Source organism: Lagopus leucura, unplaced genomic scaffold, assembly GCF_019238085.1.
Source record: "Lagopus leucura isolate 7727_CA_CO unplaced genomic scaffold, USGS_WTPT01 Super-Scaffold_100008, whole genome shotgun sequence".
NCBI lineage: Eukaryota > Metazoa > Chordata > Aves > Galliformes > Phasianidae > Lagopus > Lagopus leucura.
The window spans coordinates 27,136,785-27,208,873 of record NW_024962265.1 but is presented as its reverse complement, the minus strand read 5'-3'; the positions used below and the strand labels follow the sequence as shown (position 1 = coordinate 27,208,873).

Below are 72,089 nucleotides of genomic sequence, written 5' to 3'. Positions count from 1 at the left end.
TTTTTGCTTTGACAGACTAAGGAATGATATCCCTAACTTAATACCATGAAGCTGAAAAAAAAAAAAAAAAACCAAAAAAAAAAACCACATGCCTTAACTTCACTGAATAAGAAGTTACTTGCTCAATACTTGTACCTTATCTGACCTATATGCATGCAACTAAAGAATTCAATGATCTTGTATTTGGGAGAAATCAAAAATCACTGGAGAAAATACACTGTAATATTAGGAATTGCTCTGAAATATCACAATCTTTATGAGAACAGTCTTCCAATATATTATTTCTTGTAGTATTTAATTTACTAGCTTAATTATTTGCCAGTCCATACTGGCAAACTACTTCACAGTTACAAGCTTCATTCATTAAAACAGTAACCTGATATTTTGTTTTAGTAAACAAGCAATCATAGCTCCATTCTATTAACTGCTTTTTGCAAGTAGTTCAAGAGACCTATTTGCTTTTGTTTTATCTCCTCTCACTCAGCTATTTTCCAAACCATCTTCAGGTTTCAGGACTTTCTTATCCTTGTCTCCTTCATTCTAGTTCATGTCTTTTTGTTAGCAGTCAAGCTGGGAAGTTGCATAGCAGTTTTTAATTTGACACTTCCCCATCTAAAATAATAATAGGGCAGGTGTTATTTACTTCAGCTTACCATATGAAACTGTTTTTCACAGCAACAGCTAATATTGTTTGTGTCTGTTTCAAACCAAGGGGGAAAAGAAACAAATCCTTTACTCCTAGGACAGTCTCTCAACTTCACAGAAGAGAAAAGAAACAAATGTAAGCATCTATATTATGTATTAAACTACCAATCTACTAATACTAATGTTTGGATTAATCCTGGCAACCATTTCCAGCTATAGATCATGTTCTCAGCAATAGTGTTCCTGTCATTGTATTTAAGCAGCAGAATTCAGCCCTTGTGAAGCTGAAGTCTCGTAACTTCAACAGTGCATTGAAAAGCCAAGTGCAAAAGTAGACCAATTATTCAGAGCAACTTGGGTTTACTTTTGGATGCTGCTCAGCTTCTAGTTGGAAAAAAAAAAAAAGCAGCTAGGACACATTAGCCAACTGAGCTATGAAGATGCAAATCTTAATAAATCATGAATTCCAGTGATACTCTTGAGTATTTGATGCTGCCAATTCTGCCAGGGCATCTTCCTTAATGCTATGAAAAACCAACTTCCATATTTCAATGCCAAATGGAGGAGAAGATTGTGAAGTAATACATAGTACATAAGATCTTAAAACTAACTGGGAGAAAAATTCATCCAGTTAAAGTTTTGAGAATGATATCTGTAAACAGCCATAGAAATAGCTTCTCCAGAAATCCTGCTGTTAAGAGAAATGTGCCTGCTGGAAGCAACAGCAGGGAAATTAGAAATCTAGGGCAGCGTTTAAGATTATCTTGACAATGCTTCACTCCCAAAACAAGCAGAATCAAGACCTCAGAGAACAAGGAAAACTCTTAAGATTTGCTTCTAAAGAATAATAAATCCTGTGAGTTTGAAACCACAGGATAAAGAATATTGTTGCTTTTCTTAATAAAGCAGCTTAGAAGAAAATAATTCCAAGAAAGGTGACCATCACTGTAACTTGAAAAGGCGCAAGACACAGTAACGGCAAACACACAACATGCTTTAATCAGGATCCTGCATTTGTAGCAGGAAAGCTACTTAAAATGACTGAACATCACCTTTCTTTACAAACTACAGTTCAAAACTCCTGAAAAAGGTTACTTAGGCCTATAATGTTAAATATTTTCCATATTATATTTTCTAAGAAGCAAAATTACATGTTCTAAAGGACCTAAGCGTAACTAATAACAAAAAGCAGTAGAAGACCATGCAGATGTTGGGAGATCTTTGCAATAACAGAAGACAGAATTAAATTAATCTTTAACTGCAAGAGAAAAACTATTGAGAAAGGGGTATACTTGTCATTTTCAAATGATGATGGACATGAAAATGCACTTTAATTAAAGTTATTGGGTTCAGTGATATAATGAACTGTTTTTCTGGCTTCCTTTGTACGAATGCACAACCACAGACCAGTTATAAGCAGATATATTTACTTTCATCTTATACTAACAAAACATAATAGCATTTATATAATACTTCAGACATTCTATGCATTTACACTTTGTTATTCATTCACTTTCTATTTCCTTGTATTTTCACAGGCATAGACAACCTCCTTCCTAAGGATTTATTTTGTGCTCCATAAACAATATGCCCGCCCTCTGCTGGTCACCTTCACTGTTTCCCAGATATTTTTTTTTTCTCCAAGTTACAAATGCATTTTATAGAATTGCCACATGTTAGCTTCCAGCCACCTTGAGCTTCTTGCTGGATGTTTAAAAGAGGATGAGCACATCAAGGTTTCGGATTTACACTGCTACCGAAATTTCTATGATGCACCTTTGCATATCTATCATGCAAGATCAATGCAAACAAAAATATTCAATTAGCAAGGATAATCCATTGTCTTTTACTCAGTTATTAACGCTGCTTTTCTAACAGATATGTTATTTCACATAACAGAGGGACAGTCATTCAAATTCCTTATTTCCATGGTATTATACAACCAGGAAGAATCTACAGAAAATTGTTTTCCCATCTCTAAACATTCATCTTCAGAGAAACAGTAGGTGGTGATCCCTCTCCTTCATTATCTGATGTTTTTAAAGGCATTAGATATGCCAAAAGCCACACAATCTTCAAAATGATTCAAAACACATTTGGCATGAGAACACAAACCACTGAAATTAGTTTTGTTTATTGTATTAAGCATGTAACCAAAACCTACAGAGAGAACAGAGAAAAGCATGTCAAACAAAGTACAACCAGTTTTGATAAGAAGAGAGAGTTCTTTCACAAACACACAAGGACACCCCTGTAGCATTACTTGGACTGGGTCATCATGAGCAGTAACTGTCCTCATCAACCCCTACAAACATAAACACCTATGCTCAGGCAAGAGTAACATGGCATTTGCATTAGAAAGAGTTCAGATAACCATGAATTACGTGTGACAGCCCCAACCAAGGACATATCCTTCCCTTCCACCTTCATTGCAGGTATTCCTTGTCTTTTGGAGTCTCTGAACTTTAGCATAGACCAATCACAAATACTGTGGTCAATAGAAGTTGGAATCTTTTCATCAGATGGACAACTCCATATCCAGTCCAACTTGTCAGGTGACAAGGCCCTGCTCATCACGACTTACACACAGGACCACTGCAATGCTAGAATGATTCCCACTGCACCTTAGAGAAAGCCACAGATCACTCAGAACATGACAACCACAAGACCGTGTGGCACATTATGGTACAGACTCTGGCATTACAGTTTCCTGCTCTGGATTTTCATTTTGTTCAAAAATGAATTCACAACCTGTCACTCTAAAGTAATGGAGGATACAGCTAATTACACAGGAGCCATTGAATTGTTGGCAAATTAAAAAGGTTCACAGTCCATAGCAAACAGAGCTCTTCAGAACAGCTGGACCCAGAACACAAAGCTTACTGCTCCAAGACACAAGGATAACAATAGGCCTCTATTTCTATTATTTTCTCTCCCTTGTTGTAAACTCACTCAAGTCCCATACAATTTGAAAGAAATGAATGGAAAAGGAATGCAGCTCCCTTTTCTGAGCTTCAGTAAAAACTATATATATATATCTACAGTCATAATAAATTAAAAAACAGTAAAATAGCTAGCACAGCCTATTACCATCTCATCTCACCCTAGCAAGAATCAGATTTTGATAGTATGTAACAATGACAACAAAGTTACCAATTCACTAAGGAAGAAGAGAAAATACCTTCAGTTTTCAAGAGAGAAGCAAGAACTCAATAGGCTGAAGCTTCCTGTTGTATTTAGTTTGTCTACAGACTCCTGTATTATTCCATAAGTGGAGTGGGCTGAGGGCAGGAACTTACAGTCTCCAGCTTATCCAAAGCAGCAGTAACCTACTCCCTAGACCTCGTTATCCCACCCAAAGAATAGCAATGACATGTTTGCCTTGCTCCTATTTCACAGAGATCAGAACGAGGAAGGCATCCATACCTCCTGTATTTTGATTAGCCTAGAGATGTGAACAGCAGCAGGATAGGGAACTCCACTTTTTAGTCCTACTAGACACAATCTCTCAGAGCAGGGAAGAGGACTGCCTACCCTACCACCAAGGGTAACAGGTAGTGTGTGAGACTACTGGTAAAATGAAACTGAATCATCTGGCATTTTAAAATACTCTTGAAAATCCCTTTTAATAAGTGTACAAGTTGCATGTATGTTCCCTTACTATTCTACTGTTGCCTTTCATCTAAGTCTTCCAGTGATATTTTTTCCCCAACTCCCTCCTTCCTACCACTTTTTTTTTTTTCCTAATGAAAAACTCTGTAACATTTTTTCTTCATCCTTTTACTCAAATAGTTGTCCTCCTTGTGGATTTTGTTCCTAATTCATCACCTCAGTCAGCTTCTCTGTTAACATTTCATCCATTTCTACTACTTCACCTACGCTGCAGGACAACTTTCAGCTGGAAGGCTTCCCTTGACCAATACCTATGCACATGCAGTTAAATCCATGCCATTCTTCTCCAGCTGCAGAAGCACTCTGTAACCCCACTTCCTGCACAACAGCTGTTTTTTTTTTGCACTAGTTGACCATACACAATGCCTACATACACATATACAGACCTCCACAGGTTGTGACACTGAAAAGGCAACTCCTTCACATAAGCTCTCAGAGTCAAGTTGGACAAATGCAACATTGAACACAGATACAAGGAACTTGAAAGTGAAAGTTATAGTTCAGAAAGACACACACACACAAATATCCTTATTAATGAATAAACACTGTCAGACCCACATTTCAGTAATAGTCTGTAAAGGGACGTGGTATGTTAACGCTTTGGACTGACCAGGGGAGCCTATTAAGCAGCCAAAGACAGATTCAAAATTTCCTGGTTATGCAAGGTAACTTTTGTTTTCCTCAAACAAGATGTTAAACAGTAAGAATTACACACTTCAAACCAGAGGAAATTAAAAGGTCACGTACACCTAATAGTGCAGACCAAGTATGAGAACACCTGCATTCCCACTAGACCTCATCCAAATTCAGCAGCCTTACACAAGGATTTACAGACACCACATCAGTGCTGATTTTGTCCGCTCTAATTGACCATCTAGACAGCTAGATCCTTTCTAATGTGTCTGTTTTTTAAAGTTATCACGTCCTTATAAATTGAACTGGCCTTTTTTTCCTCCCTTGGCTATTTTTGTGCATCTGAGATGCTCTGCATGAAATGCTGCTTTTTCTATAAAGTTTGGTGGCTTAAAGTAGAATGGGGGTACTGTGAGCTCTTACAGAAACATTTTATAATTCAAGCTGATATGCTTCCATACTAAAAAGTTAACAAGGGGAAAGCTGTAATCACATTATGAATCGAGCCATTTCAAAACCAAAACAGTGTAGGAAAACAGCGCATTCACAAAGTGAATAGTAAGATACATTTATCCTGATTCATACAGCAAAACAAAACAAAACTGAAAGCCTCTTATAACAGTTAATAGAAGATCCAGATGAACGTTTCTGTACTTATTCAACACTTAGGAGAAGGGAGAAGCTACAGAGCAATCCAGAGAGGTATTTGCAATGCAATTAGGCTAGACAAGCAAGCCTGAATGTGTGCCAGCTGCAGGGGCTTGCCCTTAACTCGCACAATCAAGTGTCTAGTGTTGCACACTGTCTAGCATCACTATCTCTGGTATTAATCGTCTCATCAGATATGTACTTGTTTACTGAGCGTCTTAATCAGGGCCCGAGCGCACATCTAGCTGCACCTTGCACAGTCAATACAACAGTCCATCACCAGCTGTCAGTTACAGCTCCCACAGATAGAAAGACTCCAACTCAAACAAGCGCGTTCAGCTCTCAAACTAAGCTATCGTTCACATTTCAATATGAGACTTGAATTCCTTTTCAGTGTTCTTCAACTCTGACCCAGCTCTACCCCCTTCTTCACTGAAAAGGGCAAAGACAACAGCCCAGCAAGTGGGACAGGCAAAACAGACCTCCTTTGTTCACTTTTTCCCTTCCAGTTTTCTATGGAGGTAAATAACTGAAAGCCCAGCCAGCCCTCAGTAGCTCGGAAGAAAGCAATGCAGGCAGCTTGCAACTATATTTTTCTGCCATACAAGCAATAGGGCAAAACTCAACGCAAATCAGGCAAATCATGCTACCCTTATTATTAACAATTAACTCTTTCCAAATTTCTTTAATATAAAAAAAAAGCAAACCCAAACAATACAATATTCATAAACCCATTAAATTACAGTACCTTTAATACTAAAGCAAATAGGCAATAAACATACTCACTAATTTAAAATGCAGCAAATTATCACTGCAGAGAAAGTATAACAGAATTTTTTGAATACTATCAGCCCACTCAGGAGGGCAAAATCAGATTCACTGCATATTGCCCAGCAGACAGCCTCCCACGTTATTCCCTCGGCTTACATTACTGGCATGTACTGTCTCTGTACAGCTTCCCATTTTACAAACTCTTCATACACAATGACAAATTTAAACTGCACTACTTGGTTTTCACTGGATGTTTGTTGCACACTTCAGATATATTGGAAGGTAAATAATTACAGCCCAAGGTGATTTGGGATAACCAAATAAAACAAAAGAGAACAGCAGCTCCACAGCTGCAAACAGCAGATTTGAGTTTCAGGCTGACTGAGCCATCTGAGCTCTACCAACAAATCCCCAGTCCTTAATACACACAGTACATTTTATATCCAGCACTACAGAGATGCACTTCACCATAGCAAGAACAGGGAGACTTGCATTACCTTTTCCTGGCTCAAAATCGGAATCCTCAAACCAATAAGGACTGTCAGTTAGAGAGATGCCTCATTAACTCCAGGAAAATGCAATTCGGTTATTAACGCTTCTGCCATTGCCCTTCTGGGTGCCAGAGAGAAAGACCAAAGCACACGGAGCTATCAGGAGATATGAGTAAGTACCACTGGATCTGTTACCTCTTTTCATGCCTGACAATAAAGATCATTTTAGGAAGTCGGATTGCCGCTCTAAAATCATTTTTTGCAAACCAGCTCTGCAGTGAATGTGATAAACATTACCCTTTCTGCGAGAAGATTAGGAACGATAACTGAAGATAAGATTCTGGTGATCTCCCTCACCTTAAGCATGATCACTTTTGAATATTTTTACTGTAACCAGTGAGACTAATTACAGAACAAAGTACTAATGCGAGGATGATTAATTGTGGCTTTACTCTGAGTTATGAAGAGGGCTTTAGCCTCATCATTAGCACCAGCTGGTACACACAGCCACATCATCTGATGCTGACACACAGCTGTACAGCTTTCCTTTAGCTAAATCTCCTTTTCACAATCCAGAATACAAATTCATTCAACGGATCCTGGGTTCTCTCACCACTAAGCCATTTCCTGTTCGGGTTTGCTTGGTTTGCTTTTAAATTCAGTATTCTCAAAACACGCTTCGCTAACCGTATTGATACAGTTTCAACAACTGTTTTTAAACACCCAAGAGAATATCAATTCTAAATTCAAATAAATAATTTCCACAGACTTTGGTTCTTTAGCAACTCTGATCTCTTGCTTTGCAGTTCATATTCTAAAGTAAAGACAGACATCAACTAAAGAAACCTACCGTAAACTGTAGGGAACCTGCTTTAGTAAGGGGTTGGACTAGATATTCTCCAGAGGTCCCTTCCAAACCCTATGATTCTGTGAAACGCATGAAGCGCACGCACACACAAATTATCAGATTAGGCAAAAATCAGAGTGTCAGCTTTCTGACTTGTGCGTGCTTTGAGGTAGTATGTCACACTATGGTCTCTCTGACAGCTGATACTGTTTGCCAAAAAAACCACCTGCAGATGCATCTCTTGGCACCTACGCCACTTTCCAACTCAACATGAAGTCCAGATGCCTTCTGGTGTTGCACACTGACCTACTGCACACACAGTCCCATACAATTACGACCCATAAGCGACCACAGTGATCATGCCAAATAATGGAAGTAGCTGAAACAATTAATATTGCACCTGTTAGATTCAGTGAAGTTCTTTTCAGTTTCATCCGCCTTTTCTAAGCATACAACAGCACAGGAACAGAAAGCCAGACAGTTGGCTTCTAGGCTCAACAGAAGGGTGGTTTAAAGAAAGAATGAAGAAGAGGATATTTACAAACAGAAGGACCACAGTCTGCAGATCTCACCACAGAGCAACACATCCCATTCTCCATTATTTTATCTCCTCACTCAGCCAGCTAAGGAACAACACTGCTCTCACACTGCATTTGTTGGTGTGGAACAGCCCTACTGACTGGGCTGGAATACCGCGAGCTTCAATATTTAAACAGCTCGCCCTCATTAATCAGATAGCGCCTAAACCCAGGCTCCCGAGACGGAACGTAAACGCATTTCAGACTTCAGAACTAACAGCACCGTGCTGGAAAGTTGAGCAGAACGCTCACTTAATGATGACTTTATAACCGGGGAGCAGGTGCACTGCTGCTCACGCTCCCGTTGCCATTTTCTATGCCACCAGACGCCAGGACAACGCGCACCCCAACCCCCCTCGGGCTCCCTTCACCCCTTACCCCGCCAGCAGCAGCGGGAGGCGGCACGGAGAGCCGTGCGGGGGCGGTTCCTGCCGGGAGCGCAGCAGGGCTCACCTGGGGCTGCCGCCGGCGGAGCAGCGCGGCGACCGCTGCCGGCACTTCAGCACAGACAGCTCCCGGCCGCCGCCGAGCGCGAAATGGCGACCTCCGGGCACCGGGCGGGGGCCGCGCAGGGTGGAATCACCGCCACGAGCCGAGCCGGGCCGCTCTGCAGCCGCGCAGCCGGGCCCGCCGCGCCCCTCCTCGCCGGCAGCGGCCACCTACGGCGCCCGCCTCCCGCACCTGCGGCCCGAGCTGCCGCCGCCTCCCCACCAGGTGCTTCGAGCCGGGCACCTGCCGCCGGACTCGGCTCCGCGCCCGGCGCAGGGCGCAGCTCCTACTTAGCAACCCGCCGTCGGGGCCGGGTGAAGGGGACGGCCCGGTACTCACGGGAAACTGCGGCCCCTCTGCCACAGAGACAGTCGATGGAGACCCGCGGCCGCGCGCCTCCTACTGCCGCACGCCCAGCAGCCCGGCGAGAAGAGCGGCGGCGGGCGCGCTCCCGCGCCTATTACCTCCCCGCCGCCCCCGCCCCGCCGTACCGGGGCGCGCGCTCCCGCGGGGGGCGGGGAAGGAGCGCGCCTGCGCTAGCGCGCGCGGCGAACGAAAAAGAGAGTGGGGTCGGCGCTGCGTCCGCCGCGCGGGTCCGTCGCACCTGAGGCGGAGGGGCGGCGGCCTCCATCTTGGGCAGCGCCCCTCTCCCTTTAGTACTGGGGAGAGCGGCTCGTGAAACCGGCCTGGCTGCGGGCCATCGGGAGGATCCCCGGAGCGGACCGTAGCGGTCTCCCTGGGTGTCTGCCCGTCCCCCCGTCCTCGTCTGGGTGGGGAACCCGGACCGCCGCGGGGCAATCCTCCCTCCCCCCCCACCCACACCGTGCGGGCCCGGGCGATGCCGTCGTTTTAAATAGAGGCATTATTTTAGCCCGGCAGTGCCCCTCTAAATAGAAGGTCTCAGCAAGTTCCCAAACGGGAGACAAGGGTATTATTTTACGCTCCAGAATAGTCCCATTGAGCTCGGCAGCGCTGCTCCCATGCGTGCAGTTAAACACGGGTGTTTGCAGGACTTCAGCCAGGAACTCCGGCCACCCCGGGTACGACAGTACAGTAACGAGGCTGGCAGTGCGAGGACGGAGGCCCGGATAGGCGCTGTCGCACGGACAGGGCCGCGGCACGACCGCGTCCGAGCAGCGCTGAGCTCCCAGCGCGCGGATTCGGGATGCCGGGCGCTGAGGGAGCGGCTGTGAGTCAGAGCCGCTGGAGGAAAGTCTCAGCTGAGTGCTATTTCATAAGAAAAGACCGCTAAGACCATCTGGTCCAACCCACCACCGTGCCCACTAACCCTGTCCCTCAGTGTCTCCACGTTTTGTGAATGCTTTCAGGGACGGTGATTCCACCACCTCCTTTGCAGCTTGTTCCCCATATTCCAGCTTGTTCTGGTTCCTATTTCACACAGCCTGCTCTGTTGAAGGCACATCTCAGTCAAGGCGTGCTCGCAGTGCACACCTGCACTTCCCTTTCACAATCCTGCAGCTCATTTAATAGCAGACAGAAAGAGTTACAATATCGTTTTGAGAATCCTGTAGGCTGCGCTCAGTATTGCTCAAAATTAATCCAAGACTGTGTTTAACACATGATAAACATGATTATCTGCCACTGCTGAGTGTGCTACCAGCCATTTTAGGAGCACCCTTTTGTGGTCTGCCAGGTGGACACTTTCATAGTGGTTAACTCTTTGTTATGTGCTTCGGGAAACGGCTCTCAAGGTGAACTCCGTGGTGATAACTTACTTAACAGTGCAAAACACAATGCCCAAGGTAAACAAAAAGCTCTCATTCCGTATCTCTGCAGAGAACCAATTATGACGCTGTCAAGTTAAATCTGAACAGCTGACCTATTGAAAAACAGCACTCCGGATGAATAGCAGATGCTATAAATGATATAGCACATGCATAAAAATATCCAAGGGATAAATAATAAGTCAGACACTACTGCTTCAGACTGGAGATATTCAGGCTCCTATCAATCTGATGCCAGAGTATTAATGTTTGAGAGCTGAATATGTAAAGAAGATTAGAAGGATGTGAAGAAAATCCTTTTTATAGAGTGAGGGAAGTAAGTGCTTGAATTTTCTCTGTAGCCTTGTATGTTCTTTATCTTCATTTGTTTGTATTTATTCTTAGCATAGAATTCCCTTTACCAATTTATTTAATGTAGAAACACTATGGCTAAGTAGAAATCATTCAGTGTGTAAACAGAGTGCCTGAAATGTTAGGATATTGGCTAATATGCTCCCAAGAAGCTGTTTCATAGGGAGAATATGTATCCAGTTCTGGCTTCAAGAAAACGTGGGCATAAAATGCTGAGAGAAGCATGATTTCTCAGCTGTCTTTTTGCATCCTTGCCAAATTTCTGGAGAACATGGTGAGCCAAAGCTTCAGGAGGTGGACTGAGGAACTTAGCACACTTCAAGGAGAAAGACTTGAAAGTGTTTTATTTGGTTTATTTTAAAGTGTACAAATGGAGATCTGGTTTGTATTTGGATAGTATGATGAATTTTGTAAAAGACAAATCAGTTGGGCTATGGCAAACCCCCTGGTGTGTGTTAGACTGCAGAAACCAAATAAAGAATTTTCAAACATTGCATGAAGGGTGTAACAGACAGTTCTACCTTGATGTATGATTAAGCTGAAATGTTGCAATTGCTATGGTTACGTGATACCCCGTAGAATTGAAATTCCATTTTTTATTATTACCAAGATAAACAAATGCATACATTCAACAGCATAAAGCATAACTTTCCAAATGGTGGCATATATATATGTATCATTATTATTATTTAATATTATATTAAAAAACAAATTTGTATTTATGCAGCAGATAGCAGAGCTAGGAGCTACTCCTGCTGGTGATGGCATCTACTGCTGTGGAACAGGGCCATCATCAGTGGCAGTTAGGATGGTGGCATCAAGCAAAAATAAATAGATGGGTTTGTTGGCAGAAGCATGTGAGCAGAAGTTGTGTGACTGAAGGTTCATTACCTTTTAGAGTAATTCACTGCTGCCTTGCATCATCTCTGGAATCATAATTCCATAATTCTTTTTAGCATTTCTCCTCACTTTGCCTGCTGCAGTTAGATCCATGAATGGGCGTTTCCAGAATAAGTATTTTAGTATTCATGAAGCATTAACAGCAACCTTTATTCATTTACTTTTCTATCACCAACTTCCGTATTTGAAAAGATCTGTTGAGTATTTAATAGTCTTTGTTTAGGGAAGCAATGATCACGTGCCAGTTAATAATGATACAGCCAGTTAATGGATACACAAAATTGATACATGTGGTCACAGTATTGTGAAACAGGAAAAGCTATCAAAAACTTGTCTGTGATAGCTGTCAGTAATTATCTGGGCATTTGCATACTGTTTTCAGGAAGAATTTACCCACAAAACATTCAGAAGTTTGATAAAGTAAAAGATACTCACTTTAGCTGAAAAGGAATTATTTAGTATTTTGTTCTTAGACCAGTACTTTTTTAGGGACACGGAAAGACATCTTGGTTTGTTCATCTAACCTAACTTTAGACGTCTACTATGTCAACGTCTGCATCTGAGCTAGTCACTCTCACCAGAGCATAAAGGGAACCAGAAATAGACACTTCTAGCATATGATTCATCTAACCTATTTTAGATGTCTACATTAGGATGAGCTGAGTTGCATCCTAGAAATGCCTGTTTCTCTCCATTGACTGTAACAGGACCAGCAGGTGTCTCGCTCAGCTGCAAATGTCTGTATTTTAATAGTCTACATTTACTTAGCTGAATATCACTTGTGATTTTTATGTGAGTTATGCCACTGTTTCACTTGGTCTGAGGTTTTACGGTGGTGAGTGGAGTACAGTGTAGCACAAAGTGAGAAATTCCTGAATCAATATAGTAAAATCAGTACAAGTTAAGCTAATCTTACTTGGTAGATTGTGAGGCCTTCCCAATCATAAACTAAACATCTTTTGAAATTAATTTATCTACTGGTATGTCAGATCTTCTTGTACTGTAATGGTAAAGTAAATACACTAACTGCTGGACAAATACTTTACTTTTTTGATGCTAGTATTTCTTTATTATAGTAGCATAACATGTAAGTATTTCTAAGCAGAAAAGAGAACAATGTCAGTATCAAAAGCTTCAGTGATAATGTCTAATATTAAAAGTTGCACTGCTTGGTATACAGTAACAAAAACAAAATGGGAAGTTTAAGTTAGATATTAGGAGGAATTTTTTCACACAAAAGGTGGTGATGCACTGGGACAGGTTGCCCGAGGAGGTTGTAGATGCCCCATCCCTGGAGGCATTCAAGGCCAGGCTGGATGTGGCTCTGGGCAGCCTGGTCTGGTGGTTGGCGACCTGCACATAGCAGGGGGGTTGAAACTAGATGATCTTTAAGGTGACTATGACTCTATGATTCTATAAAAATTGGCCTTCACAGGATTTGTTTCAATATAAAATATGCTGAGAACTAGGCCAGCAAGAGAATCATACAGAAATATTGTCAAGAACAGAAAAATTATGCTCAGTTTTAGGCCTCAGAACTATTTTCTCACAAGACAATTCATGACTAAGCATTGTACATGTTGTACTGCCATCACAGGGCTGAAACTTCCTTCAGGACTTAGACGGTTGGATGCAAGGAGTGGGTCCTGATTTTCAAGGAGTAGATGGAGAGAATGAGCTACAAGTGCTATCACCTGCCCTGTCTTCCTTTGACTTGGTCCAGAGAATGTAAAGGAATGAAGTAGAGTGAATCTTAATGAATTCTAATCTCTCAGGGCAGAAACCTTAGTACAGCATCTAGGAGAATCTGAGCATGAGATGGTTTTAATCCACTCTACTAATGCTCTTCCACCTTGTACAGACTAGTTAAATACTGAGAGAAAGTATAAAGTATCTCACAAAAACACGTAGAAACTCTGTAATTAAGGTATTTGCCTATTTATGAAGAAATAGGTTTTAACCCCACACCTACACCAGATACTTCACTTTTATCCTTTCGTCTTTCTTTTTTTTTTTTTTTTCTTCTCCAATTGAAGTGATATTTGGATCCTTTCTGTCCAGCAGCTTGACAATTTGACTAATGATCAGAGCATTCTCTGAAAGTGAAATGCCTTTGGAAGGAGAGATGACAGCAGTCTTTTAATTTGGAATACTTGTTTTTGTAGCAGCTAGATAGCAAAGGCTGAAAAAGGAGTTAAAAATATTTCTCAAACACTCTGGACAATGGTGATTACAGGAATATGTTGGTTTTGTGTGCTCTAAAAATGCTTTAGAGAGCAATTTTGAGAGGTAAAAGGGGGAGATGAACTTTTTAAACACACAAAGATGCCAAAGTATACAGAGGACAGTACTTTTGGCCATTCTCAGAAGGTGATCTCAAGGGTCGTGAAAGACCTTTGTAACTTTTCAGGAACTTGAGAGAGAAGGGATTATATGAAATAAATATTTAATGTGATCTGTAGCATACTATGGAAACTACAGTCATTTTTGACAGCTGTATTCAACATGATGAAATGACTCAAGCTGATGGAAATTGGATATTGATTTCACCAGGATCCATGTTTTATCTGGTATATAAACAAAGGAAGGAAGCCCTTCGCACAACAGATTAAACTTTCTGCAGATACCAAACTTGATTTGCTTGATTAGTATTCTTATTTTTCCATTTGAAAGGATTGGCTGAGTCTGTTAAAAGTCTCTTACAAGCCTAATTCATTGTTCACAATTCTTGAAACACTGCTTCTGCAAAGATCAAAAGTCTGCAGACACCAGGCATCTTATTCCAAGGGACTTCTGAAGTGCTGAATGCTAAGTAGGACCGTGTTGAAAGTCAGGAGCTTAAGGTTAAACCCAACTTTATGATTTAATCTGCCCCATCCTTTTTGCTAAATGTCTGACAAGTTAAGGGAGACTTCCACTATAAAAATGACCTAATGTGGGAGCTATTGGGAATAGGTGAACGGTTGGACTGGATGATCTCTTAGGTCTTTTCCAACCTTGGTGATTCTATGATTCTATGACCTAGGAATCATTCCAAGATTCTGAAAAATGGCAAATAACTACTATTGTTATTATTGCTCTAATTCAATTCCAATCCACCAAATGTTCATGCATTTTACTGACATATGTATAATGTGAAAAAAACCTTAGTGATAGACACACGCGCACACACGCACACACACACGTATTCAAGCCTTTTCAGATGACAGTGAAAAAGAGTAAAGTTGGTGAAAGAGTAAGGTCTGCTCCCTTTCCCAACATGTGAATATGAGTTTTGATCACATGTAGGCTTGGAATGAGTGATTGAAAAGAAAAAGATGTAGAGTTTGGTGAAAAATTACATCAGTTAAGTCTTTTTGAAGTTATCCTTTAGTCTTGAACTAGAAAAAAAGCCCACATGGCTTTTCTAGTCTGCTTGCTTAAGATACACTTTGTTCTCTAAGTCTTTTGGATCTTCTGAGGATGAGATTGCTTTTAAATTGCAAACACATCATTGCCCTAAAGGGTTGGATTCCTTAGAGCTTTTAAAGTGAGAAAATATCTGGATAAATTAGCTGGCTATACTAAACTCCCAGAGGAGAGACACCAGTGATTTGCTGTTCATGGTCCTTATAGCTTTCTGAAAACAGATGCCAGTATTGTTTCTAATAACCAAACATATTCGTAAGATTCTGTTGTATCTCTTGGTCATCACATCAGGAGAACTGCATTTTGAGAGGTCCAGAAAACTATGATTACTTTGTGTAATTTTTCTCACTTTGTATTTGTGTTTGTTAGTCCAAAATGCAAAAGAAAAAAAAAAATCTGACCCTGAAAATGTCAGGCAAAGCACCTAGGATAGGAAGAAAAGCAACAGCGCATCACCTCAGTACTATATAGGCTATAACTGTCAGCTTTAACTGGGAATAAAGTTAGTTAATAGTTCAAAGGCTTTGTCATAGTCCTCCCAGCACCAAATAGTGCTTGTAAGATGCAGTGATCACTGGAATCATGAGCTCCTTGGAGAGCATAGAGTCATAGAATCACAGAATGGCCTGGGTTGAAAACGGACCATAACAATCATCCAGATAAACTGATTTCTTGGAATGTTTTAGTGCAGATTTCTTGTATGGACCTCTGGGTGTGTGTTGGGAATTTAGAAGAGTTCAAGGAATCTATCTCAGACAAATAAAATACTTCAAAGTACTCAGAAAGAAACATACTCAAAATATTTAACATGGAACACAAGAAATGAATTAAAAACAATGCAATCAAACATCACAAGAGATATCACATGACACATTTAAGGAAGGAAAATGTTTTCAAAATGAAATGCTAAGATGTTCAGAATGCCCACAGTTGTCGTTGTGTTGGAAGTGACTCTACCCATGCTTTAGAGATTAAACCAATGTTCAGCAAGGTTGCAAAGTCCTGCTGTATGTGCAGGTGGGAACATCAGCAAAAGTAGGTACCTTTCTTTCATCCTCTTCTGCTTCTTCTCCCCTAACCCCCTGCCTTTCGCAGCATAGCCATTGAGCTTCATCATTTTCCACTCTTCCAGGAAAAGCGTGTTGTTTTCCTTCCGCAAACTGAAGGACTGTGACACAATTTATGAGAAGAATACTGGAAATGTCTTCTCTGTCTCACCCTTTGTTTATACTTTACTAGAAGAGCTAATGTCATATACAGCAATTATTGTTTAGTTCGGGTATCTCCCAGCTGTGTGATGCATCTCACTACAATAAATGAAAAAATTTAGTTAGTGACAAATGATTGCTCGTGTTCATGCCTTCCTCACACTGGAAATAAGTCCTCTTCCAATGTGTGTTCCTAAAGTTGTCAGTCTTTCAATCCTGAACTACCCACTCCTTCCTAATTTTAAAGGGCAGTCGTTCACCTCCTGCTGGCTGTGATGCCGACTGCTCACAGAGTCCATTGCGTTCAGTACAGGAGTTCCCATGAATACTTTGAAAACATTCCAAACGTATTAGTATAGTTACCAGCTAAATGTTCTTAAATCAGGTGGTTGAAGTGACAGAGCACAAACTGTGCAATATTTGTTTTATTAGCAGTTTTCTTGTTTTACACCAACTCTCTAATATCAACTGGATTTTTCACTCCCTTAATAATAAAGGTATAGTGGAAGCAAGCCTGAAAAAGTAAAGAATGCACTTTTGTTGCTCGTTGGTGCTGTAAACCCCACCTGCTAACAAGTGATATAGTGCAGGCTTTCACCTGTCTGGCAGAAGGCAGAACTGGAGGCCAGGTGGGTCAGCCAGCTTTAGGACAGGCAAAGGAAATGTCTGGATCCACAGGACTGACTCCTTGACTTCTTAATCAAATGTAGTGCCAAAAATGGAGCCAGAAGAATGACTGTACTCATCATATGAAACTTTAGCTGTATGGAGTGCATACTATTTTTTTCCTGTGCGTGTGCACACACCAGTTCACTCTTTCCACTGCAGTGGATGAAAGAAACAGATTTGAGTTTCCTCACTTGCTTAGATATGTTAAGTAACTATTTTCTCTAGCACTTCAAAAATAATTTCCATACCTGATATACAAATATCTGCAATCAGTACACAAGTTGTGGTTCACTATTTCAGTGTATGCTTTCAAGGCAAATACATTCTTCTGCCATCTCGAATTCTCTCAAAAAAATTACTATCTATATTACATGTGACATTAAACTTTATGGGTTTTTTTCCTACTTTTCCCTTATTTTCTAAAGTTCAATCCAATCCAAACCCAAAACCAATCCCTTGGCACTATCTACAATCTTCTCTTGTGTTAGCAATGTAATGGTGATTTTCTCACTTCTCCTGTCATCTGTTGTTCTGAGAAACATCTGAGCTCAGCTCAAAGCTTGAGCAATGCTGTAACACTGACATTTTTGAGCAGGAGAGACGAGGCTAATGCTTTTTGTTTTTGTTGTTGCTGTAACCTTTTTATCATGTTTCGTTCTATGGCACAAAGTCAAGAAGTAACACAAAGAGAGCTATCTTAGGAAAGTATGCTTTTGTCCAGAAAGCAGTGGAGAAATAGATGAGCACAAAGACTGTTCTATAAGCCATTTAACTATTGTCTATAACAGCAACATTAGCCACGTGGTCATTAATGAAAGTACTTTAAAATACACAGCACTGGATGTACAGGGGAATCAGAGGTTCAAACCAGATATAGAGCCCTGCAGGACAAAGGTTAAAAAAAAAATCAGAATTCTTCAGAATGAGAACAATGACACAGAAAGAAAAAAAAGAAAGATATTTTCTGGGAAAGCAAAGTGGAAGATCTGGAGGCAGTACCCATTGGAACTTGTACAGAAATGCTATTCTGCGTTATGCCCCTTGGGAATTAACCTACACCTCGAATCACGACAACTGCTCTAGACTTTCGACAAGGCAAGATGACTTTTCTGAGCAATTCTGTGAGATCCTAGACATCTTCAGAGCACAGGAACAGATGTGAGAGCGCACAGCTGAGTGCTTGCCACCATCTACCACAACATCATGTTTCAGTAATGGTAGAGACATATGCATGGAGATTAGATGCCCAGCTCTGACATGCATACCTGAATAAAAACCCAAAGATGTCGGATACTCACAGGGGACCTGTGATCTGATTTTGTGACCTTCACAGTGTGTGACTGCAGACAAAGGGATAACACTGAGGCATGGGCTGGACTGGTATTTAATTCAAGCCAGATGAAGGCTGCAGTGCTCTATCTCTACAAAGCTACATGAGCATATCTGCGTCAGATTAAAAAAAACCAGTGTTCAGTTATTTTGTAATCTGATGTTAACTGTTCTGGAGATAAGATTTATGATCTGCAATGCTTGTTCCTACAAATACAGTCTGACAGGGTGACTTACCTTCTGAAGAAAGTCTTTATTCTTGTTTCTTTTTGGGTGACTGGGAAGCGAATCTGTCCAGGAACTGTCATGATAAAGGAAGTATATCTAAGCTGTTCTTTTTTTTTCAGAAAGCTTTAAGAGCACCTAATTAGAAGTTCTGTTTGTTGTTGTATGTGGGCTCTGGGTCTGCTCTGCAGTTTCAGATTCCTTCACTGCCAAGAGAAGCAGAAATCATCTTCCCTTAGCATACCCCTGGCAGCACCCATAAGGAGCCATGCATATATCTAAAGAATGCTTGAGGGTTCTGGACAGTGACCCTGCTGATGTTCTGGGACTATTTTCCTCACGGCACAAGACTTTTATGCTCCCATTTTGGGACCAGTTTGGGACTACTTATGTTTTTCCATTTCTGTGAGGAGAGTGCTCTCTCGTGCACAAGTTGACTATGACTGGAATAACAGCCCACCTATCCCCATGTCATCCTGTGATGACAACAGTAAGTCATATAAGGGACTTGTAGGTTTAGCAGAGCAGCACCCATCCTTCTTTTTTTGTTTGCTCAGGAAACAGTCTCCATAGTACATGTGAAAACCTGCTTTAACATCCCTCAGCCCAACACTGAATCCAGCTTGGGAGCTTTCTTGCGTTGCTGTAGAGCATACTTCTCCAGAGGAGAGGGTTGGCATGGGAGTCTTCTGCTCTTCTTCTGCCCATCAGATGAATAGCTCTATGCATCAGTTGGCTATTTGATGCCAGAGGTGAGTGTTCGTCAGGAGGGTTCCTGGTAGAATAAGGTTACCAGAACAAGGTATGGGCAGTCAGCTGGAGGTTTATTTGTTCTGGAGTCTCGGCACCTCTGAAGTGTTTTTGCAATGGAGAACTCACCATGAGGATGTTCTGCAGAGATGGTCAGTACTTCCAGTCTTTCCCATTGCCTTTAGTGTTTGGCAGTCTAAGCTCCATTGGAAATCAGACATTTCGAAGTATTTTGTGAACCTGAGAAAGTGTCCTTTCTGGTACTTGTAGTGACTTTTAGCTGACTGCAGGTTATTGTGACCATGGGTTATTTTGACTATGGGGTATTGTTTTCTGAGGCGTGGATACACAAGCTGCTTCTTTCTAAGTAGCTATTGTGAGTGAGGAAAACAGAGGCATTGTGTCCTGGATTGTAATGATCTCTGTCTTCTTCCTCATTATCTCCAGGAGGAAAGAGAGGCATCTTTTTCTGTACAGCTTCCTTTTTGAAAGCACGGACTACTAATATGAAGTACACTGTAACGTGAAGGAAGAGAGTGGCTGCTGACTAACTGAGTGCTGCCTGAGTACGGAGTGACTGCATGAAGCAGTGTTGCTTTCTGGGTCAACAAGTCACACCAGTTGCTGACAAAAGACAGTAGCAGCCCTTGATTTTAATCCAGCATGCTGGGTATATATGGCTCTGGAAACTATTCTGTATTTTAATAACATTTGTTTGAAGTTGAATTATGATGAGGCTGCCGTATAGGTTTGAAAAGAGCTGACATTTACCTGAGAGGCTGCAGCAAGCTGAGTACTGCATAATAGATGAGAAAAATCTTTCCTTTCCTTAGACAGTTTGAAGCATGCAGGCTATACATAAAGTGCACGGGAACAGCATCACACTGGAAATATTTCATCTTGCTTTTTTTCTTTATCTAACACACATGTATACATATGTGTTTGTGTGTGCTTATAGATGAGCCCACACAATAGACAGCTGCTCAGAGCATGTTTTTCCTGCTAATCTCATCTAAGCTTTCCTTGCTGATCTGTAGCCCTTCCCAAGGATTTGTGACATATCTAGTGCAAATTCATGAAAACCCAGTCTTAAAAAGTGTTATTTATTGTCTTTCTCACTGTATTTGTAAGCAGATCTTTTCAAAGCTTTGTTCACATTGTTTGGTGAGGGCTTTAATATACAGTAAGAAATGAAGCAGCTACACAGTCCTCAAGCTTTGAGGTTATGGCATGTATATATCTTCACAAACTTTGCAAAGCAATCCTTTAAGGTCAGGTTTAGTTGTACCCATTTTTTCATCCTGTGACTCTACACTTAAGCAGCACATGATATATTTGCTTTTCCTTGTAGGAAGACAGCAGTACTCCATACCTGGCTTTTCAGCTCTCTATGCTTCTGATTTTTTCCCTCTGCAATACCTGTCCTCTTGTTCTGTTATTAAGAGCATTCCTTGACTGCCTGGCTACCAGCTTGGAAATGCATTCAGGTGAGATTATGTACAGAAGGATAGGATGGGTTTCTAATTTCTACAGAGCAGACAGTGGGGAAGCAAGGAGCAATAGCAGTTTTTCTGAGATTATGACTGAGAGTGGACACTGGTCAAGTTTTTAAGAAAGTTCTTGCTATCAACATTTTAGGCACTCTGTCGTGGACGACAGGTTGGCCATGAGCCAGCAGTGTGCCCTTGTGGCCAAGAGGGCCAATGGTATCCTGGGATGCATTAAAAAGAGCGTGGCCAGCAGGTCGAAGGAGGTGATCCTCCCCCTCTACTCTGCCCTGGTAAGACCTCATCTGGAGTACTGCGTCCAGTTCTGGGCTCCCCAGTACAAAAAAGACAGGGATCTCTTGGAAAGAGTCCAGCGGAGGGCCACAAAGATGGTGAAGGGCCTGGAGCATCTCTCCTATGAGGAAAGGCTGAGTGAACTGGGTCTGTTCAGCCTTGAGAAAAGAAGACAGAGGAGACCTGATCCAGGTCTATAAATATCTAAGGTGTGGGGGGCAGAATGGTGAGGCCGGACTGTTTTCAGTGGTGAGTGGAGACAGGACAAGGGGAAACGGCAGGAAACAGCAGCATAGGAAGTTCTGCACAAACATGCACAAGAACTTCTTTACAGTGAGGTGACGGAGCACTGGAACAGGCTGCCCAGGGAGGTGGTGGAGTCTCCTTCTCTGGAGATGTTCAAGACCTGCCTGGATGCCTACCTGTGCGACCTGCTGTAGGGAACCTGCTTTGGCAGGGGGGTTGGACTCGATGATCTCTGGAGGTCCCTTCCAACCCCTACGATTCTGTGATTCTGTGAAAACACGTTTCCTGACAATACTTACTGCAGCTGATGTCTCAGTCAATAATGAAATAATAGTGTGAGCACAATAAAGTTGTTCCTTTTTCAGCGTACAAAACCAGGAAAGCTTTTCATTGTTAAAATCATGAGTTTCTTGAGCTCTGGCATTGCATTTTAATGATCTCAGTAATATGTTCCATTTGTCTGTGTGCCCATGAAGATACTGTATTACAACCTCTTCCTGAAAAGTAAAAAAATTGGAGCACTGGCATGTATTTTTTATGTTACTATGCAGTGAGATAGCCATATGTGACAGTCTTACAAGAAAGCAATAAATTAAATGAAATCATAAATAAAAAGCAAAGTTGCATTGCTACTAAAGATTAAACATGCATTTCCAGTACTGGATTGTTTCAGTACTTACTTCGTTTTTATACTGTTGTGCTGAAAATCACTAATGATATCTCATATACGATGCCTGCAAACTTTATTAAATAACATTATAGAACTGTCTTCAAAAAAACCAGGCAAGGGGGCATACAGAAATTGAACAGTACCAGGAGAAATCCAGCTGCAGGCATGGTAATGAGGAGGCTGAGCCATGAACAAGGGCAGCAATGGGACATACCACAAGGATGTGACCACTGGTGGGGATGGGGTGAGGTCCTGCTCACCCTGCTTCTGCAGCACTTGAGGAGGAGGGTCTTGGCATGCTACTTTTCCTTTGTATATGGATGGCAAGCTGGAAATGAGTCAGCAGTGTGCCCTCAAAGCCAACCACATCCTGGGCCACATCGAAAGAAGCGTGGCCAGCAGGGCAAGGGATGTGATTCTGCCCCTCTGCTCAGTGCTGGTGGGGCCTCACCTGGAGTACTGTGTCCAGATGTGGAGTTCTCAGTACAGAAAAGACAGGGACTTGTTGGAGCACATCCAGACAAGGGCCACAAAATGATCCAAGGGATGGAACACCTCTGCTAAGAGTACAGCCTGAGAGAGCTGGGGATGTTCAGCCTGGAGAAGTAAAGACTGAGAGGTGATCTGATAGCGGCCTTTCAATGTCTGAAGTACAGAAACAAGAAGAAAGGGGACAGGTTCTTTGGAAGGGTCTGTAGAGAGGATATTTAGTTTGGATATAAGGAAAAAATGTTTTACAGTGAGGGCGGTTAGGCACTGGAACAGGTTGCCCAGAGATGCGGTCGATGTCCCGTCCCTGGAGACTTCCAAGGCAAGGCTGGATCAGGCCCTGCGCAGCCTGATCTGGCTGTAGTATCCCTGTTCATCGCAGAGTAGTCAGACTAGATGGCCTTCAGAGGTCCCTTGCAACTCTAAGGATTCTATGGTTGTAGTGCAGAACAACTGCTGGAAGGCACTAAAGGAAGTGTTGATGTCTCCCATCATCTTTGTTGCCACCATCTTTTAAGTGTAGCTATAGGATCCAGAAGATGGGTGCTCAATGGAGCCAAAGGAAGGTGATTCCTTCTTTTTCTTCTGAAGATTGCAGAATAGCTGTACATAATACATTTCCCTCTCACGTATGTGTTCATAAACCTGTTGCATATAAGGGGCTAATGAGTGATTAATAAGGGGTCCATGTGCCTGCTGCATATAAGGGCTTAATGAGCTCTTTCTTACTGCACAGGTTAAGGATTCTGCTGGCCTTGAAACCTGCAGCCTTGTAATATTGCACTATAGAACCCTATTCAGGAATTATTTAAAAACTTACAGCAAGAGAGTTTCTTTCTCCCCATTAGTTCTCTGCGTAGCTCTGCTATATTCTGTAACGTCACTGCTTTGGGGATTGGAACCTTCTCGTTTTCTGCCTCAGTTTGATAGTGGTCAGTTTAATTGCCCTTGATTTTATGGAAGTGTTGTCCCTTATCTTATTACGTTTTCCTTCTTGAAGGAACAACAGCATACACCTTCCTTCCAGCCCTTGTTTTCTAAGCTAGAATGTGAAACAAAGCATGCTCTCTTAACATTCCCCTTGGCAGCCTTTCTTTGCATCTGTTTTACTCTCAGTGTCTCTAGCAGCAGTGTCCCAGCTGTAATTACATTCAACTCTTGCTGCCCGTGCCCTCTGCAAAGAATCAGTATCTTCATGTTGGTACTGAATTGCCACCGACAGGAAATACCCTAAAATCAATTCCTCGCATTACACCATGTAAAAGTTTTATTTTCTTTCCTTTAGTAATGATTCATCTTTCAATTAGTATCTCCGTCTGCATAGGTAATTAGAAACTAAGACACGTCCAAGAGGCATTTTCTCTTTCTGACATTGCATTAACAGACATTATTTTACATCTTCACCTTTTCATTTCCTTGTCTAGATGCCTTCTTCCTGCTTCTCACAATCAGAGCAAGGATACTATGTCAATTTTACAAAGACTTGGCATTATCACATTCTATGCACGCAAACTTGGCATATTCAAATGCGATCGGACACTTGGGTGGAAGAACTCTGTTTTCTGCTCTCACACCAAGCAACTTGGTTATCCAGTATATTCTCATGGCTCAATTTTCAAAATTCACACTGATATCTCATATTCCACTTTGCCTCCTATCTGTCTGTCCATGGCATCCCCTGAGGTGCACTGACACACACCTGGTTTTGTAGCTGTGAATTTGCTGACTCAGTTTCTGTTAGTCAACCGGATAAATGCACATCATTCCTCAGGGTACTTCTTCATAGCAGGATTCCTTTAACTCAATTTTTTGCATTACAGTAATCTTCCTTCCACTGTTGATCTTACACCGGTGTTCTTCAAAGGCACTGCTTTCATTCTAACCTATTTTCTCCTTAGATTCATGCTGCACTAAATTACTCTTGTTTAAAATATTAAGGACCCCTCCTGGATTCACCTGTTGTGTTCTTCATTCCATCCACGTGCTTGGTTAAAATATGCTGGTATGTGATCCACATCTAGACCATCTGCTGCTACCTATTAACCCCTTGAATTTAAAATTCCTTCTCCGTATGTAGCCAGTTCTGATTCCTCCACAGCTTTCCCTATTTCGTTTTCATCAATCAAAGCATCATTTGGGATTCCTCATCCAATGACTCAATAAACTTCCTGTTGTACTCTGTGATGTAGGAGCAGGATGAGTAGGAATCCTTGGAAACTGCTAATATCTGTAAGTAACAAAAAACTAATTACAGCCAGATACATCTCTCATGCCTGCACCTTTTAAAGTGGTTTAGAAAGGAGTGCAAACTCCTAATTAGTGCCTGATAGACAGCGCAGCACTGCAGTGCCAAGGATCAAAGAATGTAGTTGGAAAGGATTTGATACACACATCCTGTGAATTTATACACATAGTGGCCTAGAACAGTCTGAATTAATTACTCTGTAGCTCAGCTCTATCTTATGTGTACTTAAAAAACAAACAAACAAACAAAAACCCCTAAGAAAATATAGTTACACCAAGAACAAATAAAGGAAAAGGAACCGAAGCTGCCGAGTGTAATCACAAATCCAGACCTGAAATAACTCCTGCCCCCACAAGACAGTGCTGTATGAAAAAAGTAGCAATGGGTTTAAACTGTACAAGAAATCTTTCACAGAACGAAGCTGCTTTAAGCAGACATTTCTTGCTCTTTCTATGCAGCCTTGGCCTCATAAGTTTAAGAGCTGTGATTGTTTCAGTCTAGTCCCAAGAGTGAACCATTTCTTCAGATGAGATTTACGTTCTGTTGCTGCTATTACATATCTTTATGCTCCTGTCCTTCATCTCAAATATGTAACTCATAATCCAGCCTCCTTTACTGCACACAAGAGGAGGACATCAAGCTCTGCAGAGGTTTAGGATGAGGCCGTGTACTTCACGTGTCCTCGCTTGTGGGCTGACACTTGGATTTTGCAAAGTGGAAGCAAACAGTTGCAGGTGCCATTTTGCCTGCACTCCTGAGCACTGATTAAATGCATTTATGCATATCTCCTTGACAAGGACACTTCTAACATGCAGGCAAGGTTGATGCCTTAGCAAATACATTGTAATTTCTTAAATATGGGATCTCAGAAGTCAGACAAACTGCTCTCATCAACCTAGAATATGTTTAATGCATTCTTATGAAAGGCTTAAAGGCCAAGGCTCTATATCAATTTTTAATTTTTTTAACAGATTTGTAGTGAACACTTAAAGAAGCAGAAATAATGCAATGCTTAAGTGAAGCTAATATGAAATCTTCTGCTCTCATTCAAAAAAACTAGTACTTTTCCAAGTTTGTGCTCTTTAATCAACTTCTAGTATAAAGAACAGAGTACTGAGCACTTCCAAATGAAGAAAAAATCCTGCATTATAGAAAACAGAAATGATATTCCACCTGCAAAGTTATTTCATATTAATAGAGTTGATCAGCACATACACTTACCCGAGTGGCCAACACCAGCGCTTCAGTTTTAATTCTTGTAAAAATTAAATGGAGATTTTATCACCTTGCCCTCTGTTGGTGCTTTCATAAATAAATGGCAATGCCAAAAATCTCTGACAGGAAATTTATGAATTCCTAATACTGTCTTTAGAAATCTTATGGATAAAGGCTTGACTTTGCCCTTTTTCCAGAGGAGTAATTGTATTGAATGTTGTTTCATGAGAATATCCAACATTGTCTGTTATAATTCTGGATGCCAGCAACCCAGCATGATGCCATGCAAAGCATCTTGATCAAAATGATGTGTTCAAGGACAGCCTGGATGGGGCCCTGGGCAGCCTGGTCTAGTATTAAATGGGGAGGCTGACGGCCCCGCATGCAGGCCCTCCATGCGGTTGGAGGTTGATGATCACTGAGGATCCTTCCAACCCAAGCCTTTCTATGATTCTATAAATGTTAACATTGCTTTTTATATGCTTAAATTTGCACAAATTGGAAATACTTGATCTTGTTTTCTATCAGTCAGTTCTTAGTAACTGGAATGCAGAAGGGAAGTTGCATAAAGCACAGTTGTATCAAGATCATAAAACTTTTTATTGCCTTATTCAAGGAACTATTTTTGTTCACAGTAATAAAGGAGCAACCAGAACCACCACCACACAAACACAAAAAGGAAGAAAAACAAACACCAAACCCTGGTCAATAAAAAACACACACTTTCTTTCACTTCTTATCTTTAAATCGGTGTAGCTTTAGAACTTTTCATTCTCTCTGTTTCTCCTTTTTTTCCTTCCTCACATGCTGAACAATAAACGCTTCTTTAATCCTTGTGCACCTAGAATTTGTCTGCATGGGGAAGTGTTAAATAAAAAATTGAAGGCTTCAGCTTGTTTTGTGCTAATGGCACCTACTGGCTTCACCGACCAAACAAGTCTGAGAACTGAGGGAACACTAGAAAACAGTGGGTATTTGAGTAAAGAAAAAACAAAACAGACAGGTGAAACTTTTTTCACACATTGAAAAATAAAAACCAGCCCAAATCAAATACTTTCCCACAGTCACAAAATGCTGTGGCAGCTCCTGAGGATCTCCGTTGTCCTCTTCCATGTCCCTTTCTTAAAAAGTAATCTACTAACATTTGATTGAAGAAGACAAGTAGAGAAGGTGACTGTCAAGGTAAGCATTATATTTAGAAAACAATGCAATGGCAGCTTATAACCCCTGAAAGGCAAATGGACAAATGCTGCTTTTTGGTGAAATTGGACATGTTACACAGTAAGCAGTTCCATGTAGCTGTCTACTGAGATGTAAAAAGTCACCCAGAGAAGAGTGCTTGACTCGTCCTGGTGCCCAATGCACGACAGCAGCTGACTCACTTTTCATTGCACTTATAGAGTTTCTAATAGCACTGTTGAAAATGTTTCATTAACATCCCGTATCGGCAGTGCTTACCACACCACCCCGCTTAACATAAGCAAGAGGTTGCGATGGAATGAGTAGTAAGATCACAGTAAGCTGTAAATAAAACTTCACAACTCTAACACAACTTCAAGAGAGTGCATGTATGAAAGTTGAAAGACAATGCATAATTTATTATTTCAGGTACCAACTGCTAATTTTTTCTTGACACCTGAAGTTTGACATCAAAAACTGAAGCTTCTATAACAAGCTTCTCACTTGCCTAACTAGTGAACTGTTCTAAAGCTTTATTTCCTTTACCTTCTAATAAGAACAGCAGCTCAAATGAAGTTGGAGGGCTTGGGATTATTTCCAAATAATGAACAAACCAATCTGAAGTCAAAAAAAAAAAGGCAGCAAGTCTTGAAAATATCAGTTAATCTTCATAATTTAATATGCCATTTATAGTCATCCAAACATCTTACTGAATAGTTATATACAAAAACCATTGAAAAGAAAAAGAATTTAGATGTTATCTTTCAAATTCAAAAGTGCAATTAACACAAGCAAAGTTTCTTTTTGTTTTTGGTTTCATTTCTATTAAATTCACTGGCTACATAAGAGCCTAACAAGTATGCTGCCTACTGTAAAGTGAATGAGGATTTTCTTTGTCATTAATTTGTTTATTTTCAATGAGCCTGGCAGCTGACCGAGTCTCGCTCCAACCATAAATATGGTACATTGAAAAATGCATTGTTTTCATAATTTTCAGTTTTACTGACTTCAACAAATTGAATAAGAACAACAGTAAGATCCCTAAAGTTCTAAAATAATAATTAACACCATAAAACTTGATATCAAGGTAAGTGTGCACAAGACAGCCATCCTTGCACCAGAGCTCTACGGACAGCTTCCAAAGATGTTGCTCACCCACAACAGACACTGTTCCTCTACAGTACTGAATGAGTTTTCTGAAATAAGATTTACATTTACAGAGTTTCATGCGTTACATATTCACAATTTGGAAAGAAAAGGAAACCCTTCATACATGTCAGCCTTTAATTTTATCCAATCGTGAAATTTCTGTAAAGTTGATTTTTCTTGTGTTAGTATTTTTGCAGCTTTTTTCAGCTTTTCTTCATTTCGTTCTAAATAGCGAATTCCATCTGTCTGCAACTGACTGAGTTTCTCTTTCCGGCTTTCATCCAGAGGTATGTCTTCATTCATCAGAGGATTAAATCTGAAATAAGTGTCTGGTGGTAACAGCGCATCCAGCATGGTGTGAACTTCTGCATCGAAAACAAACGTAGGAAACGGTAACATTTACATGAGAGGCAAACAGTCCTACAGTCTGAACAACAAGTGCTCTGGAGTGACATGACCCAGAAAGTGTAAATATGTGCTGCTTTACTAAGGACATTTTTTTCTACTATTGCCTTATACAAAGAAATAAAACTCGTTTTGCAAACAACCCCATAGCTCTGCTTTTGCTGAAAAGCTTCACCTTTTATTCTACGACAACTGCATTCATGATAATCAAGAAGACTTTGTGAGCTATCCAGATACATGTATGTTCATTCCTTGATGAATAAGAACACATTCTGAACAGCAGTAATGTAACTTACGTATCCCCACTCATGATTTGTTACACTCAATACTTATTGGAGAAGGTATTACGAAACAGAGCTATATATTCAACTCTCATCTCAAAGTCTGCAGTAAAAAAAACTACGTAGTTTTGAAGCTTTCTTTAAACTGCAACCATTATGTATTATGAACACACGTTTTGGTTTTGAAATTTTCATGAATTGTAAAATGTTTGAATTCTGAAAAATAACCAGTGCAGAAATAAACTGGCTATGTAATAGATTTATTTGTTCCTCTCTTTGCTTCTTCTTTTCTTCTCCTTCCATAGCCTCAATTCTCCCTCCTTTAAGATCTCTCCTCTTATATCTCCTTTAAACTTCCATTTCCATGACTACTTCCAGCTTTCATCTCTTATTTCTTTCTTTGCATTCTTACCACTCCCTCTCTCAACATCCCTTTGTACAAATCCTGCTGGATTACTAGTGGAGTTCTCAGTTTTCAGGTACCTGCAGTTTACCTACGTCATCAGCCAAGACCTCATAAGCTAAAAGAGCTCAGCAATGGCACAGTGATGAAGGCTCATGGAGATAACACTGAGAAACACACTCGTATTCTCATCTCCAGAAGATCTGTAATAGTAGTATTAAAACACTAACTACATGTAATAAGTTAAGAAGAGACATGCTTTACTGTGTGTGTTCTTGCTATAATTTGAATCACAGAATCATAGAATTGTTTGAGTTGGAAAGGACCCTCAAAGGTCATTTAGTCCAACTCCCCTGCAATGAACAGGGACACACACAGTTAGGTCAGGTTGCTCGGAGTCCAGTCCAGCCTGACCTTGAATGTTCCCCCCAAGGACAGGGCATCCACCACCTCTCTGGACAACCCATTCCAAACACTTGCTGGTAGAAAAAAAACACTTAAAACTCTCTGTTTGTCTGCTTTTAATTTTGACACCAGTAAAGTCAAACAAACATGATCTTTCTACAGGTTATATGACTTAGGCAGAAGTTTCAGTGGGTCAGACAGAGAGAAAGGGAAAAACAAAATGTTGCAAATTGCTCTCTGAACTGAAATTATAAGAATAATCAAAAAGCTGAAAAGAGCCAGAGAACAAAGACAAATTAAGACACTAACCTTCTGTGTCAGTTGCACTGCTGATAACGTTTGTGAGTTTGGCTTTCAAACTGGTGTATGTGACGTTTGTCTTCCCTGCACTTTCGTATCGGCCAGTACCCAGCGATACCAGACACTGCAGTGGAACATCTGGCCAAAGGCACTTGCACTCATGAACTGCCAGTGCAGAAGGATTATTTAGAAGCAAGCCTCCATCCTGTAAATTAAAAATAAATGTAAAGGTTAATACTATATATGATGTGAATAAAACAAAATTGCAATTACAAACTGAACTGGATAGCACTTTTCTATTAAAACATCTCAGTGAAACAGGCAATAATTTTCATGTTTCGTGCAAGTGCTCTGTTTGTGCTTTGCAGCTGCCACATAGCTAAGTTTCCTGAGCTTATGGACACCGTCAGATCATCTCTTGAATCACTGGTGAGTTCTGCTGGTGGGAGCAAATAGTTCAGAGTAGGAAGGACCGACTGAGGTCATGTAGTCCAAACCCCCTCCTTGCAGAGGATCAGCTGAAGTGTGCTGCCAAGGGCTACAACCAGTTCAGTTCTGAGTATCTCCACACATTGAGACTCCAAAACCTTTCTGGGCAATCTCTTTCAGTGTTTGACCACCCTCATAATTTTCTTTTTTGATTTGTGTTGTTACTTCTCGTCTTTTCTAAGGGTATTCCCTCTTCTACATTCTCTCCAAACCTTTATTTATTCACATTGATAAGATACCCCTCCCCCACAAGTCTTCTCTTCTCTAGGCTGAGCAGCCTCTGCTCTCTGTTTCCCCTCATTTCAAATGCTCCCTTCATCATCTTTGTGGCCCTGCGTTGAACTCGCTCACTTAATTGGTAATCTCTGCTACTTCAGTATGTACTTCTGTCTTCTAGGCTTCTAAGACAGCCAACTTCAGAAAAGCATACTAAATGCAAGCAATAGAATATATGAACATAAGAGAGACTTTTGTTTTCAAGATTTCTGTAGTTAAGAACAGTAATTAATCATAGCAGAGGCCAAGATTTTTTATAGCCATTCAAGAAACCATATAAAATACAGAAGAAACAGAATATGGATGAATATTTGCAAAAGCACTATGCAAAAGCTCCCTGAACTACCTATATCCTGTACCTGTCCATCACATTACAAGAATAACAAAGAAACCAATGAGATTCAAACAGAGCTTAGAATGAAAAACATTATGGAATTGCTGCACACTTTACAGGAACTTTTATTAACTACAGCTGTGCTAGACAAGTAGTAATGGGATTGCTGAGATGAGGAGTTTTGTCTTTTTTTGTTTATCAAGCTTCTATTTTAACCTACAAAAAGATCTTTGAGCTGCTTCTGGACTACTGTCTACTTTGCTCAGAACAGTGCTAAAATGAATAGTCTTTTCAGTGCCTATTATCCTTGCTTACGTATAAATTTAATTCTACACAGAAAACAAAATACAAGGATGTCTTTGTCCTTGATACAATTCCCCATGAATCTTAATACAAAATCTTAATACTTATCTTCATGGTGCTTACTTATTTCTTTATAACAGAGATTAAAAAATGCTTACCAAATAATTTCCACTGATCTTGCCAATATAATTTAATTAAACATGATTTTTTTCCACCATGGGAAAGCTTAGCGTTATCAAAATATACGATGTAGTTAATAACAGAATAGCACTCTATTTTTTATCAAACGGACAAATAAGACACCAGTGAAAAATAACACAGAATCATAGAATCCTTAGAGTTGGGAGGTACCTTTAAAGGCCATCTAGTCCAGCTCCCCTGCAGTGAACAGGGACAACACAGCTAGATCAGGTTGCCCAGGCCTTGATCCAGCCTCACCTTGAAAGTCTTCAGGGACAGGGTATCAACCACATTGTTGGGCAACCTGTTCTAGTGCTTCACTGTCTGCGTCGGAAAAACCTCTGATCTCCACTTCCCCTATTTTAGGGTGAAACCACTTCCCTTGTCCTAACACCACAGACCCTGGCTATGCGGTCTGTCCCCTCCTTTCTTATAATCTCCTTTCAGGTACTGAAAGGACTCCATCAGGTCTCCCTGGACCCTTCTCAGGCTGAACATCCCCAGCTCTCTCAGCCTGTCCTCAGAGGAGAGGTGTTCCATCCCTTGATCATTTTTGTGCCCATCCTCTGCACGTGCTCCAACAGGTCCATGTCTCTCCTGTACTGAGGACTCCACATCGGGACACAGTACTCCAGGCGATGCCTCATCAGCACAGAGCAGAGGGGTAGAATCACCTCCCTCATCCAGCTGGCCACACATCTTTTGATGCAGCGTACACACACCAAAGCTGTGCCACAAAAATACCGACAGCTTTCTGCAGCTATTTTCATGTTTAAACAGTTTTCAATTCAGGTCTACTGGAATGACAGTAATTATTCATTAAGACACCTTTTATATAATTTCTAGAATCAATATAGCTATATGCTATTCTTTGAAAGTCAGAAGTAATACTCAATAACAAGGGAAACTAATTTATTTTCTTCACCTTCAGATTATTATTGATAATGATCCAATCAATATTGTGTTTCAAATCAGCTTACTCTGACAAAGATCTTCATGATATTGCTCTTCTGCTTTCAGTGATCAACTACTGAATCAGTAGATAATGTTATTAGTTAAACTGAGCTTTAGAAGACTTAATGAAGAAAGCAGTGCAATAATTTAACTCATGTTTTGCAGCTCCAGAAACATTACAACACATTAATTCAAAGAATGAAATTCTCACATTAAAAATATTGCTTAGAACTGCATGAGCAAGGAATCTTCACCAAAGAGATTTCATTGGAACGTATGCCTAAAGAAGTGCACTTCTGTTTTAAATAAATTCATCTGGTAGTCAGAGCACAAGGGAGCCTTCTCTGCTTTGTAACTGTCAAAACACCTGGAGAAAATATTAACTACAGCTCTAGCACAGCTAACTAACTGGGCCCTAAAAGAATGGTTATGCTTCCACTGAGGAGTTCTAGAAAAGTCTGTATTGGGAAGAGGAATATTTCATAAAGCACACTTGGGAATCACTTGATAAAATGTTAAGCTCAGTATAACAACTGAATGTTTGCCACTTGGAAAGCCTTTGGCAAAAGACTGAAAGCAAAGTCCGAGTGCCTGACTTCAGTGCTTCGCTGTCACAACCAAGCTTGTTTATACATGTATTAAGCTCCATTTTAAAATGTGTTTGATTACCTCCATTATTTTTATCAGATTATTATTATTATTATTTTTCTTCCCTATTGTTAACCTGCATGATGTCACTAGGGAAGTGGCATACCCCTCGCCAGCACTTGCTTGCACTGATGTTCTACTCTTGCACTTTGTGCTCAGTGTGCTGTCTGCAAATTAAGATGACTGAAGTGTGATGCAGTTTTGCAAAGTTTGGAGTATGAAGGAGTGTGTAAGAGCTGCCAGTGCACTGACTATAGCAGCCCAGGGAAGGGGTAACTATGTATGCTTAGGAAGTGGAAAAGTTTGCAGTTACATTGAGAACTAACTGAATGAGAGGAGATGGTGAAATGTGGTCAAGGACAATCTAAGAATGGGAGGACAAAGCAAATGAGTCACTGGTCTACTCTGGCTGGTTGCCTGGCACATAGTCAGACAATTGCATGTTTTTGTGGATGCTGATCAGCAATTTTTGTCATTTAAAGAGTTACTGTAAGTCAGCCCTTCAGCTCATTTCCAAGGTATGTGCTGTGTGTGAAAAATGCATATTTGTGGGTTTTTTTTTGTTTTTTTTTTTTTTGTTGTTGTTTGTTTTTTTAAAGACTCCAGACTATACTGGTGTAGTTCTGTATTTTGTAAGAAAGGCTTTTAAAAGTTTGTTTTACAGCCAAAATAACATACATCATAACATGACTCATGTTCTGTTTCTTTAAAGAGTGTAGAACTTTAGGAAAATGAAAGAGAATGAGACCTCAGGAGGTTGTCTGGTCCAGCCTCCTGCTCAAAGCAGGACAAACTTCAAAGTTGGGTCAGGTTCCCAGGGCCTCACCAAGCTGAATTTTGAAAACATCCAACAACAGAGATTCTACAGCTTTCACTGTCTGCACTTTGTTCTGTGCTTTTTAAAAAGTCCAGCTAGAGATTCTCCCCCCTAGACAGAAGGCTGCGTTCTGCCTCCTCTTTGACCTTCTCTTTTTTCAGGCTAAATAAATCCAGTTCTGTGCATCATCTGCTGTGTCATTTTCTTCAGTTCTAGAACTCCTCAGTGGAAGCATAACCATTCTTTTAGGGCCCAGTTAGTTAGCTATGCTAGAGCTGTAGTTAATATTTTCTCCAAGTATTTCGACAGTTACAAAACAGAGAAGGCTCCCTTGTGCTCTGACTACCAGATCAATATTTAAATAAAAACAGAAGTGCACTTTTTTAGGTATATGTTCCAACGACATCTCTTTGGTGAAGATTCCTTGCTCATACAGTTCTAGGTATTAAGGTAGGCATGCTTAAATATTGTCAAATGTTTCCATTTACTTCATAATCCAAAGGAAAATACACAGAGACCTCAAATAAAAGAAGTGCTCCAGACCACTCAGGAGCCTGGAAGCACAGAACCTTCTTGAATTCTTGTTTTATGTAAATAATTAAGGTGAACATGCATGAAATCACCACTCAACTATTCAAACCAGTAATTTTAAAACAGTTCTTCAACTGAAGATGTTATAAAAAAGCAGTTTAAATCACACATTACTATGGATGTTTTTGTTTTTCTTTTTAAAACGAAGTTCAGAACACACTGTTTACCCATAAGCTATCACTTCATTTCTTAATTTTGTCAATCTCACATTGCACCTTCTGATTGCTGCGTGCAGCATCCTGAAGTTTCACTTAAGTGATGTTAATCTTTGTGAAGAAAATAATCTAGCGCTGGGTGAAGGATATGACTTAAGAAAGCCAAGTCTGACATTTGGAAGCTGAGTTTGCAGGCTCCATAGTAACCATTTCACCTCACTGCTTATGCAGACATGCTCTGCATTTTAGCTCACTTCTACAGACTTGTTCTGTTGTTTACTTTCATTGTAAATACAGAAGGACTGGAAAAAAGTACTAGAACAAAGCTGTCACAGGCTAAGACAAGACAGGCTAAGATTCTGAAGAGACTTTGAAAAGTACTTTCCAAATTCTGTGTTTAAAGTCAACATAGAAATAATTAACAGCTGCAGATTAAGAACAAGGTTTACTGTTTCAAATGAGGACTTGAAGACTCTCTGCACTACGGTAAGAGATTGGTGCTCTGAAAAATTAAAACACTCCAAAAAAATTAAGCCAGGTTTCCTTAAATAAAAAGTAGGCTTTGCCAAATCATTCTGCAAAATCATCTCAGAATGTTCATCTGAGCAGCAGTGAACATTCTCAGTATAGAAGATGGGAGTGAGAATACGAATGCATTCCTCCTGTACACCAAAGTTCTAAGAATTTCAGAACGAGATTCTGAATGAAATCCAGATGCTCCTTTAATATTCCTCAAATGTCTTCTGCTCATCATTTCATAAAGGCTATCTTTTTTTTTTTTTTTTTTTTTTTTTTTTAATATTGTAAAAACTAGGAAAACAGATACTGGAACTGTGAAAACAACTGCTCCAGTTTAGAGCAGAAAACTGGTTCCATTTGAATGGGCTAACAGAAAAACTCTTTAGAAAGTACTTGTGCAGAAAATATAATTAAATGAATTTGTATTTGCATTATTAAATGACACTGACATTAATATTTCCATTATTTCTGACTTTGATTAGTAAAAAATTGGCACATTTTAAAAGCTACATTTGTACTTCTACTACATCAACTGAAAAAAGAACACCCTATATTAAGATCACATTACATAAACTATAGGAAGTATCCAATAAAGATTGAAAGTTTACTAAGTTTAATTTTCAGTATAGCTGTTCTCCTATACAGTACTTATTTTTCTAAAAATTAACAATGCCACTCTGCGTTGTTTATATACATACAAATCTCATGCTAAATGCTTCTGAGAGCTACCAATTGCTATTGCTAAATATTTAATAATATATTTTACATTATTTTCTTCTACATTAGCCATGTTTGCTCTTGACATTTCTTTAGAATGAATGGTTGGCAGAGGTATAATGCTAGGTGATTATCTTAAATTATTAACTCATCCCAGCAGGTCGTTAATTCACAGAAAACGACCAGCTGCTCTGAAGACATTACTGAATTAATTTTTATGTCAGACACAGAAAATGTACTTACATTGTATTGGTGAAGATTTGCTAGAAAGAATTATTGGGCAATGAAATATATAGTCGGATATTCCATTAAAGGCATAAACTGTGTACCACATTTAATCACATTAATTAAGTAACGAACAACGGAATTTAAAACAACCAACAAGAAAGGATCACAGTGTGCAGTGTAAATACAAAAAGCTGGGTTGTGGTTAAGTCTACAGTGGCACCAAACACACATCCCAACTTCTGCTCTCCCTGTTATGTTTGTAAAGCACAGGCAGTGCTAAAGAGGAGTTTTACTTTTCATACTTTGAAGTCAAATGAAATTAGTCTATTAATTTTTTTAAACAAAACTATTCAAACTATTTCCATTATGTAATAGTTCCGCTCTTTGTGATGTAAATGTTAGATTTTATTACACTGAAACTGAACAAAACAGGTTCATAATTACAGGATTTGATCTCAAAATGGACAAAATTTAAGAAAAAGCAAGTTAATTACTGGAGGTAATTAACATGAAGGAGTCAGCATTTTGATATAAACAATCTAGTATTTGTACTGTCAATGAGAGAGGGGGTGTAAATACAAGTAAAAGAAGAGTTAATTAAACGAGAGAACAGAACAGATACAAGCAGAACTCATATCCACTATGAACAGCTACGAATAAACAAAATCAGAACTCTTCTGGCCATCAAAAGATGAAGAAATATCCATCTCAAAATAACCTTCTACAAGGGTAGCAACAGCAGAGACAGCTTTACATGTTTATGAATTACAGTCTATAATGCAACTGGCAACGATGACAGAGACTGGATTTTACCCAAGGCAAACTGTTTTGATCTGTACTCTCTTTTTTTTCCCCCTAAGGAAATGCCAGCTGAAATAATTCTCAAACATGAGACAAAAATATATTAAAAAGTACACTGCTACTAAAGACATAGTTGGACACATAACTCAGTAGAAGAAAAACTGCAACAAAAAGAATCAAAGAAATCAGCCTGTTTGGAATTTGCAAAATTAGCACTATAGATTAATCCACGCACTAAAAGAGAAGCTCAGCACAGGAAACAGGGCTTAGGCACTGTATCCCATTCAACTAATGCGAATGCACTTGGTATTAACCAACCAACTTCATGCACATTTTCTATGCATGGTGAAAAGTATCACCACTGTGGTGCTAAGACCTGCATCCACGACAAAAAGAGGGCAGTTTCCTGAACTAAACTACAATGCAGAAGGCAAATCAGAGTGGATGGCACGTGACAAAGCATGAAGTAGTTACTTGCAACATCCAACAGACCACCATGTATCATAAATAAGGTAACTGTATCAAAAGTAACAGCACTCTGGTAGGCTTTCCTCCACAACGACCATCACAAGGCTATTTCATGAGGAAACAAGGTTCCTTCCAAGTCACCATTAGACAGATGTACAGCTTAAAATAAAACTTACAGGTATAAATGACAGAAAATATTTTATATTTCTTTATTATCTCCTAAGAAACAATGACCAGTGACGTCAGCACTTTAGAGGAGCAACCTAGACTGACTGGACACACTACTGCATTGCCTCAGCTCTCAATTCTTTTCTATTCCAGTCAGTTCTAATTTTACAAGATTTAGTTATAGCAAATACTAGCTGGTAAATGGTGTTAGTAAGGACACATAGATTGACAAAGTAAAGAAAAAAAAAAATGCAATCTAATACAGCTCCTTTGGGAATGACTTTTTTTTTCTTTTTCATATAAGTACACTGAAGTATTGCATTTACAGTAACAAATCACTCTGAATCATGGACATCGTAGTGCTTCCAAATTAAATGCCTAAACAAAACACACCCTCTATTTCTTTTCATTAAACAAATCTTCCAAAACCAAGTCATTTAGCAAATCTCTGCTGGGAATCCTAAAAGCAGCCTTGTCTGCAAAGAAACAGTGCTGCAGTAAAGACAGCATTTTCGTGAAGGCTGCTAACCTGCCCTTTGGCCATTCACCCTATGAGCTGCTAACCAAATCCATAGAATCCAAAGGAGAAAACAAACTGCATGTATCCAAGTAGTGAACAAAATGCGTATGGCAACAAGTAGACAGAGAAACAAAGAAATATTTGTTTCTATCATTGTGAGAACAAGATACACCTATTAAAGCACAGTCTGCATAAGCTCTGGTGCATGCTGATCACCGTGGCATATCCTAAGAATGAAAAGAACTCCAATGTGACCTATATTCTATGTCTTCTTAGAGCCTGGGAAGTACCCTTGAATCTAATTTTAAAAGCTACCATGTAAAACCAATTAGGGTAGGATCTATTAAGCGAATCACTTTTGAAGGCCTCTCTCATAACAAGCTACAGACATGAAATGGCGCTTGCAAATTTACCCTCGACTAAAAGGAAAGAAGTCTAAAGAATATGAAGAAAATGTGTGGGTTTTTTTCCCCTCCAATGAGAGGAAACTTGAAATTTCAGTTACATATTATATTACTGTATATATATATATATATATACATATATTATATATATATATATATATATATTATTTCTAGTTCATGTTCTCACCATATGCATTGTTTCTCCTGGATTATTAATGCTTAACTAACAAATTAGCTGCCGATTTCTCAACCACTTCAGTAACTGATCTTGCTCAAAGGTGGTCTGGAAAATATTATTATTTGAGCATTACTGTAAGTCAACACTAGTTTTTTATTAAATGATTTGTAACAAAGCAGTGAAATCATGGGAACATACTTAAGAAAAAGTTGTGTCAAACAGTGCATATTTTATTTTGAGAAAGATGTACGGCTTTGTTAAATGCCTTCCCATCCTCCCCATGCCCTAATTAATCAAGTTTAGTTTTTACCATAAAATCAAGTAAGTGAAGTGTGCATAATGATTGTTAAATCTCAAATTGCTCTATTAATTAATTGGCAATTTGCTCAGCATACTGCACTGTCTACTGAAGTGACACTGTTGAACAGCTAAAAAAGAAATGCTTTTTACACTACAGAATAGCAATTAAAAAAAAAAATGACACCCCTCCGTGACAAGTAGGGGGAAAAAAAATCCCCAGTTGTAGCAGGCCTGGAGAGAGCCTAAGAGACACTCAGTGCTTCTTAAATAGATTTTAATATCAAAAAGCTGATGTGTGGCAATACAGCTTGTACACTGTGACATCATGACTCGGTCTCTCTTGACTTGCACGGTTCCTGGAGAAGCATGTTACAGGGATTAAATCCCTTTGAATGCTAATGTCTTCCTCTTTTGAACCACAAAGAATATTAATCCTCCTCCCCTCATCTACCAACAGCTGCGCTGTTTTTCCTTCTTGACAGAGTGGAACAAGATAGCATGGCACGGTTGACCTGAATGTAAATATTGCTATTTGTTTTGTTTTGTTTTTTTGAACTGCTTATTTTTTTTTAATGGAAGTTTAACAAACCTGGCATCAAGTTATCAACTGCACAAATAAAAACAAAGCATTTGGGCACCTGGAAATATCTTTTAGCAGCTCTATCAGAAGAATTATAGAAATAATTTATTAACTTATTAATAAATTAACACACTGCAATCCTCTCTAACATTTACAGAGGCTAATACAGGAAGTGAGACTGGAATGTTCCCAGAGAAAGGGCATGACTGTGTGTACACAAATACACATGCATGTATAAATATATATGGATGGATGGATGGAAATGTGAGTGTCAAAGTGAACAGGCACAGTTCAGCTCAGGCATGACTGCAGCAAATACAGCTAGCGTTACACAGAGCATCTTTAAGAACTAATCTCAACCTTGCACACAGCTCTCATCCAACTCTTTCATGCACTCTGAGAAAGACAAAGGCTAGATAAAATAAAAAGAGAATATGCAGACTGACTATAAAAAAAAATCCGCTATGTTTCCATTGTGAAAGTAAGTATTTTTACACATTTGAAGTCAAATCAAATGACAGAGTGTCTTTCATTCGGATTTCAACATACAATTGAGTGATAAACCAATACAAAGCCTGGCATCTATGTAACATCCTTTAGAGTCCCAAATGACAGTGCTGAGAAACAAATCTCACTGTATTTACCATTCTGAGTTTTATAAGGCTTTTTACAAGTATTTTCACATTTTGGCCTTCTCTATTTTTTGAATCATGTAGAAACACGAGCAGCAATGCAGAAGTAGATTATATATAGGTTAAACTAGAAAAGATTACGTTGATAAATTAATACAAGTTTCCAATCCATTAAAAACAAAAATCCACAGAAAACCATCATATTTCCTACATTGTACTACAATACTGAATCTTCTGGCATACAATGAATGTGTATTATATTGATGAATTACAAAAAAACCCATGGTACTACTGCCTAACAATGGCATGCTTCATTTGCATCTGTAGTTCAAAAGTAGTGCAATCTGTTAGTGTGCAGGCTGATAAATAGAAAAGAATAAGTATTTCCATGTAAGCTATGATAGCATCGTATACAATCCATCACGTTAACATTCTTGGCCAGTTACAGTGAACTTCTACAGTAATGATGCTTGACCAAATCTAATAATACAAGAACTATATTAACCTATTGAAAAAAGAAAATCCTGAAGCTGAAATATTAGTAACAAAGCTTTTTTAACCAGAAATATTACTGAATTTCATATTGCATTTGGAAATATTTACACATATGTATTGTGTTCAATCTTGGATGCTTACTAGAAATAAAACTCCTTGATCATCTTACATTTTCCACTGAGGTACCATTACATTCAAAAACATACACATCACAGTTTGCTCAAGACAAGAAGGTTCTTCCCTCAGGATCAAAACATGGTAATTCAAGGAAGTTTGAATGTGCACTGATGCTAATTAAATCTGATATGCAGATCTGCATGCAAATAGTTACGTAGCATTTGCCATATAGAACCATGCTAGCCTGCTGTCTATTAAAAAAAAAAAAGCACATCCCACGTGGTAAGAAAAATATAATCTGGGGAAAAAAAAATCAGTTAGGTTTGAAAGACAAAAGACAACAACCCCAAAAATTTTAAAGAGTTCAAGATATTAACACACCATGCTTGGAAAGAACATAGATTTTTCAGATGATATGGAAGAATAACTAGAAAATCTAGCATCTATTTCTACTACAATAAACTGTTTAAATACTGAAAACATATGCAATTCTCCAGTGTTTACCATGGTGTACTCCCTGCAAAGGGAATACAAGATCTACAGCCTTAGGAATTTTGTAGAATTAAGCAAGCCACATCCTAATCTCTTGCTCGTCAGCAATCCAAATACACCAAATAGAGTGTTTTAAGAAAGAACTGTGAGTTTGTGAGGCAATGCTGACTCTATCACAGCGAAGAGCTTTGTCAAAAGAACTCTAAGTAAGGAAAATGAACTAGATGTCATCCTAGCTCTATATATCTGAGAATACTGGACCTGATCTCTAATAACACTAACCATAATTTTACATTCTCTAGTCTGCTAAATAGGATTTAAAGTGAATATAGGTGTTATTACTATCCACTTTAATACATTTCACCAAAGTCTGGCAGTTTAGTACTTCATAGAAGTTTAAAATCATACTATAGAGCTATTCTTCATACGGATGCACAGACTGACTTTGATGTGCTCTCAATTCAAGGAAAGAGGGGGTAGGATGGTGAGAAGAGGAAGAAAAGTGCCTTGCATAGCTTAACCCTGACCGATCAAGTAGTTAAGGAGCAGCTTGGAGCAGCTCCAAAGACTAAACCAGCTCTCTTTCCAGTTCTGCTTTGACAGGTGGAAGACCACAGTGTTTCAAGATTTCAAAAAGAATATCTGATGTGCCACTCCCTTTCTAGCTTCACAGAAAAATAAAACAACTTATTTGCTTACTTTGGGTGGCATCTGATTAAAATGCTTTGGGGAAAACCAGACACATACAAAAGAAAAAAAAGAAAAACAAAAAAGCCCTAAACAGAAAGGAGAAACAGAGTATGAAGAAAATAAAAGTACCCTCAATCTGGTTGATGCAGTAAGGCTTTCCTGCCCTTCATGAAAACATTACCCCCCAACTTGCATACTTTTTAATATATTTGAATGCAACTATGCCAGCTCCTTATAAATGCTTTTTCAGAATACAGCTTACCTTTTGAAATCGCCATTTTCAATCATTACATTTAATGAGTATTTGATGTCTTTGCAACACACACAAAATTGCCAATAAGAACTCTCCATTAATTAATGTTTAAAATTAGGTGAATTCATTTAATATGAACGAGTTAAGTACATTACACGTTAAAAACTTATCTTACACTAGAAGAAATGGATAAGGTCTACAATAAACTTTCTCATTATGCTTTCCAGAAACCTCAGCAAATGCAACTGTGTACGTTACAGAAAGAGAAACTGAGCACTGGAAAAAGAAATCTACATGAAATGTTAGATACCCTCAAATCCTAGTATGTTGCATACAGACTGCCCTGTGAGTCTACAAGCCATGGCCTACAGTTTCCTCAAGTATTTTTACCCTCTCCTAATATCATTAATAAAGCAGGAGAGCTCAATTAGGCAGAAAATGTGCACAGACTTGCTTTCAGTTTCTTCACAGGACTGTTAGAGACAAGTTTCTGCACTTTCCTCCTATGCTGGTTTTTCAAATTAACTTCTACCTGTTTTGCCTTTCTATCATTTCTTCTGTTTATTGACTCTTAGCACATTATTTGATAGTCTTTAAACTTCAGTATTACTTAACGCATATGACAATGCTAATGAGATTCTACAGTATTTTAATAAATACCATAAGAAATTCTGGATGTGGTCCAGGTACATTCATGCTTAATTATGGTACACATCACACAAATACGCCATCGTTGCTTTCCATTAGTTAAGACTAATGCCACCATGTGAACTAACACGATGGAAATATAATAGATGCTTTCTTTAGAAAGACTGCAATCCTATACTGTCTTTGCTGAAGGCCTTAGATTCAGTCATCCTACAGCCCTTTCTGCAAGAGATCTGTAATATATCTTTCCCAAAATAAGCACTGTTACTTTTAAATAAATACAATAAAAAGGATTCTTTCAAATTCAGAGTTATAGAACAAACAGTCAACAAGTACTGAAGGACAATAACAAAGGTTAAAAAAAGATGTACTACATAAAATTAATTTCCTCTTTTCTTTACCACTCGCGGTCACCAAAAGAAGCTGTAATACAATAAAACAGCATTCACTGTTGTATGGGAACTGCTGAGTCACGGGCTGAATCTCTAATTGATCACCTGAGGCAAGCAATGAGTCAGCCAGAGGAGCACAGGTGAAGGCAATTCACCTGTGGAGCCAGGCTCCACCCCTCCTAGACCTATTGAAGAGCTGGCTACCAATGGGGAAGGAGCTTTTCTGGAGTTTTGTGAGTGAGCCCAGGATAGGGGTAAGCCTTCTATTTATTCTCTTTTGTTATCATTATCTGCTTTGCTCAACTCTCTTGTTTATCTCATAATTATAGCATCTTAATATTCATTGATTATACAACTGTTAATAGGATATACCACTTCACACTCAAAGTGAATTTCTTTTGAAGCTGTCTTCTGAATTTAATCTTACTGCCATAGCATCTCTTATTCTTTTTGCTTTTCAACTTGGAATCAGTGTAGAACTTAATAAGCTATCAGTAAAAAGAAGTAAAATGTAACAAATAGAAATGATTCATTAATAAAATGGAGCACTGAAACATGCAACTTGAAATTTTCACACTTTGCAGTACTGTTAGATGGAAAGCCATACCATCCATCCAGTGAAATAACGCCCAATGAAATACCAGATGTAAGCAGGAAGTCAAAGGCCATTTACAACTCATATAAAGTTCCCTCCCAGGCAGAGAAGAAAGGAACAGCAGAAAAACTTTAGTTCATATTAAGAAGCCTGCAATTTTTAAGCCAGTGCCATTCTCTGGTTCTATAAAGGCTATACATGTGAAAAGTTTTCTTCCTTGCTCCTACCTGCCGTAGATTTTCTTACTGCTATAAAAGTATTTGATTAATTCTGATTTTCCAGCATTATACCTGGAAAAATACTTACTCAAGGCTAAGATCTCAGCTTACCTGATGAAGATCATTGCCCAAAACAAATTCCTGGAAGTACCCTGGTGCAGCTGACGATGCTCTAATGGCCTGCCACAGTTTATACTGACAGCCTCCAATATAATGAGACTTAACCCCAGGGAAGTGATTGTAGTTTCTAAAAACAAATGCTTTCAGTGGTGTTCCTCTGTTTACAATGGTGCTTACTGCAGCTACCTAGAGAATTGAAAGGAATAAAAATCAAGTAATAAAAGATAAGGACAAACTCCCAAACTTAAAAACAATTTATACATTAAATGCCTCTCAGGAACTCTGCTCAGTGCGTATTTACTAACTTTTAAAATAATGCCTATGTAAATTTTAAATGATAAAGGAAAAAAAAAAACCAACAAAACAACACAACCTCCCTAAAGATAAGGCTTTTTTAACCTCTCATTGTTTCTATTTTGTTTCTTTAAGAAGTGCACGAGAACCAAGAACAATTCTCACAGTATCCAACAATGGTGTGAAATACATATATTTAACACAATTCATTTCTCCTGGAAAACAATTACTTAACACTGCAACTTCAACGAAAGGACTGCAGAAAGGATCCCTTCCAAAAAGAAAAAAAATCTTTGAAAGATTTTCTTGCAAGGATTTTTTGTAAGGACACTAAGACATCTTTAAGACCCACACAGCTTTGACTTTTCACATAAATGTATTTCCATTAAAAAAAAAGTACAATTACAAAATTCAGCATATTTTCCAGATATAATGACATGAAGTGGGTGTACCTATAATTATGGATAAGCATTAGAATATGCAAGACCTTTTAGCAATGATGCAGCCAGTCTGTCTGACACTGTTTAGAACAATACAGCAGACAAGTGGGTGTTCAATTCTATTTTGTGTATTGTTTATTACAGAGCAGGTTTTTTTTCTGTGAAACACTGCTCAGCACCAGCATTACTAGCAGCTGATGCTGTGTGATATCACTGGATTCATTTCCATTCTTCAGCTAAGTCAGTCACCTAATTTACAGTAAGCTTACCTTTGAAAAGAAAAAGAAAACAAGTATTACTACTACATGGGAAAAAAAAAAAACAGAAGGAAAATGTATGCATGATTGTATGCTGTCATTTGTCAGAGGAAAACTTCTCTGTTTTGTCTAAAGGAAGGCCTGGTTCCAAGCACTGCTAGAAGCATTAAGGAAAAGAATACTTTGAAGAATTTAATTAAAAAACCTATCAAATCGATGCTTGAGCTTTCTTCCCCCCCCCACTATTCATATTTTACTTCTTGAAGTGAAGTGCAACCTGAAAAATATTGAGCACGTTTTGGAAAACTCCATCTCTCTTCAGAAATTTAACAGTTTACCCAACTGCATTTTATTTTGATTTTACTGGCCTTGTAAAGAGTGCAAGCACTACAGAGTGATTACTACCAACAACTAGTTTCAATTCTATTTATATTCACATTTTATTACTGAAGAACATGGAATGAGGCCAAAGATCCCAGTTCAAAGATAACTTTCAAGTCAGTGTAGGCTAGCTTCTCTCTCAGAAAGTTACATACCACTCCATCCTTTTCATGTCCTTGTTTTAGACATGCATGAGGAACGCAGTCAAGCATGTGTTTCTATGTTTAGAAAAATGTGAATGTCTTCCATTTAACAGTAAAGCATTGAATACAGTGCTATGACACCAAAACACCTGTTAATTACAGACTGTTCTGAAATATATGCTATTATATTTCTCTTCTTTCTTCACACCCTGTTGTTCACCAAAAATAAAATACCCATGCTTTCTCATCTTTCATGCTGTTTCTGTATATAACATCTCTCCAATTAATTGGTGCCCTTCACCTACAGGAAGTATCTCAGGGTCAACAAACAAGACTGAGGAAAACCTGGTTATCCAGATAAAGTGAAGAGACTTCTTTCTCTTACTGCACAGTAAGAGATATCACATTTGACATGATGAGCCACAAGGCAACAGGCAGAGTTGCTGACCACTAGATTAAGCACTAGATTGAGTTGTCTGGAGACCCATCCAGCATGGCCTTGAACACCTTCAGGGACACAGCATCCACATCTCTGGGCAAAATGCTCCAGCATCTCACCTCAGTCAAAAACTTCCCCTGACATCTAATCTAAACCTCTCCTCCGTTAGTTTGAAACCATTCCCATTGTTCTCACGTAAAAATTTTCCTCATGTTTAAAATCTCCCTTTAAATACTGGAAGGCCATTTTCCAGACTCAACAAGCCCAGTTCCCTCAGCCTGTCTTCATACAAGAGGTGCTCCAGCCCTCTAATAATCCTCTTGGAGAGGGTTCAGAGGATGGCCACAAGTGCCACATATTTCTTTACCCCAGACTTGAAGAAAGTACTTCAAATGGGGCCTCAAGAAGGCAGAGCAGAGAGAGACAATCGCTCCTTCACCCTGCTGACCACTCCTTTTTAATGCAGCCCAGGATACTGTTAGCCTTCCAGGCTGCAAGTGCACACTGCTGGTTCATGCTGTTTTTCATTGACCAGGACCCCCAGGTCCTTCTGGATAAGGCTACTCTCAATGAGCTCTTCTCCAAGTCTGCACACATCTGAGATTGCTCCGACTCACATGCAACACTCTGCACTTAGCTTTGTTGAACCTCATAAGTTTTACATGAGCCCACCTTTCCAGTTAGTCAAGGTCCCTTTGGACAGCATCTCCTCCTTCCGTTACATAAACTGCAGTACTCAACTTGGCACCTGCAGAGGGTGCACTCAACCCCATCATCTATGTCACTGATACAGATGTTAAAGAGTACTGATCCCAAGATGGACCAGAGCCATGGGAACCACCACTCCTTATCAGCTTCCACCTGGACATAGAACTATTTACCATTTCTCTGCTTACAAACCTAAAACATCTTCTAACTTACAGTATTAATAAAAACATGAGGAATTGCTATTGAAATCTAAGCTTCTATTCTTTAGAAGCACAGGTTATCTTATACAGATGCTTGTAGAGCTTATCAGTGCTCACATTTTTTTCCTTATAAAATATTCTTCCCCTGAACATACAGTTAGTATTTACATTAGAACACCGTACTTACCTTTGGACATTTAGAATTTCGTGCAGTTTCAATCATTAGATTTGAGCCCATTTTTTCTCTACAAATAAATGTAGAAAAATGAAAATGCTCTGTGAGTTTTACCATGAACAAAAGACGCATGTTTTTATAAGCCCTTATAAGTATTCTGCATTTAGAAGAAACAATGCTTGGATTTCACTTTAATAATCAGGTTTTTGCGGTATTTCAATGGACCAATGCTTCATGCTTTCTAGGCTGTTGGAAATGAGTTTGAAGAGTGAGTTCTTGATTCAGTTACTCACTTCATCACATAACCAAAAACTCATCATGATTACTTCAACTACTTCACGAGAGCAAAACAAAGTACTTTGCTGCATTTCAGAATAATAAAAAAAAAAAAACCAACAATCTCATCAAGAAGCTTTATAGGAACAAAAGCAAACGTTTTCCATTATGAGAACAAAAGCCAAGAAAATAAATGCACCACCCTGCATGATTTAGAAGAACATTTTCCATACCAATAGTTCAGTATGCATTTAGCATTCATTTTATAGGTGGAATGTTTTCCATATCTTGTATTCTAATCACTAATGAGAACGTAACTTTCCAGGTACAGGACACAGGCTGCTATAATTATACTAGGTAATAACCTCTTAGCAGCTTTGACTTGTGTTTCCTTACAGTAAAGGTATAAAAGTCTATACAGTGAGTGCTCAAACATAAGAATTCCAAGTTCATGTAAACAACCAAAAGAAAACTGAAAAGCTAGAACAATATGCCAGGTTCTCCATGCAAATGTGATTCAGCATTGCATTATACAAATCAACATACAGGAAGCACAATTTTCTTCACAAAGTATTGAATATAAATTATTAAAAATCACTCTTCAAATTGTAACATAAGGAATCATAAGTTAAACACATATGTAAGACAAAATTGATACCCATCAGCACCCTGAATAAGAATTTAAGCAAAGCCAGCTGTTATTTCCATAAATTGAACTTATAATATGCCTCACGAACGAATGCAACATTAGTTGATTATTTTCAGCAACGTTACTTCCTGGAAATAATTCCATCAAATGCTGTGTATTGCATGCCTATATTTGGTAAATTTGTACACTATTTCAAGCAAGGCTGACAAACCCAACTACCATCTAAACCAAAAATTCGCTCAGCACAGCTATGATTTAAATTTAAAATAAAATACAAAGCAGTTTTGTCATGCAGTTACTGAAAGTAAGCTCCAACCTTCTTGCTTCCATGAAGAGATGCTATACGACCTTTTAGTTTCTTTCTCAGTACCAGGCTGCAAGGAAGCCTGTATGAATCTATACTGTTTCAATGAAGTGATGTATAGGCATAGCAGCTCCCTTCAACACTGCAAAATTGGGTTAACAAAGACTCATTTGTTGATATGACTTCTCATAGGAAGAAGTCCTTAGAGACAAAAGGAGGGGAACAAAGCTGGCTACTCTTTAACAATGCCTTTCTGGGAGTACAGGAGCTCTCCATCCGTCATAACAAGAAAGCAGGCAGTGGAGGCAGGAAGCTAGTGTGGCTTGGCAAGGACCTGCTGGTCAAACTGAGGAAAAAGAAGGGCAATACAGACAGTGGAAGCAAGGACATGTCACCTGGGAAGAGTACAGAAATGCTGTCTGGACTTGCACAGAGAGGATTAGGAAAGCCAAAGCATAGATGGAACTGAATATGGCAAAGGATGTTAAAAACAACAAGGAGGGGTTTAACACGTACATAGGTCAAAAGAGGCAGGCCAAAGAGAGTATATCTCCCCTGCTAAATGAGAAAGGGGAACTGGCTACAACAGATACAGAGAAAGCTGAGGTAATAAATGAGTTCTTTGCCTCAGTCTTCACTGGCAGCCAAGATTTCCTGAACCTGAGCCTCTGGGCAGGAACTGTGGGAGCAGTCTCCTCGCTGTAAGGGTGGAGCAAGTCCAAGACTGACTCACGACACTGAAAGTCTACAAGTCCATAGAGCCAAACAACATGCAGCCCAGGGTCCTAATGGAGCGGCTGAGGTAGTCGCCAAGCTGCTCTCCACTATATTTGAAAAGTCATAGTTGTCAGGCAATTTCCTCAGGAAAAAGAGAAACTTTACCCCTCTTTACAAGAAAAGGAGGAAGGAGGACCTGGGGAACTACAGGCCAGTGAGCCTCACCTCTGTGCCCAGGAAGATCATGGAACAGATCCTCCTGGAAGACACATTAAGGCACAAGGCATGAGTGGATGATCTGAGACAGCCAGCATGGTTTCACTAAAGGAAGGTCAGGCCTGATCCACTTATTTGCCTCCTATGGTAGAGTGAGCATGGGTGCACAAAAGGAAGACAACTGATGTACTCTAACATTTTTATTGAGATGACAGGATTAAGTGCACCCTCAGCAAGTTCACTTATGACACCAAACTGATCAGAGCGGGTGATACAACAGAAGGAAGGGACACCATCCAGAGGGACCCTGATAAAAATCAATAGGTGGGCACTTCTAAAGCTAATGAGGTTCAACAAAGCATAGGGCAAGGTTTTGCACTTGGATCAAGGTAATCTCAGACATGTATATGAAGTGGGACAAGAACTCCTTGAGAGTAGCTCTGTTGAGAAAGACTTAGGGGTCACAGTTAATGAAAAACTGAACATGAGCCAGTAGCGTGTGCTTGCAACCTGGAAGACTGTATCCTGGGGTCCATGAAAAGAGTGGTGGCCAGCAGGGGCAGGGAGGTGATCGTCCCTCTGTTCTCTGTTCTGCCCTTAGGGAGCCCCAGTTGGAGTACTGTGTCCAAATCTGGGGCCCCTAACACAGGAAGGATGCAGAGTTTTCAGAGAGGGTCCAGAGGAGGGTCAAAAAGATGATCCAAGGGCTGCAGCACCTCTCCTATGAAGATAGGCTGAAGGAGTGGGCTTGTTCAAACCCGGGAAAAGAGAAGGCTGTGGGGAGATTTCATTGCAGCCTTCCAATATTTAAAATAATTTTATAAACAGGAGGGAAATCAACATTTTCCACAAGAAGATAGTGACAGACTAGTTTAAAACCATTCCCCTCCTCTGCCTAAATCACCCTTCCTTTAGCTAGGAGGAAGTTTAGTTTTAGGGGGAAGTTTTTAACTGAGAGGGTAGTGAGGAGCTGGAACAGGTTGCTGATGTCCTGCCCCAGAGGTTTTTAAAGCCAGGCTGGATGGGGCCACAGACAATCTGATTTAGTACTTGATCTAGCAGCTAGCAAGCCTGCCTGTGGCACAGGGTCTGGAATGTGACGAAACTTGAGGTCCCTCCCAAGGTTCAAGCCATGATTAAAAATTAAATGCATTGATCATGGAATCTGATCTATGAATCATATAATTGCCTTGCTTTTGTGTACTGTACATGAGTAGTGTGCTCTACTTCCCTTGTGTTATACGCAGCTGCAAAGAATTTTTAATTTTAAAGGCATACAAAATACTGTTATGAGCTAATTTTTCTAGTTTTACAATTTTCTGGGCAATTTTTCTCAGACGAAAAATACAATACTGATTTCATCAACAATTTTTTTTCCTAAAAATATGCAAAAGCACAAAAAAGAAATGTTTGGAAGCTTTTCTTCACTTCAGCAAAGCAGTGAGATGCTTACCACTTGGGAAGCACAGGCCATTGTAAGAAACTTGTTACTTATCCAAAGAAGCTTTTGGCCATTTTACATCCGCTCTCATGTTAAGTCTGTTCTTTCAGTTGCAGTGCCAGCTAACACTGTGCATTTTCAAGAACTCAACTATCAATATGAATACAGATGAATGAAAATAACAGAACACATAATAATTATTTCTTCTTCTTGGGAAAAAAAAAAAAAAAGATTTTTTCCCAAGTACTTGTTAATGCATTTATATACTTAAAACATTTACATACTTTTACATTGTTAACTTCAACACAGTGAATATTTCTTCCATTGCAATTTGCAATTCTAACAGACTTTTTCTTCCTATTTTATAGGAATGGGAAATGGTTAAAATCCCTCAGTACAGCAGCTAACATCTAATATCCCTATTACAACTTATTATTTCAGTTCTTACTATATTTCCTTACAAAAAAAAAAAAAAAGCACAGCAGGTGGCTAGTAAAATTTAATGCAGATCTGTAATGAGTCAGATCAAGTAGCTGGCAAGCATTCAAAAATATAATCAGAAATCAGTGCACTAAAAGCTTACTCTGCTCCTGAAAAAAAATTACACTAAAGGATTCCAGTGTTCTGTTAAATATTAAAACAACTATTTTCAAAGAATGAGACTATACACTAATCATTTTCTTTTTTTAAAAAACTTGCTAACCAAAGAGACACCAACAAAAATGAAGGCTATTAGATTTGTAATAGTAAATTATATTTAACTTTTTTCTTTTTAAAAAAAAAAAAAAAAAAAAAAAAATCAACAAAACACTTACTTGAGCATTTTCTCCCAGATATCACTGTCATAAAAGGCATGGCTCCAGCCCATCTTAACTGTTCCAACAATAACATTCTGCTTAAAAACATCGGATCCCAACTTGTGATATAATTCTTCGCAATCATCCAGAGGTATATGGAACAACCCCAACATAAAAGCTAATATAGCTCCTGAAAAGAAATATTTTGAAATGTTAAGTATAGTACATAATGAGATTATAATGATGGATTATTAATTACTATAATATTCATAGGTTAAGAAAATGTCTCTTTTGAAAAGGGTGATCAACTGACATTTCTAACACCAAATTCCTGTTCAAAAATAATAAACAATGTTTTAAGGACAATTAGAAGTTAGGAAGAGTTTATTTTCAAAAACAAATTATTTTAGACATTGACAAATGCTATTCTTTTGTTTTGCAGACATCATCCCTGACAAAATATATACGGCAGAAAGCAGGTTAAATCTGCTGCATTATTTGGAAAGAGAAACGTGTAGGAGTAGTCTGTGCTGTAGCATTTAAAAATATTTGGAGCATTACTTGCTATCTTACGAACACCTTGATTCTTTAAAGAAAACTTTAGCAAATTCTGTAACAGGGGAGCTTTTTTTGTTTTAGAATATATTTGGTTGCAATCGTTTGTAATTAATCATCGATGGAGGCCTTGCAGAGATCTAGACAGAACAGAGCATTGGATGATCATCAACAGCCACGAAGTTCAACAAAGTAAAATGGCAGTTGCTGCACTTGGAATGAACTAACACCAGACACAGCCTGGGAGACCAGCGGCTTGAGAGCAGCTCAGCAGGAAGGGACCTGAGTGTGCTGGTGACAGCAGGCTCTGAATAAGCTATCAGTGCACCCTGGCAACCAAGAAGGCAAACTGCATTTTGGGGGTGCGTTAAATACTGCAGAGCCAGCCAGTCAGCCGAGACAATTCTCCCACTACGTTTAGCACTGATACAGCTTCACCACAGTGTGTGCAGTTCTGGACTTCACAGTATAAAAAAAATACCAAAGTCCTTGAAAGCTTCCAGAGCAGGGTTAACAGAACTGGTAAAAGTGTGGCAAGGTATGTCCTATGAGGAGAGGCAGAGAACACCTGGTATATCTAGCCTGAAGAAGAGGCTGATAGTGATCTCACTGCTCTTTGCAGTTCCCTGAAGAAGGGAAATACAGAGGAAGATGTCAGTTTCTTCTCCTTGGAACCAATGACATACAGGATTAGCACAAAGCTGTGTAAGAGGAGGTTCACATCGGACGTTACGAAAAATGTATTTACTGTGTGAGTGGTTTAACACTGGAACAGCTTCCTAAAGAGGCAATGATGCCCTAAGCTTGCCAGTGTTGAAGAGGCATTTGTGTTGCACTCATGCTCTAACATTCAGTTAACCCTACTGAATGGGTTATACTACTAAGTGGACAGGCAGTTAGACTTGACAATCTTTTACGGTCTGTTCCAACTGAACTATTCTATTCATACACACTGCCATCTAGTGTGTGCATAAAACAAGAATGACTTACCCTTGTAGGAAAAAACAGTTTCCAAAAAATACAGTTGCAGAGTACAAATGCAAAAACATTTTCCCCATTACCACCTGAGAAACAGCATCAAAACCCACAGTCTGTTAGCACATAGATGGCAATAGATATTATCAGTCAAGTTACCCATTAAAGGGCTTTGCTGAAATCTGTTGGATGGTAACAAGACACTCCCAGGAGAGAAAAGCTACAATCAAAGGTGATAACCTGATCACTCAGTTAAAACACGTCTAATGCTTCCTCCACTTTCTGGCCTGTTATCACAGACTTCTACACTCCAGCAACCATCTCAGCCTTGGCTGCCAACATTTCAGAGAAGAAAAGAAAAAAAAAACCCAACAAATTACTAAATAAAACTTGAGAGGCTAAGGAGCGTATCTTGAAGAACATGGGTATACAGCAGGCCAATAAGACATAAGATAGGCAAGAACCTAAGCTGAAGGATGAAAGCATTCCTTCCTTACTCAACTCAGCATCAGTAAGATGTCAGCTGAAGCTCTGCATCTGGTCCTAATGGAAGCCAACTGAAAAAAATACATATATATATTTTTTTTTCCCCACAAAAAACACCACGTGTCAAAGTAATCAATCTTTAAGGAAAGACCAAATAAAATGAAAGCCTTTAAATGCCTTTAAATGCACAGCAGACTGCTTCAAAGAGAAAGGAAATGATGCCATCCACAGCCCTAGGAGTTAGGACATGGAGAAACACATTTGAACTGCAAAAGGATGACTGCTGACGTTACCTTTTGGAAATGCTGCTGTCTAACGACAACACAGCACTAGAACAAGGTTTCTGAAGACATCTGTTATGATGCAAAATCTGACAACTGTCACCAGTGAAACAGACATAGCTTATTCATCTTTTGGGAAATGAGAAAGGTTTCTAAGATCAATTCCAGCTTTGTTATATCAACTTGACATATTTATGAGTTGTCTTGAAAAATATATTTCTACAATCAGGAAAGCGTTCAAAAAGCATTTCAAAACTAGAAAGAAAACATGAGGGAAAAACCACACCCAAACCATTAATAAAAATGCCAGCTTAGTTTCAGGAGGCTCCTAACCTACAAATCCACGAAGGCTGGGAGAACACATAGGAGAACAAACCCTGTATTGTTCTTAACTTCAAAGGATTTTTGGAGAAGATCCTTAGGATCTTATGCAGATTTCCTATACACTCAAAACTGGTGACCAAAGAGATCACTACAGTTCAGATGTCTCTGCAGTGGGAATGTGGGACTAAGTGGGAACGTATAAACAGGAGGGGGAAAGACTGCTTACAAGGGTGGATAGCAATAGGACAAGGGGGAGTGGTTTTAAACTGAGACAAGGGAGATTTAGGTTAGATATTAGGAGGAAGTTTTTCCACACAGAGGTTGGTGACGCACTGGAACAGGTTGCCCAAGGAGGCTGTGGATGCCCCATCCCTGGAGGCATTCAAGGCCAGGCTGGATGTGGCTCTGGGCAGCCTGGTCTGGTGGTTGGCAACCCTGCAAGTGGCAGGAGGTTGAAACTTGATGATCGTTGTCCTTTTCAACCCAGGCCATTCTATGTTTCTATGAGTGGTTCTCTAAGCATACTGCTTTTGAGTGCATCAGAGCATGTCAGTGATCCAATCCACCATACAATACTTGACAATGGCACTAATTATTATAAAGATTACTAATTATATGAAGATTTAGGAAGAAGTCCTACTAGAATTCTTGGAGAAGATCCATACATGGAAAACAGGGCATTATGCACTTGGCCTGATCACATATTCTCGATGTTATAAACTTCTCCATGTGATTGAACTGTAAGCACACCACTATTGAGAAGCATCTCTGATGATGCATTTGGGGACAGGAAGTGAAAATACAAGCACATGTGCAGGTCCTTGAAAGCTTAAGTGTTGTGTCCATTTGTGAAAGCATACCACACTCCAGAGCTCTGTGATAAACACAAGGAATTCCCAGTAGCTCGGTTCGTGGAGTAACGGTACTACTTTCATCTATGGACTTTTGTACAGCACAAACTGAGTACAGAATTTACATTAACTTTGTTCTTCATAAAAAAATAATGTTCAGTGGCCCTTGTTGCATTTCATGGTCTTGAAGATTTTATGGTACCTCTAGGCCCAGGTATTATGCTCAGCAACAGGCAAGTGAGTTAAGTTTGCAGGGCATCATTATAGGGATCTTCCTGCATGGCTGCCACATTTACAACCCACGATCACTGTAGAGAAGTACAAGTTAGCTATCTACAAAGACTGTGATAAGCAAAACCTAACTCTCAAAGGCCACACAGCTAAGGATAATATGAGAGATGAGTAGTGCAGCAGAAAAGATCTGTAACATCAGAGGCATCCCTCTTATTCTTTGAAATCACAGGTCAACCAGCTGCAAGCACCTGCAAATTCTACTGGTATAAATACAAGTACCAACAATGTAGATCACAATGGCCAAGTACACAGCTAGCACAAACTGACAAACATTCACAACCTCCCCTAGCCAAGATTGTCATTGTACTTCTAAGTAGCACAGACAAAAACTTGCTAATGGAAGCTTAGAAGAATGAAATAAGCATTATTAGCAGTTACAGAGTAGTGGGATTGAACCAAGTAAGAATACTAAGCCTCTCTGTTAGAGATAAAACATCATGATGGAAAATGACAGTTTCACTAACAGAACTTTCCTACATATACCAAAAGAAACAACTTCCTACTACTAAATAACCTTATTAATAGTCTCTGAAAAAAAATTTGTAAGGTAAAACAGGCAGCCATAACATGCCTACAAACAAATTCTGACTAGTAGACAAACACCGTTCTCTATTTTGACTCTACAAAGCAGTTTGTCTTTGAAAACATGGACAGTGTATTTACCCATAATGATCTGTTTAATATATTTCAGAACTGAATTGTATTGGAGGGAATATGGGGGAAAAAAAAAAAAAAAAAAAAAAAAAAAAGGAGAACTTGGGTTTCTAAAGAAACTGAACTATTGAATGCATCTCTCATGTTATAAAACAGAAATGCACTGTGATTAGTTTACCATAACATCCTGAAGCAATGATGATCTATCTTTCTAAAAGAAGATTATCTTTACAGTTGCCTCCTAGGGAGAGGCAACGTAATGAGTCACAGAGTAATAACTGAGGATAGGAGGACTCTCGAGAGGTCATTCAGTCCAACCTCCTGGTGAAAATGATTCAACTAGCACATGTTGGTCAGGATCTGTCATGCATGGATATATCAGTCTGACCAGGCAACTCATCCTACTGTCCCACCATCTTCGCAAGAAAAAAGGTGCTTCCTTATCTTAATCATAATTTTCCATATTCCAGTTTCTCTGTTAACTTTTCTCCTATCACTGCATACCTTCATGAAGAGACCTGCTTCATATTCTCTCTACTTTCGTAATAGTTCAAAGAGCAGTAAGGTCTCACAGAACCACAGCCTTCTCTTCTGAAGGCTGAGTTAAGAAGTATATCGTGAATTACCCTAAATTTTTAATGTACTAAAAAAGCCTTTAGAAGTCAAACCCATACTTTCCCCAGCTTACAATCAAAATCAGAAATCTGGCAAATTTTGCAAAATCTACATCTAAGTCCACATGTTCTTACTATATTCATAACAAAATTCCAACTTGTAGAACAACAATTACCTGTGCTTACACCACAAATGTAGTCAAAAAGATGATGAACTGGCTTTCCAGTAAGTTCTTCTAGCTTCCGTAGTGTTTGAAGTGCAACTAAACCCCTGAAATACACAAAAAAACCCAACGCATTCATTCATACACAATGGTAGTTTTATCTTATATTGGTTTAATTAAACCTACCTTTGCTTAATTATAACTGATATCTACAATATTAAGAATCAAGAATATTTCAGGGAATGAAAGCATATTGGTATCAATCCTTTCCAGTCCAATGCTAAAAAACTGCTTAAGGCATTAGAAGCACTGAAGCAAAGCACTATCTTGGCAACAACACACTGTGCTGAGAACAGCCCGTCATGTGCTACCTCTAACCCTGTCCTGGCTGGTGTTGAAGAGCACTATTCAGCCCTGCACAAAGATCAGCTGAACACTATCAATTAAGATGCAGAACAGACAGTAGTCAGTGATCAGGCTGACTCTCTGGACTTGTTTCATTTTCATGGCATAGATATAATTACTCATTTCTAAAAATAAGGTGCTTTAATGGAACCATTAAGAAACTCCAAATCAGTAGCAAGTTCTTGAAAGTCTTACCCTGTAAAACATATCACACACAAAAAAAGAAACCTCCTCACAAGGAGATACATACAAAACTCTTTTCTTCCTATTCATTTTATTAATAAGTTTATATTAATTTCACAGTGCTGTGTGTACAACCAAGCCGTATTCCTGTTTTATAGGAACAAAACAATACCTTCACAGTCAAAGCTACAGACTACTTCCCACTAAACAAGTTTAAGCTTATAAGTACTTAAGAAAAAATATACAATTTAGACATACTGATAGTAACTATACATTATATTTACTCAGCAGCCCCATATTTTTAAAATACTACTATCTATTGCAGACATCAGGTTTGCACCACACTCTTACTACTTACTGAATGCTACTGATTTTGGTGCACATAAATAAATACTATCAGGAAACAAAGTTGGTGAAACTATTTATGCCATGGACTTTATACTTTGTTCTCTAACAATAAAGATTAATCAATTAGTAAATATTTGCTAAAAACATTTCTTCAAACTTGCCTCAAAACACAGCTGTCAGTAAACAAGATTTTAAACTTAATGCACATGATTTTGATGCTCTCTACAAATTCTGGTAGGTGTACAAATTAACACAAAGTTAGAGCACAGGCAACTAAGGACTTGTGGTATTAATGGAAGTTTACACACAAACATGCAAAAGTAAGTACCTATGACTTGAACAGCCAAACGCAACTGAATTGTAAATCAGAAAGTTCCATGTTTAGGCACAAAAATATTAAAGAGAAACTGCAATTCTATTCCCAGATACACTATGAAAAGAAACCTACAAGTATATAAAAGTTTCACCTTGTTCCTCCTCCATCAATAGCAAGGACTCGAATTCCCCAGCCTTTCACTGGATCTGTATATCCAATTATTGCCAAAGTCTCCCTGACAGCAGCCTGAAGACTTTCATCATTTGCTTGTCTCAATCGCAGTAGGCATGGGATTATCTTTTCCTGCAGTCAGAAGGAAATAACTTCATATTTGTCAAGATGCTTAACTGAAAGAATTCATACTCAAATTTACTAGTTTTGCATTTTAGAGTAATAGCCTTATAATAGTTGAAGGAAAACTTCTTTAAAGCCATCTCTATATCTAACATGAGGAAAAAAAAGTCTGCAATATTATGTTGTATTCTCCTTATCGTTAAAATAGCCAGCTATCAAAACTTCAACAATCAAGCTGAAATTTAAATCCTTCTAATATATTTACCAGTACTTCAGTTGCTGTTGCATTTTACCAATTTAGTTTTATTGCCATTGTCACATTTGCAAAATAGGAATTTAAAGTACTGAGCATATTAAAGTATAGCTAAAAGCAGAGATTTGGCTGGACAGATATCACTCTGCTGCAAAGCAGGAAGTGCATCTGAAGTAGCACAATAATATCAAAAGAAACAAAAGTTAAAATTCTTCCTCATACTGACTAATCTTTACATTTGGAATTATTATCATAAAGATACACAGGATTATAATCAAGGTAGGAGTAGCAAGCATACTCTCTCATAATAAAATAAATCATAACTATTCATGTGCATGCTTGACCTGTGCCCAGCCAGGGTAATTCATCTGGCTGGAACTTCACTGCACCAGTTTTACAGTTCACATCAGCCACTTGTCAAATCTGCTGGGAAAACACACGGGACTGAAGCACTGTGATTTGGTCAGTAGTGCTGGAATAGTCTACCACCTAACTTCTGTCCTCTCACTGCATGCAGGAAAGAAAACAAGCGGAACTAGATTACACAAACTTATTACTTGATGGCTATGCTCCAGTTCTGTCCTCTCTCTGAAGGGAACACGTAAAGAAGCATCACAACTGTTGTACAGAGATCAACTGTACCGTACATTCATTTCTGGCCAATTGCAAAACAGAACACAGTGTACAACCATCACCTACCACTAGAATTAGCTATATTATCTATCCACGTGGCAGTGCTGTATGCTTCCAAATAAACATAACAATCCTAAGAGTCTTAAGCTAAATTACTGATAGCATGCAGATAGATCTGCTGAACCAGCTAAACAAATAGCTATAAAAAACCACATTCTTCACAAGTAGAAAATATGCCTAGCCCACAAAAGCACTGAAGAAAATTTTACTTTATAAGACTTTCTCTAATAGATATTTATAGCTTGTTTAAGCATAATTGTTTGCACCTTAATTGCAACTCCTCTGCTCTCTGGAAATTCCAGAAGATGGTAAGTCAGTTCTTCAACCCTGCTGATACAGACTCTTCGATTTGAGGATCTTCGCAGGGCTTGAACTAATGCTCGAGTCCTGTTATCGATACTCACTCTCGCTATGATCTAAAACAGATAAAAGTTATACAAAGAACACAGGACTACACTAAGACACGTATGCAAATTGTCAAGACTAACTGCAAAAGGTTATTTTAAGATTTCACAGAAGTGCTGGACAGCACTTGCTGTACTAGAGGTCTGCTACAGAACACAAATAAGGTTTTCTTAGATATAAACAGACTTTGTTTACCAGAAAATAAGTAAAGAATGCTCACAGTAACACCATACCGAATAAACTGGTGTCAGTATTTCTAATGGGGTGTTTTTTCAGGACAACTTCACAATTACAGCAGGTAGATCATGAAAAAGCATAACATTACTTTGACTACTACAAAAATAAATAGCTACATCTACCCATAATGCATATAGATATGACCTATATATACACAGTATACAAACACATGAACACACACATGGCTATAAAACATACATAGAAACAATAGACATGTAAAAATAACACTAAAGACTTGCCTTTTCTCTCTGAAGGGACAGATGTTTTTCCCTCTCTTCTGCAATCTTAGTCTCTTTGACTTCATCCTCCTCATCCTTCTCAGACCCTTCTTGCTCTACCTGTTTACTCTTTTCCTGTGCAGCAACTTTTGTATCCGATCTTAACTTGGGAACCAATCCACCAATGTAACTGTCTACAAAAGCCTGTACACTGTTACTGGGATATGAAAGAAAGTTCGCAATACTTTTTTTAGTGGAAACTGGAAGAGCGGCATTTGACTTCTCAGCACCCTGAGTCTCAGTTTCAGGAGCTAAAGGAGCTGCCGAATTGACTGTTTCTTCACTAATTACAGTACTCTCTGATGAATCAAGCTTCGCTTCGCTTTTAGAGCCCTTCAACAAAGCATTCCTCTTCTTCTCTTGATCCATAACAGAAAGATTACTGAAGTACCAGTTGATATGATCAGCAACAAAGTTATAAGTCTCTCCAAAACTTGTAGAAAGGTAGCTTATATGAAAAAGGTGGTTTTTAGCAGATGTTGAATCTTCTGGAATATCTTGATTAGCGCCACTCGTATTGTTTAACACAAACTCCAAGTTTTCATTTGTGTTACTGGATTGCTTGGCAGCTAGGCCTCTGTTGCAATCCTCCTGAGTTCTGGCACTTGAGACTTGTTTACCACTTTCCAGATTCACATTGAGGTTATTTTCATCTGCATTACTTTTAGTATCCTTTCCTAGAGTACCTGAGTGTGACTTTAAACGAGCTATTCGGGAAACCAGTTCACTGTGAGTGCCAGACACTGCCTTTGAAACAGATTCTATAGTATTCTTAATTCGTGACATGCGATTGTTCACTTTTGCAAGTCCTTTGGAAGAAGAAGTCAAAAGTTTAGAAACTCTGTAATACAAAAAGTCACGACTGAAAATGTGTTTGCTATACCACAATGTTCTGCTTCTGGCCCATTTATACTGAGGCTCACCGGTGTGAAAAACTCTAAGATGAATGGCATGATTTATCCTCCAGCAGATTTTAGGTCTATACAAACACAGGTACTTGTTTCTTTGCTTCCACCAAAGACTTTTTGGGTTAATCACAAAGAGCAAATATGCATCTAGAGACAAATGAATTGTCATTACTTATAAATTATACCCTATGTTGTTTGTCTACTTCATCCTGGAAAATATATTTCAGTGAATAAGCCTCAAATTGTGGTGTTACCTGGAAAAAAAACAAAAAATAATGGAAACATCAAATCAATAATAAGTTAGACTAAAAGCTCAGAGTTATTTAAAGCTGATGCAGCTTATTTACTGCTCCAGTAAAAGCAGATAAATAACCTCACAGTGGTGATACCTAGTGCTCAGGACACTTGGCAGTAAAGTCCCAACAACTACAAGGCCTAATGGTCATAGAATCACAGAATGGCCACGGTTGGAAGGGACCTCAAGGATCACAAATCTCCAACCCCCCTGTCACATACAGGGCCACCAACCTCCCCATTTAATACTAGACCAGGCTGCCCAGGGCCCCATCCAATCTGGACTTGAACATCTCCAAGGACGGGGCATCCACAACTTCTCTGGGCAGCCTGTTCCAGCACCTCACCACTCTCTCTGTAAAGAACTTCCCCCTGACATCCAACCTAAATCTCCCCTCCCTCAACTTAAAACCATCTCCTCTTGTCCTGCTGTTATCGACCCTTTCAGAGAGTTGATTCCCCTCCCCTCTGTAGGCTCCCTTTAGGTACTGAAAGGCTGCAATAAGGTCACCCTGCAGCCTTCTTTTCTTCATGCTGAACAAGCCCAGCTCCCTCAGCCTGTCTTTGTAGGGGAGGTGCTCCAGTCCCCTGATCATCGCTGGCCCTCCTCTGGACCCTCTCCAACAGCTCTCTGTCTTTCTTGTACTGGAGGTTCCAGACCTGGACACAGCACTCCAGATGGGGCCTTACAAGAGCAGAGTAGAGGGGGGCATTCATCTCCCTGTCTCTGCTGGCCACCTCTCTTCTGATGAAGCCCAGGATACCATTTGCTTTCCAAGCTGTTCATCAAAAGTTAATGTTCACCTTGAGCAACATGCAACCCGCACCAAAACCAGTTAGTGACACACACAGAGAAGTGTCTGCTAGTCCTTCCCAATGGCAGAAATTTGCATCTTTTTCAGCAGGTGGTTTTGTGCAATGAGACAAAGTCCCAAATGAAAATGATACAGTACTGGTGCCTCTTACAGGAATTCTTCTCAGGGCAGAAAGAGCACCAATGCTTTGGTCAGATCTGTGTAACACTGAACTAAGTTCAATGAAGAGATCCCACCCTCAAGCCAGTACACTATATAATTCCTATTCCACAAGCAAATCACGATCTCTCCTAGTGTGGCTCGAAGCTTTGCACGGTATTCACCCATCCGCGCAGACACGCGAATTCAAACCCATCATTTACCTCACCGGTAAACGGCCACTCCCGGCCCGACTGCCGCCAAGCTCCACAGCCGCGGTGAAGCCGAGGAGGAACCGGCCGCAAGCAAACGGCTGCTACTCACGATCTCCCCAGGCCGCGTCCGTTCCCACCCGTCCAGCGCTACCACAGCCACAGGCCAGGGGCTGATATAGACGGGGAGGCGCTGGGGGAAGGGGCGGAGGGCGCGCTTTGTTTGTACCCTTCACCGCTTCGCGGAAACGACTTCGCGAGCGCCGCGTCAGAGGGCAGCGAGGCCCGCCCACCCCCGCCTCGCCCCACGCCCACCCCCGAATGCCCGCCACGCACTGACGCCCCCTCCTCCTCCCGGCGGCCGTGGGTACCTGCCAGGCCGTGGGTACCTGCGAAGCGGCGGATACCGCCGCCCTCACGAACGAGGCGGCCGCGGCTCACCGCACGCCGGCCAGCTGACTAGGGCGGCGGTGACAACAACAGTCGATAGCGGGGGAGCGGCCAGAGTGCGCGTGCGCCGCTCCCAGCGCGCCGGAAACAGCTGAGACTGACATCCCCAAGCGGTGGAGGAGGAAAGGGGAGGGGGCGAGCGTGGGTGGTGTGACGTGATTCTGGCGCGGTGTCTGGGGGAGGAGCCGGGGGGGAAAGGTCGCTGCTGGGGTGGTGGTGGCTGCGCATGCGCGTGAGCCGCGCTAGGAGGGTGACGTGTGGAGCGGCACGGCTGGGGTGGCACAGTGCGAAGCGGCTGAGTCTGCAGGCAGGCAGGCAAGCAAGCAAGCAAGTAAGCAAGCAAGCAAGCAAAGGAGGTGACGGCTCAGCCGGTTCCTCGCCCTTTCCTTAGGCGGCTTGTGGAGGTGTTGGGAGTGAGGGGCCGCGAGGAGCAGGGGTGGAGTCCAGCCTTTCCACCTGCTTTAAGTGCAATTCTCCAGGAGTTGCCTAAGTGTGCGGCGTTGGATGCAGGAGGAGTGAAGTCACCGTGGGGTGATGAGCTCCTCACCCTGTCCTGAAATAAAGACAGTGTTTTGTTTGTGGGTGCGGTTCTGTCACCTACTTCCATCTTCCTTACTAATTAAACAGCAAAATTAATTTCCTTACCTGATGTTTTCTTTGCCGTAGGAATATTTAAGTCTGTTGCACACTGTAATTAGTATCAGAACCAAGCAGATTCAGCTACGTACAGGACATCTGCCGACTCTCAAATATTTGATGAATCAGAGTATCCTGAGTTGGCAGAGACCCACAAGGATCACCGAGCTCCACACAGGACCACCCTGCATTCATGCCCTGTGTCTGCACTGTCCAAACGCTCCTTGAACTGTGGCAGCTTGGTGCTATGACCGCTGCCCTGTGGTGAAGAGCCTTAGTTCCTAACACCCAACCTGACCTCTCCACTTACTCGGCAGCCTTTTCCAATGCTTGACCAACCTCTTCCTAATTCTTCCTAATGTCCAGTGTAGGCCTCGTCTGGTGCAACTTGAGACCATTACCTCACGTTCTGTCACTTGCTATCTGAGAAATGAGACAAACACCCTTTTCGCTGCAGCCTCATTTCAGGTAGTTGTAGGGAGCTAATAAGGGCCGCCCTTCAGCCTCCTCATCTACACACTAAACAGCCCCACTTCCATCAGTTTTCTAGTCCTTTTTCCAACTTCACTGCTTTTCTCTGCACATGCTCAAGCAACTCAATACCCTCCTTGTAAAGAGAGGCCGCAAACTGAACACAGTATGTGAGGTGCAGTCTCACCAGTGCCCCATATAGTGGGAGCATCGCTTCCCTAGTTCTGCTGGTGACACTATTTCTGATGCAGGTGACAAAGTCATGGCCTCTGCCCTAAGTGCGAGATATAGCTATGCAGGCAGCCCGTTGTTTTATGAGTTTCTAATTCATAACTTACTGTTACATTACAAGAACATCACAGTCCTGATAGATTTTAGGCTATGGTACAGGAGTAGGTTCTCTGCTAGCAGTATAAGCCAAAGCAACCTCCCCAGCTGTGTCTGCCCTGGTGCACACCCTAGAACTCCTTGTTTGTTTGCCTGGTGGTGAATGGAGGTGGATTTCATAAGAAGCAGTTGCCCTTCTGAAGTGACAGTCTGGCTTTAAGTAGGATAAATTGCATTCTTATAGCAACAAAGGATTAGATGAAAGAAGACCAACAACTTCAGTAAGAAGAAGGTTCTGCCCCCTTTAGCCTTATACTGCTAGTGCACATCCTGCTTTACTTTGCCAGATAATACCATGAAAGTTGCAACAGATCCCTTCTGTCTGTACATAGCTCTTTCCTGAACAATCTCAAGTTCTCCCATGAGCCCTTCTGTGCCAGCTCAGGCATTCATTTTACCACTGGGATGTGTATATACCACCTCTTCTACAGAAAAGATTCTTCAAAGGGATTTCATATTTCAGGTTTGATCGCAAGCACAAACATTCTTACAGGTCTCCCTGAGCTTGACTGAACCTGTTGATCTAAGTGTGTTCAGAGACCCATGATTCATCAGCTTTGCAGAACAACCACGCAACTCAGCAAAAAAAAAAAAAACAAAACAAACAAACAAACAAAAAAAAACCCAAAAAAATAAAAAACAGTGGACAAAAAGGGATAAATTCATATATTTTCAGGCACAAATTGTGCACCCACATCTTCTCAAATGTTTCACCAATTTAGCCCTGTCTTTCATAGAATCATAGAATCACAGAATCATAGAATCATTATCCTTTGAAAAGACCACTTAGATAATCTAGTCCAGCCATCAACCCATCACCACCATACCCACTAAACCATGTCATTTAGTGCCACAACTACCTTTTTTTTTTTTAACACGTCTAAGAATGGTGACTCCTCCACCTCCCTAAGCAGCCTGTACCAATGCCTTGTACCAATCCCTTGAGCCTCTTTTCCAGACTGCTGGTCACGCTATTTCTGATGCAGGTGACAAAGTCATGCCCTCTGCCCTAAGTGCCAGAATTAGCTATGCAGGTAGCCCATTGTTTTATGAGTTTGTAATTCATAAACAAGCCCAGTTCCACCAACTGCTCCTCATAAGACTTGTGCTCCAGACCCTTCACAGCTTTGTTGCCCCTCTCTGGATACACTGCAGGGCTTCAGTGTCTTTCTTGTAGTGAGAGGCCCAAAACTGAACACAATACTTGAGGTGCAGCCTCACTAGTGCAAGTACAGAGGGACATACTTCCTTGTCCTGCTGACTACACTATTTCTGATACAAGCTGGGATGCCATTGGCCTTCTTGGCCACCTGGGCACACTGCTGGCTCATATTCAGTCAACTGTGAACACGTACATGTTATCTATGAAGTAGTGATTCAACAAAGCTTGCATGACTTAACAAGATTTGTGATGGCAAGGTCACTTGATTATATGCTGAACAGAGAACAGAGTTGCACAAAACTGTCAGGGAGACCCTCCTGATGAGTCACGAGGTTTAAAGTGGACCCTCTGGCCAATGGTTTATGTGTGCAATAATCGCTTATGTGTGCAATCAGTCCTTCATAGCAAGTACCACATAGCAAGTTAGCAAGTTATTAGCAGAGAAGTAATCTCTTAATCTTGAAAGAAGTGAAGTTCCAAGAAGCTAACTATTAGTCTCTTGCCAAGTATCTACTGCAAGTAAGGAATCCCTTGACCTTGAAGAATAGCCTTGAGCTGAGTTTCTGCTCATGAGCAAGGTCCTGGCACGCAACCCCCTGCCATGCAAGGAGAGCTTCATAGGCTCTGGGCTGTCCCCTATTTACAGAGTAAGACAACTGACTGATAGTCATACTTGCTGAATGTAGTTTCATTTTAATGGTTATTATGCCTGTAACAATTTTAAAAATCAAAGGCTTTCTTACTCTCCCTCTGCCTCTCTCTATGCCTCTGTGCCACGCTTCTCTCTTTTTTATTTTAAATACATTGACACTTCACTGGACCATCGAATTGACTCCTAACTTTCGAACTGACTCCTAAACTCTGTGACACTCCACACCCTGTGATGTGGACCAGCTTTGAAGCGAGACTGTCCATCACTTTTGTCCCCTTTCTGTGCTTGCTTCCTCGGGTAATCCATTTCCTCTGCGATCAGTTTTCTTATTTAGAACTTCTGAGGTTGGTAAGAGAAGGACACCTTTTCTTGGACTGGTTTGGTCATTTGGAACTGATGGTTTTATGCATATACATATATACACATTCATAAGTGACTCAGGGAATGTCTCCTTTTAATTTTCATGAAACTTACAATAGATACAAAAGAGCACAATCATGCTGTTTAATAGAGCAAATTCTCGGTTAAAAACCACTATTTTTCAACATAGTCACCACCATTCACTTTGCATTTTTGCTAGCAATGAACAAAAGCCTATATGCTGCACTCATAAAAATCTGTACCATTGGAGTCAACCCACTGATTCACAGCTCCTATGGCAGCATCATTAGTAGGAAAACGTTGCCCGTGCAGTCCATCTGTCATTAGCCCAAAAAAGATGGAAGTAAGAAGGCACCAAATTCAGACTATATGGTAGGTGTGGTAGGATGGTCCAGTCAAGATGGGCAAAGTGCTCCATGGTCTTCAAATCTGTGTGGGTTCTGGTGTCATGTTGCAAGAGAAAGGCTGTCTTCTTCTCTGGCCTGACTTGGCAAGTTTGAGTCTTCATCTTAGTCAGCGTTGTGATGTAGTGGTCAGAGCTGCTGATTTGTCCAGGTTCCGGGAAATCCAGAAGGATCACTCCCTTCCTATTGCAAAGGAATACATATCACTTTGTCAGCTGATGGCTCCATCTTGATGTTTTTCTTTGATGGGGAATTCACACGGTGTCACTATGACATTAGGTCATAGTGGTGGCACCATGTCTTGTCATGGGTAATAATGCGATCCAGGAAACTGCCACCTTCAGCCTTGTATTGAGTATCCAGTAGGTCATGAAAAACTCGCATATGGCATCCTTTCTGTTCCTGTGCAAGAACTTGAGAGACCCACCTTCCGCAAACTGTGATATTTCAGCATTGCCACTGCTGTTTCCAGTGTATTAAAGCTGATATTCTTTGGTTATAATCTGCCAAATCACATGATAGCTGATGGAAACACTCCTCAATTCACGCTGTGACAGCTGTGTGTGGCTGTTGAAAACACGGATTTTCTTTTATATTGCTGTGGCCAGTGCTGAAACACACCACCCACTGTCTGTTCTCTATAACTATTCATCAAGCATCAATGAATGTCAATGGGTGCATTTTTTTTTCCATGGGGAGGAATTTAGTGACATATGTACTTCCATGTCAAATGCCATTTTGTCAGACTCCCCTCTTGCATGGCAACAAAATGGAATGGAATATTGGCAGGAACCAATATTCGACCTCTACTTCCAGTACCACCAATACCTGCCTTTGACATCGTGAGCCAAGGTAATAAAATAGGAGGCACTACTTTCAGAGCAGCCTTCCTGTCTAATCCGTCATAAGTATAGTCTTGTTAAGCACAGCCTATCATATTTGCTGTTACAGCTTTGCTGAGTTGGTAATCCTATGGAAGTATATTCACTGCAATAGTATTACTGATAAATTTGTTGAACCTATAATGCTAATCTCTATTTGCTGCTATATTAGTGATTTTTCTACATCTAATTGCCTTTCTACTGTCCTTAATTATTGCTTCTGTTTAGTTATTAGCATTATACTCTTATTTTCTACTGTGTATATGTTTGCTTCCTGTAATATCTGTAATAGCTTGTTTTTCATCTATAGATATTCACCTCACTAATCATAGTATACTTGCTAGTGGTGATTTGTTGTGACCTGTGATAAACAGAAATTTTTAGAAGATAAAGCCTTTGTGTCTTTTTGTATTATGGAATCCTACAAACCACAGTTACAATCTCCATACACCTACAGAACGAGTAATCCTTTAGGCAGTGACACTATTTCAGTTGCAGAGACCACTGACTTCAACTTAGATTAATTAAACCTGATCAACTTCCAAAAAAACTGTTATTTCTGAAAAAATATATTTTCATATGCTTTTACTATATGCATTATATGAAGATGTTATAAGTATGTATATCTTTTGAGCATTTGTAGATGTGTTTTTTTTTGTTTTTTACTCACCCATTTGATTATGAATAGTGCCCTGGAAACAGAGCAATCAAGGCACACTAACCGGGGAACAAACATGAGTATTTCAAATCTCTAGGGCAAATTAACATGAACTGGAGGACCAGTATTCTGCTAATAATGGTATCTGAGATAATTGCTTTAATATAGCATCTTCAATTAAGTTCTAGGGAAAATGCTGTTTTCCATTTTCATCAATGCAGGGCAGCAGACAGAAGCTGCATAGTGTTCACGAAGTTTTTAAGCTGTCTAAATGCAAAACACAGATATTCTGCCTTCTAACACTAGATGGCAGACAAAAATGGGAAAATGTTTCCTTGTTCTTGAAGATAAGATATTGAAAAACTGATTTGCAACTTGAATAAGCATACACTGTTCTCAAACTAATAAAATGAAGACTATTGTCACATACTTCTAACAGCTTGGATACCTCCTTCAGCCTTTCATTTGGATGTGTGGTTTTTTGGCGCAAATACTGCAAATAATCAAATGAATTTTTTTTTATATTAATTTCTGATTGCTTTATTTATCTCAGTTGCTTTCCTTCTGTATTTTTTTCTTGTCAAAGAAAGACAGAAATTCTCTAAACCCTGAACAAATCAAATTGAAGAAAATCATTCAGACAGCTATCCTTGCCTAGTAGTCTTGTGGTTGTGCAGGTCAGTAAGTTAAAAAGGCAGGCAATATACAACTTATATTGCAACTACTTGATATCTTGATCTTACATCAATAATTAGACAGCTTTGCTCCTTGTTGTTACTGAATTTCAGAAAGTAATGGAGAATTGACATTTATTAAGGAGGCAGCTCAATTTCAGAGAACTTGTAGTACTAAACATGAGTTATATAATAATAATCTATCGGCCAGTAATATTCTGGGCTATTACCCAATTCCTTTCCCAGTTGCATGTTGCAAAAGGAGTGTTTGACACTTCATTTATTAGGAGGATCAGAGTCCCTGAGGGTACATCTGCTCTGAATCATCCATCCAAATGTGAATCTATCGACCTGCAGCAATGTGCTAGCGTGCCTGTTGCAGGCTCTGGGATACTGTCTGCACCATGGATGCAACATTTACTCTCTGTGCGTGTGCGAGTTTCTGTTAGCTAACAAAACAGTCTTGAACTGCTGTGCTTTGCGTTGCTTATTATGCATAGGTGTGTGGTACATTTATAGAACTGGTAGCCAGTACATACTTGGTCGTTATTAAACGTCGATGTGCATATACAACACTAGAAATATAACAGGTCACACCCAATCAAACCTGGTGTTTCCCTCATTGTGCTGCTACTGTGGCTGCACAGATTCTGTACCAACCTGGCTCCCTTCAGTGATACACTGTGCAGTGCAGACAGCCTTATTAACAATAACCAGAAAACATGCAAATCATTCTCATTAAATCTTTCCTATTGAGATTTTACAAATTGCAGAAGTAAAAAATACTAATACAGAAGGTAAGTTTGAAATTAGGTATGACTTTTCTGTCTCATGGTTAGGAAGTCACAAAGATGACCTTAGCTTCTGATATTAGTTCTTCAGATTCTTCTCAGTTTGCAGTAGTTTTTGATATGAAAAGTACATACAGGACCAAACACCATAGCGTGGCCTGTCCATGGGAGTGCTTTAGCCACAAGGATGTAGAACTATGTCCCTTTTTCAGACAATCATGGAATGTTTGGAGTTGGAAGGGAACTTTAAAAATCACCTATGGTTTCCATGTTTTTTTCTTGGTTCCATGAATCTTTTTTTCTGCGTAGACACCAAGTTTCAACATGAGAAGAAGGAAGCATTTTATGCTTTGCATTGCAGATACATCAAGGAGCAATAAGTTTTCTTAGGAATCAGAAATATTTAAACTTCCTGAGGCTGAAAATTGCACTGAACTGTTTTCTTACATCCCCTAGTCAAATATTCTGTTCAAAATAGTTTTATACTATATATTGTCAATGACCTTATTCCTTTTTTTCTTTCTTCCTTTTCCTGCTGCTTTTCCTGTTTCCTTTTCCTTCCTGTTTTCCTTTTCCTGTTTTTCCTCTCCCTACCCACTGACCTCCATTTTCTTATCCCATTTATAAGATGAGAATGACGAATAAAAGATGAGTCCCAGTGTGTTCCCTGAAGGAATAATTTTAAGACTCCTTTAGAATGGCTCTACTTTTCAGTGGATGAAGGTACCAGATCTTAGCTGGCAGTTAACACTCAATCAGAATCTGGATCTGGAATTTCCACTGTGTCTCTTTCTATTCATTTATATGCTCCACTACTTCCAAACAGTCTCCTGCTTACCACGAAGGAACTTTGATCCCTAAATCGGGGTTTTGGATTCTGTTGCTACTTAATATTCCTTATAGTCAGCCTTGATTTCCTGCTCCCCCACATCCCATAGTCAGTGGTCTCTGGCCTTGATCAGGGCTTTTGTGCATTCTAGAAACCTGGCTGCTAAAAATAAGAATGTATTAATCAAATAATTACACAGTAATTATGAATAATGCAGTAGATTACTTAGAGTTTGTAATTCAGACTCATGCGAGAGGTCATATTACAATTCCTTTTCAGCCCTCTGTGATTACTATAATAGTTGCTCTGTTATCTTTCAGCATGCAAGAACTGGTAGATGTGAATTTCGTTATTGCAGCATCTGGCTGAGGATATAATTGTGTACGTGTCAGACAAAATTCTTGGCAAGAATGGAAGAGGTCAAAACACACAGTTCTTTTAGGTATTCTGGAATTAATTCTCTGTCCTTATTGTTTGCTATTACTTGTTCAGTGTTGTCTGAGGAACTGACTCATTGCTGTTTATTTTGTCTTTATTTTAAGCATTGAGGTAAGTCTGACCCCTGCACCAGGTCTTGAGGTATTGTGCCAGGTTCCCTCTTAGCATTTGTCCCCGTGTTCAAAATCTCCATTTGTAGCTTCACATCTGTTGAAGGAGCACTTTGTCATTATTCTTCAAAACCTTTTAATCTCTAAGCCAGAACTCCTTCTCCTAAGCTACACATTGTTTCACTGCTTATGTTAGCTCTGTCCCGAGCCTCACTGAGGCTCCTGTGGGTATCCTTCTCTGTCAGCCATATTCCACAGTGCTGGTGGCAGATGAACTGGTATGCCATTCACTATCTTAATGGACTGCCTGGAATGCTGCAAATTAAAAAGACAAGTTTTGGA

At 39.8% G+C, this 72,089-nt stretch overlaps 1 protein-coding gene across 3 annotated transcripts; it reads right to left on the bottom strand.

Moving 5' to 3' along the window:
* Positions 1–26,586: 26,586 nt before the first annotated feature.
* PNPLA8 (patatin like phospholipase domain containing 8) lies at positions 26,587–63,315 on the bottom strand. 3 transcript variants are annotated; one of them, XM_042872668.1, is made up of 10 exons: positions 63,213–63,315; positions 60,418–61,618; positions 59,803–59,952; positions 58,448–58,599; positions 57,057–57,151; positions 51,865–52,036; positions 47,459–47,516; positions 44,401–44,595; positions 30,137–30,332; positions 26,587–28,698 (listed from the first exon to the last, which is right to left on the bottom strand). In XM_042872668.1, the coding sequence occupies exons 2-10, from the start codon at positions 61,531–61,533 to the stop codon at positions 28,424–28,426; spliced, it is 2,409 nt and encodes an 802-aa protein (XP_042728602.1). In that variant the 5' UTR covers positions 61,534–61,618; positions 63,213–63,315; the 3' UTR covers positions 26,587–28,423. The 3 variants fall into 3 exon arrangements, with proteins under 3 accessions (XP_042728602.1, XP_042728601.1, XP_042728603.1); XM_042872667.1 differs by having other exon boundaries at positions 63,195–63,314; XM_042872669.1 differs by lacking the exon at positions 63,213–63,315 and adding an exon at positions 62,836–63,078.
* Positions 63,316–72,089: the final 8,774 nt, after the last annotated feature.

Bases quoted from the DNA above. Each gene is read 5' to 3' on its own strand.
- PNPLA8 (XM_042872668.1), bottom strand. From the start codon at position 61,533: ATGACAATTCATTTGTCTCTAGATGCATATTTGCTCTTTGTGATTAAC. The intron at 59,953-60,417 runs GCAAGTCTTTAG...TATCTGTTTTAG, and splicing joins TGTCCCTTCAGAGAGAAAAG to ATCATAGCGAGAGTGAGTAT. The intron at 58,600-59,802 runs GTGCAAACAATT...TTCTGACTGCAG, and splicing joins GCAGAGGAGTTGCAATTAAG to GAAAAGATAATCCCATGCCT.